General features: G+C 43.7%; 1 protein-coding gene across 1 annotated transcript; it reads left to right on the top strand.

Moving 5' to 3' along the window:
* The first annotated feature begins 36,768 nt into the window (after nt 1–36,768).
* LOC103822992 (protein LYRIC-like) lies at nt 36,769–67,305 on the top strand. Its single transcript, XM_030235781.2, has 11 exons — nt 36,769–37,062; nt 47,368–47,427; nt 48,664–48,754; nt 51,068–51,136; nt 52,954–53,169; nt 54,103–54,177; nt 55,762–55,860; nt 62,355–62,458; nt 63,132–63,251; nt 64,528–64,657; nt 65,119–67,305. The coding sequence occupies exons 1-11, from the start codon at nt 36,769–36,771 to the stop codon at nt 65,172–65,174; spliced, it is 1,314 nt and encodes a 437-aa protein (XP_030091641.2). The 3' UTR covers nt 65,175–67,305.
* The last annotated feature ends 4,784 nt before the right edge of the window (nt 67,306–72,089 follow it).

The raw sequence follows: 72,089 nt of genomic DNA, 5'->3' as shown, positions 1-72,089 counted from the left end.
ACAGACAGCAGTTCCTCCACAGTTGCACAGACTGCTGTCCCAAGGGGGCTCACTAATATCTGTGTAGAGTAGGCAGGATTATGATGTTTTGAATGCTTTCTAGTGGTGGTTTTATTTACAGTGCTCCTAGTTTCAAGGATTTCTTGTGACTGATAGTGTTACAGATGTTGCATTGGAGCTGTGATGGCAGCTGGAGCACACAATGTGAGAACTGAAATTCTGTTCAAAGCTCCTGCAGTAACCCAGGAAAATAATATTAATTTGCCTCCCATTCCATTCAAATACACATGTGTGGACACTGTGGCCAGATGGCAGCCCATACATTTATTTCTGCAGCTCTCTGAGATACTTTACTGGAGATTTTCTTAAGGATCCACATCGAATGGTGTTGCTATACTAAACTTGTTCAGCTGGCTTGATTCACTCTGCTCAGATATGGATAAGGGTATGTTTCAAACTTTTTTTCATGGGAAGAAAAAAAGGAAATAAATAAAGAAAAATACATCCTAGCTTATTGCTGCATTCTGCAAAGGTCTGTTCTCTTCACCAGGGTTTATTTTGGCAAACCAGAGTGCACAGATCTGCTTGTGGATGTCATTTCCAAGCATGTTTGCTGTTGAAATGATCAGCATCTGATCCCTTCCTATACAGATATCTGGTTCTTCCTATGATCTTTTTAGAAGTGGGAGGGAAATAAAAATGTGATTCAAATATCACAGTGACTTGTATAAAGGTACCCTATGGCCATGCTTCAGGACCTGTCTCTGCCTGCATGGGGTCAAACAAAATGACATTCATCAAAATCTGGATCTCATTTTCTCTAGGTTATAAACCCACAAAACCTGGATCCAAGCTTAGAAAATCTTTTGTTATCTCTGTTCCAGGGGATGTTTCCTGTGGATTACTGAGCAATTCAAATGCTCAGGAAGCCTAACAAAGTGCTAGAGCCCCTCAGCCCTGAGGTACCTGTGCAAAGGGTCCTTCATCTGCTCAGCCACTCCCTGCTGTGAGATGACAGGTGCTCTGCTATTGCCTGAGCTCGTTTTCATTAAGGACTCTCACAGGCATGTGTTCGTTTGCCCAAACCAGCAGGGTTCTCAGGCTACACCTGACTCACTCAGACTGCACCAAGGACTTGTGGCATCCTCCAGTACATGTGAAGGGATGCTTGTGGTGTAGCAGCTCCTTTTGCTTAAAGACCTTGAGAAACCCAAAGGTAATATCGGGTGACAAGTACTAGGGACCCAGACAGGAGGTAAAAAGAGATCTTACATAGAGCTCTATTGTTATAGCAAAAATAAATAATAATAGCAACCACAATAAAAGCTGTGACTAGGACAAAAGTGTTGATTCATGCCAACATCCTCAGGATACATACATATATATATATATACATACACACACACATACACACATAAGCACACTCTTGAGCCTGCAGGTACTAAAGTTGCATAGATAAATATCCAGATAGTTGTCACATGCATTTTACGTCTGTAGCACTTCCCTCTCAAGGATCTCAAGGACCTTTGTGGACATCTACAAACAGTTGAAGTGAATGAATATTGAACATGCATCTCCAGTGAGGAAATCCTGACCCTGCTCTGAGTAGGGATGTTAAACCAGATGGTCTCCAGAGATCCCTTCTATCCAGTGATTCTGTGAAACAGCCTTAAACAACATGGGAAATTTGGGTTAGGATCAGATCCTTTGAGTCAGCTCTCAGACAGTGTTGCCTTGTAGTTGTAAAGGGAAAGAATTGCAGCCAGGATTCATCACAATAGAGTGTTTCTACCTGGAAATGGCCACCTACAAGAGTGACCTGTGCCCTTCCTTAGCTCAGTAATGGGCAAGATCTGCAATGAGAGTTACATGGCTGAACCTATCTTGAGAATAAAATGGTGCTGAGCACACCATTCATCAGACCACTTCTTAGGACTAAGATGGATGGAAGAAGTAGTTCCCCTCTAAGAATGCTACCATCAGGAATTTTATGCTGATCCCATCTACTACCTTCTAAGGAAGTTGGACTTTGATGATCCTTGAGGGTTCCTTTTAATTCAGGATATTGTATGATTCTAAGGCTAGTAAAACTTCATCTTTTTTCAAAGTCTTAGAAAAATTGTACTCAACAAGGCAAAGTTCCTTCTTTGGATGGGTGTTTCCAAAGATCTCAGGCCTTGACTTGCTTCTAGTAGAATCCATGGGAAAAAATTAGCACGTTAATTCAAAAGGACTTCAGTTAGGTTGGTACATGGAAAATCCACCATGTAGCTTTTAGTGAATAATGACTCTAATTAATAATAATCAATTTTCTCTTTTGGTGCATGGTGTATTCGAGTAAAATGATCACTGCTTGTTGCAGCGATAGCTATAACAGGTATATTCAGTGCTAGCTCTAGTGGCACTGGATCTGTTTTTCCTCTGTTGTCCAAGTGGCAGTGCACAAATCCCTTGCACACAGGGACAGACAGGCTATGCATGTAGCCCAAAATTACTTGAGCCCATCACCCTTCAAGTAGCACTAGTCCATGTGGCTGCATGAGATTTCTCTGATTACGTCTGTTGCATCAGATCATTTATGTTCTCATTTTGTCTCCTGTGTTGTCCTTTTTCAGGGCTTCCTCACTGCAGCTTCTTTCCCTTTGCCCACTGCATACCTTGTTTAGATAAGATATTCAGATTTGGGTGTCTTAGCTTCCATGGTATTTAGCTCCACAAAACCTTCTGGTATGGCAAACCAAGCTGCTTGCCTTAGTGGTTTAGTTTATCCCTGTCATAAAACTTAAGCCTGGTGTGATGGGGGTGTGTGTGGGGTAATGGGACAAGCCAGTTGGGAAAATGCAGAGTGGGAGAGGTATGTCACTGCTGAGAATATTTCATTCACCATTCATGGGGAAGAAAGGTCATTGAGAGTGAGCCATAAAGTGGATGAATTGCCCAGGCAAGATATACAGACACCAGAAGTCGTACATTAAGTATGACACTTTTTATGAAACTCATTTAAAGGGGGGGTTCTGTATATCCTAAATTTTATTTTTCTTCTGACACAGGAAAATTCCCTTAAGCTACCAGCATCAGCTGTTCTCTGTTATGCTGCCATCTGTTATGTAAAATAACCAGAATTCCTTTTTTCTCCTTCCCCCATGGCTTTCCTGTTTTTCAGCTTTGGTCAGTTTTGTCTTTTTGGCTTTCTTTTATGATGCAAAATAGCTTTTTACTTGTTAAATAAATAAAATACTGCCAGAAAGGCTTAAATTATTTATCTTTACATATAAAATGCATCAATTTGTTTTTACAGTAGTCATTCGAGAAATACCCATTGCTTTGCTTTCTAGTTGCTGACTTAAATCACAGTGTGTTCCAAAGTGTATGGGGCATTTATGCTGGGAGTTGAGGCAAGTCCCCTGTGATGGTATGGTTCTGTACTTCAGATCCAAATCCAGGTTCAGACTTTTAGACATTTTTGAAATGGAAATGTTATTGAATTAAGGGTTTGGATTTATAATTTTCATTCATTTAAGATCCAATACTCAAATGAGTGGGCCAGGAGCTAAATATATGTAATATTTATACTGCCAGTCCTAAACAGGGTGCTCCATAGATGGCAGTGAAGTCTTTGGTGACTTGTTAGGTTGATATGGATTTTGGAAATATGTGAAACATGCTGTAAAACAGACTGCACTGTTGTGTTGTTATTTTAACTCTTTTCTTAAAATTATAACTATTCTTTATTTTTTTCTGGTGAGGCTCAGACAATTTTTAGGACAAGCCCTCAGCACATTTTCCTATATTCACTGTTTCTCTAAATCTGAAAAAATAATCACTGTAAATGTAGAAAATTCAAATTCTATCTGACCAAAGGGGTTTTACAGAAAAATGCCTCTTCTGCAGATTTTCAGATGATTGTATTAAAGCCAGGGTTCAACAGTCTGTACTGCCCTCAGAAGACAGCAGATGCTGTGATGCAATGTCTATCCCTCCAGCTCCCCTTCCCCCTGGGGGTCTGGGCAGCTCCCTCTGTTCCCTCAGCTGGTGGAAATGATTTTGGAGTCTCTTTATAGAAGAGACTCCAAAATCATTTAAATCACTCTTTATAGAATCTCTTTATAGAAGTTTTTACTTTATAAATGTAAGGGACAGTGGAGCTTTTCTGTACGTTAACCTCAAATTTGAGCTAGATTTCCAGGAAGAGGGAAAATGTGATGGCATGGGACCAGCCACAGGAAATTACTGATCCTCTGCTGTTATAAAAGGGACAAGAAGAGAAAAGGTGTTCACTGCCTGGTGTAAAATAGATCTTCTCTGAACTTTTGTGGGGAACTGGGAGGGAAGAGGCTGAGGTTTCTTCCTGGAGCTGATCAAGGAGAAGCAGAGAGGAATGGCAGGATCTGCTTTCATTGGGGACTGTTGTGTCTGCCGGCCTCCAGCAAATGAGCTGCTGGAAATTGCACAGAATTCATAACCTTTATGCATTCCTAAACCACCCAAACTCTTTTTTTTTTTTAGTCTTTCAGAAGAAAAGCCACAAAACTCAAAGACTGTTTCTGTGTGTAGGTGCTAACTTGCCACCTGCTCCACAAACTCATCCCTTCCCTGGGTAGCTCCTGCTACTTAAGTGATCAGGTTGTCCTGCCTAGAAGCTGTGACTGTCCTGAGGGCCAGCAGCAATGGGCTTGTGGGCCCTTGCTTTCAGGAAAGACTAAGAGATAGAAATGATGGGTCTCATACCACTTCAATTCAGATATTTAAATTTTGTCACTTAGGTCTCAGCTCTTCTGAGACTCCATTAAAGTCATTAGAGGTGAAATAGGAAATTGGAGGAAAATTTTCTTCCTATCTAACTTTGACAATTGCCTTTGAATGAGAAAAATACCCCCCTCAGCATGCTTTTTTGATGCCACAGAAGGCAGAGGGAAGCTCAAAACAACTTTTACATGTTGAAATTGAAGTTAAGCTGATTCCACCTGGAATCTGTGCCTGATGTGTACCAGGAAGAGTCTCTAGTCTTTGCTGTAGGAGACACAGCAAAGCTGAAAGCTGTCAAGTAGTGAAGTGACACTGAGCACAGCAGACTGCAAGTGTCCATGGAGATGTTGACCAGATCAGTGGCACCACCACAGACACCAATAAATTCACTGTCAGATGCCAGTCTGACAGAGCCAAATTCAGGTGCACAGAGATGTCACTCACTAAGGTCCCCTGGGGTAAAGAAGCAGTGTATTTTAGAGGTTCCTCTGCTGGAGCATCCATCATGGAAGTGTGCTCACTGTGGGGGAATTATCCAGACTTCAGTCTTGTAGCACCACACTGGTAGACTGAAGACATTTACCTCTTTTGTAAGAAACCATGCTTTCTTGGATCAGTTGGGGAAACTGGCAATAAATAATGGCTTTGACTATTATGCCTTTAAGGCTACTAAATATGGGGGAAATTACACATATGCAGTTTTTACTCTCTGCAAGCCCTCTAAGGAGGGGCTGCACATGGTATATTTACTGCATTATTTTACAGGAATTCTCTGGTTAGGAAACTGCAGGACAGCTGTAGCTAGTAAGTTACCCAAGTCACAGGACAGTGGAGTTTGCTCCATGAGATGTGTCTTCTGGGGGCTTTAAAGGGAGTTTATAGAGATTTGTATATTAGGAAATTTGAGCCAGGACACTGAGATAAACCTTTCTGTTACATGACAGGCACACTGAACACTGTGGTGAGTTGCTGAAACTCCCCAGTCATGACTGCATAGCATGTTCAGCATCACTAACAGAAACAAGGGATTTATCAGTGGGAAAAATCCCAATAACTCATCCTGTCTGCCACTTCAGAATGATTTACACTCAGATTTCTTTTTCTTCCACTGACTAACAGCCACCTTCAGGGATGGTACAAAAGCAGCTGTTCAAACACCATGCAGCAACCCTAAACCATGCAAGGAAGTGGAAAGATTTATCATCATTACTCTTCATCTCCAAGGAATTCCTGGAAGATGGTGGAAATTACTTTTCATCCCCAAGTATACCATGTCTCTTCTGACAAAAGTATGCCAAGGTTTCTTTAGTATCCCAGCATATCTGATTTCTTTGTTTTGTGCCCACCAAAGGAAGGACCCATCATTGCAAAGCTCATGGAAAAAGAAATATTGAGTTTTCAGCTCAATTTTGATAAATTGAGAAGAAATGAGTATTATCACTGAGAAAGCATCATTAAATGGGAGTACTGAAGTCCGTGCTCTGAATTTTATTTTTTACTAATCTCTCTGAAAATGCAGAGAATGGAAGAGAGTTTATGTAGAAATCTGGGCAGAACTCCTTTTGCTTATGGCCATTTCTGACTCTCCTATTGACACATCACTTGATGCCCTTCTCTACAACCAATTTTTTTGTCTCCCAAAAGGAAGTGGAAGAAGTGTTCCCATGTGATTATTTTCAGGAAAATAGTCCCAACTTGATGATACTGTAGGCATATTTATCTAATACTGTTCTTCTAGCTGTGTTATCCTGAGAAGTGCACTCACAGGAGATGTACATAATCACACAGGTGACATCTAGCATTGCACTGGGAAGAATTGCAGTTAATTTAGTTAAAACTCAGACACAAGGCTGGGCTGGCAGCACTTCTCTGCTTTGTTGAGGATGCAGGAGTGGCTCCAGAGCCTTCAAAGCACAAAGAAAATCAGAAACAAGGTTCTGGATCATGGAGATACAGCTGTGCTGTATCTTCATGATCCAGACACACTGTGCTAGTGATAGCTATTGCCCATGTTACAGAGGTAAAGGGTTTGATCCCTCAGCTGGACTTTGGATCTCTTACACAGGCTCCCCAACACCACAGCAGAGCAGCTAAAAGTGAGAACCTATCTGAGGCTTCACACATCTTTAATTTTGAACAATGAAACCTCTATCTCTGCTTGACAGATCCAGTATTGCTCCTGGCATGGATTTAAACAGCTGTAATGTCAAGGATTTACAAAAATTCAAGCAGCAGAGTATAGCCCAGGGCTTCAGCAAGCACAGTTTAAATGGTGTAATTAGGCATTTACTGAGATGTTTCTTGGTGCAAATTGTATTACCTGTTCTTCACACTTGCTTACAGCCTTTGTTAGCAGATATAAATGGTACCATCATAAGTCCTATTGAAACATTCAGCCTACTTTTAAGGCTGGGTTAGTAAATCCATAAATCCCAGCATTCATTAGAAATGCCATTTTTAGACCTTCACATGGAAAAGGAGCTGTTTATTATGAACAAGGTCCATTGCACCTCACATGTTTTTCAGGTATGGCCTACAGAAATCCAGCCTGGAAGTGCAGAGGAGCAGGGCTGTCCTGGAAGACTGCACAATGTTTTGCTGTAGACTTCTTTCCTCCCTCAGCCTTCATCCCTCTTGTCTATCCTTGTCTTGCAAACTCTTCCTGGGGGGGATGGGGGCGGGGAGACTCTCCCTTGCTCATATCAGGTGGTCCCAATGCAGACCAAAGCCTGTGAGCATTTCTCTAACATACACATATAAAACATTTTCAGAGGAATAACAGGACATTTGGAAGTGGGAGTTGCTTTTCCCTTTTGAGCTCTCTGCAATGGGAGATGCTTACCAATCTACCAGGAGCCAACAGCTCGTGTCATCCTTTCTTCCCCTCTCACCCCAACCTTGGTACAGCTCTATTATATATACAATATTCCTACTATTGTTGAACCTCATTTCCTGAGAGACAAAAATCTGGGTTCTCTCCCTCTGAAAGTGTGACTCACAGCAGGAAAACAAAGCTTCACAGGAGGTCTACTCTTCCAGAATAGTTCCTCTTCTCATTCTTGAGCTCAGGAAATTATATCAGGAAATTATTTAATACAAACAAAACGTGGTTTAAAGGGGAAAGGGCAAACTTGGATTGAACAAATATCTTTCCTGTTAGGATGCTCATGATGAAAACTGCAAATGTCTGTCAAGGCCGCCCTTCTGCCAAGGCTGTGTCTTCTTTCTTGGCCTGAGTACTTTTCTCCTGAAAAACAGCTTACCTGCTGTCTTACAATAGATGCTAAGTGTGAGAAAGAAGGAAATAGCTGCAGTAGAAATGTAACTTTTAAAATTATTGCTGGTAGATATTTGTACAAAGAACTGGAGGTATGATTGAAGTTAATGTAAAGGAAACCACCTGTGGACCAGAAGCATTTAATTTCTGTCAATAGGGTACACATAGTAAATGGCTTTGGCTTCCAGCTATGGTGCTTACCGATACCTGACACTTACATATATAAAAGTGGATGTTTATTCTAGCACATTGTCTTCATTTTCTTCAAGCAAACCTTTGAGAAGCACTGTCAGCATCGTGAGCCCAAAAGCTGAGCAGCCATGTCTGGGCACTGCTGGGGGGTGCCCAGGCCCTGCCCCTGCCCTGGCCAGGATACCAACATCACTCACTTTGGGGCCCAGCCCCTCTGGAACAGCCACAGGGTGTTCATCACTTGTGTCTAACCCACCCCAGTTCCCCCCTGTGAGCAATGAATGCTGCTCTCTGTATCTGCAGAGTAAATCAAGAATAACTCAATCTCAGTTGTTGTGGCATCTAAAGAAGCTAGAAAGGAAATAGAAGTTGTTTCAATTCTTTCTGTGCAATTTGTTCAGCTTTCCCTCCTTCAGAAAGGAGGGAAACATGCAGTGGCAAGTCTGACTGTGAATGTGTTTAGGGAGGGTCAATCTGTGGGTGTAACTCTATCATCCAGTGCACCCAGGTTCACAAAACAGGCCTGAGAGCCTGAGGAAAAAGGGCACACATAGAAAAAACAGAGAGGACAGAGAATAGCATGACAAGAGGGGGGAGAGTGAAGAGAGGGAGGGGAGCGGGAAGGGAGGGAGGGATGGGAGGAAGAGGGAAGGAGGGAGGAAGGGAGGAAGGGAGGGAGGAAGGGGAGGAGGAAGGGATGGAGGAAGGAAGAGGCAGGAAGGAAGGAAGGAAGGAAAGGAAGGAAGGAAGGATACGGAAGGAAGGAAGGAGGAAGGCAAGGAAGGAGAGGAAGGAAGGAAGGAAGGAAGGAGGAAGGAAAGGAAGGAAGAGAGGATAGGAAGCTGAAGGAAGGAAGGAAGGAGAACGGAAGGAAGGAAGGAAGGAAGGAAGGAAGGAAGGACAGGAGAGAAGGAAGGAAGGTAGAGAAGGAAGGAAGGAAGGAAGGAAGGACATAGGAAGGAGAAGGACAGGAAGGAAGGAAGGAAGGAAGGAAGGAAGGAAAGGAGGAAGGAAGGAAGGAAGGAAGGAAGGAAGGAAGGAAGGAAGGATAGGAAGGAAGGAAGGAAGGAGAAGGAAGGAAGGAAGGAAGGAAGGAAGGAGAAGGAAGGAAGGAAGGAGGAAGGAAGGAAGGAAGGAAGGAAGGAAGGAGGAAGGAAAGGAAGGAAGGAAGGAAGGAAGGAAGGAGGAAGGAAGGAAGGAAGGAAGGAAGGAAGGGGAAGGAAGGAGGAAGGAAGGAAGGAAGGAAGGAAGGAAGGAAGGAAGGAAAAAAGATTTAAAGAATAGAGGAAAGGAGGGAAATACATACATCTTGTTTTAAAATTATAACTTTCCTCATGGTCTAATTTTCATTACTGAGTCAATATATGAAATTTACCATTAAAAATGTACTTAAGGAGAGTAACACAGCAAATACCATAAGGATGGAAATATAACCACAACAATAAACTAAAATGGCTCAAGGCATACCAGCTCTGCACTCTAGCACCAAACACCTCTCCATCCTCAAAAATCAAGAGACAATATCAAGCCAAAGAATATCTCAGAGAAGTTTTTTCTCCCTAACCGTTCAAATCCATATCTGACCTCTGCTGGCCAGGTTTCTCCATGATGCATTTGCGGAGCACCGCATGTCGGCTTCCCAGAAATGGCTGAGGCTGGGAGGGGATGTTTTGCATGTGGCTATTTTGATTCTTCTCTCAGCAGAGTTTTTAGGCAGCTGGGGAATCCGACCACTGTTTCTGACAGTTTCCAAAGGCTGGGCAGACAGCGGCGCTTTGGCAGATAGCATTCGGCGGGGTGAGGCGTGCGGCTGCTCTCCCGACAGGTACCCGGCAGCGTGACCTCGTTTCGCCTGGGAACTCCCCGGGTCAGGTTTCCCACGGGCCAACACACCTTCACTGCCACCCAGCCAGGGACAGCTTCGGCTCTGCTGACACAAAAATCCCACCCCTTGCTCACAGAATACTTTGTGGTCAGACTGTTATTAACACAGATTTTCACGCTCATGACCTTGCTGTGTTTCTATAAAATGTAATTGACTTTCCTTGCTCGTTTTAAACTTTTAGAGAGAATGTGACTGCATGGGAACATGCTGAACTGGCCCAAAGCTGGGTGAGTTCTCCTCTCTGACTGCAAACCTGCATCTAAGACACATGTGACAGGTAGGTGATTGGTTTAATACATCACTGAGAGGCATTCACACACAGGGTGTGCTACAGGGACCTGGTGGAGTACAGGCAGACCACAATGAGATGCATATTGCAGAGGTACAGGTCTCCACAAACATCCCAACCTCCTGCTCAGCCCTCAACGAGAGCCATGGCCTTGTGGGGAAGCGTCCCCCCTCCCGAGTGCTGCAGGGAGCATCCCAGCTCCTCAGGAACAATAACCATTAAATTCCATGGGTCCATCTGACAATGACGGACCCATGAACATTCATCACGGGTAGCCTCTAAAAGTAGTTTCAGACACAAACTGTAGTGTTCCTCAAAATTGCCAACTCCTGTTTTAATGGCAGAGTTTGTGAGCTCTTGAGCTTTAATATAAATTGTATCCTGCACAGGAACTGGGATCTTAGCATGGACTTAAATGTACTTTCTTCTTTCGTGCATTAATATGTTGGTTTCGCTCTGTAATCTTCAGCTGGCCACAAAACTCTGCAGCCTTCTAGATGCTTGTCCCCTGTTAATGAGCCCACAAGACTGATTTCTTGGTCTTGACATGACATCAATGTGACCTCAGATTTACATGGAAAAATCAGTGGCTGAAAGCATTGGAGCAAGTCAAATCCTGAAATCCTTTCCCAACCAGAAACCTCATAAAAATCAGTAGGGCCAAAGACGTAAGAATTGCTCATGTAAAAGTTTCAGGGCTGTTCTTTCAAGCTACATATCTAAAAAATACCCACTAAAATGCGTCAGATCAGTTTGCTTTGTGTCTTTTCTTGCTTACTTGAAAAATGCCTTGATGCTTGCACAATCACAGTCCTTCAAAGAATAGCTCTGATTTGACTCAAAAAAAGCTTTATAATGCTGGCTTTGCCACACAGACTACACTTGCCTTTGGGATGAATGGGGTACGTTCTGCCTATCGAGCTGAAATCCGTGCAACAGTGCTCAGATTTTAATGAACAGAAAATCTTTGCTGGAAAGACAGGTTAGACTTGATTTATTTTTTTTCTTAAGAAGAGAAAATATTGTCAGTAGCAGTGGGAAGGAGTCAACATGTGTTCACTGGTTACAGCAGTTAAAAGATCTTGTATATGAAAAGTATTAGAACAGCACGGCTTTTACATTTTCTGAGGAAAATTTAGTCACAGATTTGTATTGATGAACAAATGCTATGAGCTTTTCCCACTCCTATTGACATTCAGGGGAATTTTGTCATTCATTTCTTAAGGAACAACTTTTGGTTATTCTCTTTATTCCATGCACAAAAATGCTAACTGAGCAGCACAGGGATTTAACTTCAGAACATGTTTGTGGGACATTATAACACAGACAATGCAGAAAACCTGATTTTAAAGATATGTCTTAACACAGACACTGCTGTAGGACCAGGGAATGAGCCTATTGTGTAGACAGCAGGCAGCCATGGAAATCAAGGATCACAGACTGAATTTAAGTGAGTTCCTACTGTAAAGCAGGAGAGGATAATGTGATTCATGGGTGTATGAACAAGGAAGTAGTGAGTAGGAGTGGGGAGCTGATCTTATCTCTCCTCACTGCTCTGGTAAGACTAATACTGCAAAGTGCATAACGTTCTGATGCCTTGTATTTTAATTGTAAAAGCTGGAGACGGGTCAGAGAGAGGATGAGAGAAAAATGTCTCTCTCTAGTGAAAGCCTGGAAGGAATCTCTCTGCTTACCTTATCAAAAAGATGGAGACATGACTTGATTAAAGCATACAAGTACCACCACAACAAGATAATACCATATGCAAAAGATCTTCTTCATCTAGTGGAGAGAGCATAGCAGGAATCAACGGCTGGAAGCTGAAGCCAAACAAATTCATACAAAGAAACCGAGGCATGCATTATTAATAGTAAGAGCAATTAATCCTGGGAACTACTTACCAAAAGTAGGGCTGGATTCTCTGTCTCTTGATGTTTTCAGATCAAGATTGGATGTCTTCCTAGTAGAGGTGCCCCAGGCAAACCCTTATGAAAGGGAAGCAAGGTGAGACATAATAGTCTGTGATACACCATCAGACCGGTTGAGTAGATGATCCTGTTCTTACTACCCACTGGCTCTATCTCTGCTAGTAAATTAAAGTGTCAGGACCCAGACCCAGACTCCAGAACATGATCACCTATGCTATTAAATTGTTAGGACAGTCGTTCACCTGTTGTTGACCAGGGTCAGCTGGCCCTCTCCCAGACACACTTAGCACAGTTTGGGAACAAGCATAGTACAAGGTTACAGGAAATTTGGACATGGGCACTGTATTTTGGAGAGGAAAGGAATATAGTAGTGGTACATGCTGACCAGACCACCCTTTGGCAAAATCCATTTTCACCTCTATTACTTTGATTTGATTTGGCTACAGCAGCTTGAGGTTTGACACCAACCAAGAGGAACGTCTGTGAATCAAATATTCCAGAGCCGCCTCCAAGTAGGTGGAGTGATGTTGACACACTCACAGCTTTGAAGAGCTCTAAAAGGGAAAAAGGAAGAATGTTTTGACATATTTTGAATATTCAGAAAGGCTAATTGTTTCCTGAAGTAACTGACATTCCATAGGAGTAGTGTATTCCTGCCCGTCATGTCCATACTAGATGGAGACACTGAAGCAGTGCTTCCCACACAGCCCTGGCAATTAGGCAACATGGAGCCTGATGACTGGGATCTTTTAAATGTCAACACAGCTTCCTCTTCCAGTGCTCACCTGGCCCTCATTAGCAGCCCTGAGTTAATGTCTTTGTTGCTGCTGGTGATGATGTGCAGGGACACAAGTGCTACCCCTCCATGTCTGCTGTAATAGGAGAACAAGGAGTGCAAGTTCAGGATTTAGTATCTCATCTCAGGGATCGCACAAGGATGCTCTTCACTGTTACTGAGTGCTAAAGCATTTCTTCCCTCCTGAATATTAAACAGACACTAACCCTCAGGCTTTTTATAGAAGACAAAATCCCACATGCTCTGGCTAAAGCTTTAGCAGGCTCTAAACAATTTCTATAGTGAACTTGCATCTACAATTAATTTTTTTCAGCACTGTTGAACCTGGCAGTGCAGTAAATATTGTATGGGTCATAGAGACAGTTGGGCAGCAGTTGCTGGGCTACCACTGTGCACATCAGAGGCCCCTAATGCGTTAGTTTGTCTACTGGGAGATGTGGGACAAAGGACTGGAATTATAGCAAGCTCCTATGTAAAAACTTCCAGATTTCATCCCTGTTTATAAACCAACTAACACAGAATCCCCAGAGAAAACAAAATAGTACTGCCACTTCTTTCTAGTGTAAGAAATGAAGGTAGAGAGACCAGGTGCTTTAGGTCCATGAAGTGTACAAAGAGAACTGGAGGGCAGATCTCCGTTCCAGGCCTTTGTGCAGACACCATGTGGCCTTATGGTCCTGGATGCCTCCAAAAGAGATGTCTTGCTCCATGCTGGGTACTGAAATGCCATGTCTAACTTAGCAGACAGTACCTGAATGAGAGACTTTAGCATTAGTTCCCATAGCTCCCCAAATCACCCGTTTGCTTGGTGTGTATCAAAAAACTCTTGCCCAAGAAAACAGAGCAATTCTGAATCTTTCTGAGACTCTCCAAAAGAGCTCCACAGCTGCAGCTAGGGAATGCAGAGAGACCCTTTTCAGTTCTCTTCTGCAAGCCTGAAGATTCTATGCTGACAACAAGGTCATCTAGCTCAGATCAAGGTTTATTATTTTTGTGAAACTCAGATCACTCAACACCTGGAGGCAATTTCCTAAGCATCTGCACTTTTACAATGTGAAGCCAAGGTGGGATGAAAGGGCAAAACCCAGTCGACTCTCAGAAAATCTGGCACTCCTGGGCTTTGCAAGCTTGCCTTAGCTGAGTAAAGTTGCCATTTGCAGGATATCTGTGAAAAGCTTCTGGATTAAGGGAAACAATGCTGTGGTTGTGATTTTCACTTCATTATACAGAACACACTTATTTTAGAAAATTTCATTCACATTTCATGCTGGCCTTAAAACATTATGTTGTCGTAAAAGCTGGATATAACACTGACAAGCAGTGCTCAGAAAAGATGATACAAATACATGAGTGAGGTGTAGAGAGGCCTATGGTTTGGCCATCACTCATCCCAGGCCAGCTTGTGCTTCTGCAGCCACAGCTCAGACACGGTTTAGGAGCTGAACCACTGCCAACAGGCATTTATGATGGGGCCACTCAGTTTTGGGGAGAAGGTTGCTTACCTGTGTGGTCATGAGGAATGCCACAACTCCAGGCCATGGGGCAGAAAGAGTCGTAGAACTATTTTCTTATTCACACTGGTGACATCTTAGGATTTATCTTGCCAGGACATGAGAGGAAAGGAGCAAATGAAGCTCTCTGAAGCAATTCAGACATCAGGACTTAGCAGAAAAAAGTCATTATTAAATTTATTACATAAAGTTTAGGTGTCTACATCTAAGTGTCAACACATGAGGTAAATGAGTTGTTTTTATCACCTGAGACCTTCCTGGTACTCTCTCTGGCTTCTAGACAACAGTGCAAACATCTTTGGGATTGTGCTGTGTCAATTCCTACAGCACCACATAAAAGTCTTGTGCATCCCAGGACACATGTCTGGCCAATGGAGCTGAGCTCACAGCCCCCAGAGCTGAAACCCACCCCAAACTTCTTAAGGATGGATTTTTAAATTTGTAATAAATGTCATTAATTTAAAAAGACAGGCAAATAAAATAATATGTTGGTCTTTTAATTAAGATAATTACAAAGATTGAAATGCTACCCTGTTTTATTCAAAGCATAGAGAGCTATCTCAGATATCAAGGGCTACCAGTGTGGATTTCCATACTTTGTATTACTCTTCATTCTGCAATTCTAGGTACTGGAATTTTGCCTGTGTGAGATGGCATTGTGTTTTCAGAGAAGGTCATGGGTGGATCATGTCTCTGGATGCGCTGGTCTCTAGTGTTTTTAACATGTTTATAGAGCACAGAAAGCAAATGTGGGGATAATTCCTAGGACATATCTATGCTTCTGCTGCCCCCTCTATGACAGTGACAGTGAATTTCTCAGCCTGAGGCTCTGCAGCGTGAGAACTTCCAACAGAACAAGCAAAGGGACAAATGTAAGAACAGAGTGGTTTGGCAAATAAATTAGTAAGAGACTTCCTTGGGCACATTCAGAGTTGCCAAAATGAGCCTGAACACATGACCTAGCCTCTGTCAGGACATGTCTGTGTCCGTGTGCAGTCCTGTGAGGGACATGCTGTCAGACAGGCCAGGATCTCAGAGATCTCCACTCTGCTGTTGATGATCTTCTGTGTCATAGAATCACAGAGTATCCCAGGTTGGAATGGATTCATAGCTGGGTTATAGAATGCCTTGAGGTGACGAGAGATCCTGGGAGCATCCCTCATCTAATTGTTGCCATCCCATTTTTTGGGTTTTGTCTTCTACCTTCTGTTACATTTTCAGCATGTGCTGCTAAGCTGCGTTCAGTTTTGCACCACATGTCCTTGGAAACTGGAGCAACCTTGTCTCAACCATTGATTCAGAAACTTGGGACACTAAATTCCTCTGTGCATCTTGGATTAGGCAGTGTTTCACCAGTCACAGCAGCAAGCTTTAATGAAGTGTTTTAAATGAACATAACTTTATTAGAGGGAAGGGAGGGAAGGAAACAGAAGGAAGCAAAAGTCGGGGAAATCTGAATTAACACCCAGCCAGCCCCAGGCTTGTCCCTCAGCAGAGTTATAAAGGAATTAGCTTGGACTCTTCTTTCTGCTTGCAGCTGTTACAGCACAAAGGGAACAGCACTGCCCTCCTGCCTGGCCCCATTCACCTTGAAACATGACTGTGCTCAGGGTATAACACTGGGGTGCATGCTCAGGCCATTTCCAAAAGGGCTCTGAGTCTCCCATGGACAATGTTCCCAGCTCTGCTGCATGTGTCCCCATGGAATCATGCCTGGTAGCCTCCAAGCCAAAGGTTTTGCCACGAGGTGCTGTGGCTCATGCAGTACCAGCTCTTGCTTACAGCCAGGGACCTGCTCCTCTCTGCAGCCATCACTTGCTTGGGTCACCTCTGGGCCACCCACACACAGCTCCCTCGAGAAGCTGGGGGTGCCTTTCCTCCAGGCTCCCCAGTGGGGCTGGTGAACTCTACACCTTTTAAGACACCCAGGATCATGTTTACAAGCCTCCTGGGCGCAGCAGTTGTCTCCTACCATGTGTTTTTACTGTTCCAAGGCCAAAAAATGCCGTTTCTAGGTATTAAAATAGCAAGTGACAAAGATGGTTTCTGTGATACAATGATACATGGTCTGTAGATTGTAACTCTGCCTAATGGCCAGAGTGATGGGGGGTGCAAGGGGGGATGATATCCCTCTGCCCCCCTGATGCCCAAGAAAAGGGGTGTGGGCTCAGGTATAGGAGAAAGAATGGCACAAAAGGAAAGAAAAGGTATGGAAAGAAAACACAGAGAACAGCAAGGGGGGAAAAAGAGTGGGCAGAGCACATGATATGAAATGGGTCGTAAGAGCAGGATGAGGTAGAGACAGAGCGCATCTGAGACATGGTGCAGCCATTTCCTACTCATAATTCATTTTCCCTGAGGATACCCCAGTGCTTCTCCTTCTTCCCCTACAGGTTTTCACTACTGGCACACTCTGACCCTGGGGCTGCATGCCAGGACACCTCCTGCCTGGACAACCACAACGGCCCCAGTGCTAGTGACATCCAAGAGAGCCTGGAAATACTTGTTTCCACCCTCAGCATGTTTAGCACTGATATTAGCCTTGAAGGTTCTTAGATCAAGCACAAAATACATCTGGTTCAGGTTTGCCAAGTGCTATTACAATCCATACCTTTATTTCTACAAAACCTTCCTCCCGGGTGCCAGGATGTATTCTCCCTCTTATTACATGTTACAGAAACCCCCTTCGTGTTGCACGCACGGAGCACGGGGTTAACCCAGCCCTTCACAGCACTCAGATTTTTGAAGAATGGCCCGTAGGCATTGTTTCTGTCTCCCGTGGGAGGCGCGGGGCCGGAGCGCTCCGTGTGTGACACAGGACAAAGCTCGGGCTGCTGTGACACGCTCGGGGCCGCAGCGGGGCTGTGGCAGGGCTGCTGGCCCGGCCCGGAGCGGAGACACGGCGCTCTTGGCTTTGATAAGGGCGTGAGAGACGCTGACCCCAAGAGATGCTGGCCCCAAGCCGGCAGTGAACGCCCCTCCTCTCCTAGTACCCCCGAGCCGGGCTGCCCCGCTCCCGAGGGGCTGACTCATTGGAGATACAATAATCAAGGGAAACGAGAAATATTTGACATTCCACGCACCCTCTCACAGCAGAAAAAAAAAAAAAAAAAACAAACAAAAGTAATCAAGGGAAATGTGAAATATTTGACATTCCCCGCGCCCTGTCACAGCAAGAGATGCTCTGGGTTTCGTGCCCTGCGGGCACCTCACACCGAATGTCCGCGTTCCTCGGAGTACGGAAGGGACCGCGGTGTTTCAGGGGAAGGGAAATGCCTGGGCTGGGCCGTGCCAAGGCCGGTGCGGTATGAGGAGGAGGAGAGGAGCCCTCAGCAGCAGCCGGGGCTGGGCCGTGCCAAGGAGAGGAGCCCTCAGCAGCCGGGGCTGGGCCGTGCCAAGGAGAGGAGCCCTCAGCAGCAGCCGGGGCTGGGCCGTGCCGAGGAGAGGAGCCCTCAGCAGCAGCCGGGGCTGGGCCGTGCCGAGAGAGGAGCCCTCAGCAGCAGCCGGGGCTGGGCCGTACCGAGGAGAGGAGCCCTCAGCAGCAGCCGGGGCTGGGCCGTACCGAGGAGAGGAGCCCTCAGCAGCAGCCGGGGCTGGGCCGTGCCGAGGAGAGGAGCCCTCAGCAGCAGCCGGGGCTGGGCCGTGCCGAGGAGAGGAGCCCTCAGCAGCAGCCGGGGCTGGGCCGTGCCGAGGAGAGGAGCCCTCAGCAGCAGCCGGGGCTGGGCCGTGCCGAGGAGAGGAGCCCTCAGCAGCAGCCGGGGCTGGGCCGTGCCGAGGAGAGGAGCCCTCAGCAGCAGCCGGGGCTGGGCCAGGCCCGCCTTGCGCCGGGGCCTGCCGCCTGCCCCACGGGCATCAGGACGGAGCGGCGGTGCTAACAGTGAAGAGTTGTGAGATGAAATGGAGACTTCCCCTGTGGAAAAGTCCTGATTCACATAAAAAAAAAAAAAAAAAAACCCAACATAGTAATATCAGACTGCTGCCACATGCCTGGCTTGGCCCTGTTACAATTTACACGCCATTTTTGAGCAGCCCTCCCCTTGGCTGGCACAGGCATCAGCCATTTTGTGCTTAAGTACAAATTAAAGGATGTCTTATCTTTGTTTTCCCATTGTCTGTCCTCTCTGTACCTCATACAGCTGATCTTTATACATCCTTGCATTACAGGAAGGGGAAAAATACCCAAGAATTCACTTGTATTGTATTGAAGAGAATATCTTAAAAAAACCCAAACAACAAAACCACAAACCCCCCACCCTGCCTCTGTTCCTCCCTCAAGTGGAGATTTTGGGACCCTGCAATATCAATCTGGCAGTTTGGGCTCCTGTTTCAATGGAGCATCTTCATTAAAAAAATCTTACTGAAATCTGCTTCTCCATCCCCAAAAGAAACCCTGGGATAAATCCCACCTCTCTCCATTCTGTAAATGGCTGTGAAGATCTCACTCACCTGAGCTGGATCTGCATGGCTTAAAGTTAGCAACAATGTACAGAAATAAAATTATCTTTTTCACCATTTCTTTCTGAGATTCTCATCTCCTGATTTCTCTTTCCTACCTACATAGGAGGAAAGAAAGTGAAAGCCTTTCTGCTTGTGAGACAATTAATTCCTCTTTTTAATTATGAGGGTGTTTTGCCATAAATGTGGTTTAACTTCTACCCAAGTTGTCTTCTTCTTCTCCCACTACTTCTCAAAACCTTTAAAATATGTAATGTGTTATTGCTTCATGGGCTCATTGACTCCCACTTTGTGCTAGAATATGCTCCCATGGGAATATTATTAAGTCAAGCTTTTTTTAAAAATTAAAGGGGCTTTAAGCAATCCTTCTCCCTGCCAGTCCTAATGGCATTGCTGAGGACAGACAGGGCTGAGGCTGCCCCTCTGCCCCCTTCCCACGGGGTCTAGGTGGTTTGAATCCCTGCCTCCCTAAGCAAGGCTGCTTTTTTGGACCAATTTCTTCATTTATCACCTCTGCAACAGCTGTTTCCATTGTTGAAATTTGAAAGGAAATCACCCCACAAATGCCCCAGCAACTAGAGAGCTTTAAACATGTCCTACCTAGAGAAACCTTCTCTATCTGAAAATTTTGGTTAATATGAACCAAAATTATTTTTTAGACTACATGTATCTGCTTTGGAGGAGGGGAAAAAGGAAGTGATTTTTTTGTTTAACACAAGAGAAAATTATTGCACAAAGGTAACTGAGAGATCTTTGGCTAGACCAGAGTTCCAATGTCCCCTCTACAAATAGCTGGACATGAGAATAGAGACTCGACTTTTCCTCTACAATCTATTATCTGAGTATGAAAACAACATTTCCTGTTTAGGCAGAGATTGAATAAACAGAGGAGAAATTTTCCCTTAGATTGAACCAAGAAACAGAAGTTTAGGATTTCTGGAGATGAGAAATACTTCTGTTAACATCTAAGATATTTTTGATCTAAACCAACGTGTCTCTTAGGGGAGATAGAACTAAACCTTCAAAGGCTTTTTTGGGTAAATTTAAGATAGTTTAAAAATTCAAGATGGCTTTCTGTAGTGAAATGTAAAGGGGTTTGTTTAGCAAAAGCCAAGAAGGCATACCAAAGTAATATTTCCAAAAAATATGTCTCCATTTTGAGGGTCAATATTTTTGGCCAAACTTAACCCAGATTTATAAGTAGATTTATTCTTTCTAAAGGTGTTTTGATTTTGATGGGGTTTTTTTTTGTTTTGGGTTTTGGTGAGGGTTTTTTTTTTTCAGGAAAAAACATACTGTTTGTAAAACTAAATTTGGAAAACTTCCATGTCCTTTCACTACATCTGGAATAAGGATTGTGACCATTTGGTTATGCTGAAGTAGGTGAGAGGCTTCTCCCTCACTCCTGTTATTTTTTCATCTCTAAAAATAGTGGTTTCCCCCGTGGTGAAACAAGGAATCAGTTTTCTAGTCGGATTTCTTGCCAGGCTCTGACCTGTCTCCCAGCAGGAGAACTCCACTGCAAACCTTCTTTCTCATTTAATGCCTGGCCAAGGCACAGGAGCAGTTTTGAATAGGAAGACTGTCAGTAAAGCCCTTAGCACTTTCCAGTCCTCTGGCATCTCACTAGATGAAAGAAAGAGGTGGCAGAGGAATTATCTTAGGCAGTGGTGCAGTCTCTTGGCAACTAATTCCTGAGGGAAGCAAGAAAAAATTGTCCTCCAGGTTTGAGGCTCTTACTGTCCAAGGAAGAGAACAAAACACTAATGCATTACTTTTGGTGAGCTACCTGTAGGTGAAAACACATTTAATTTCTTGAGCTGGATATCAGTTACACTATTGTGAGTAATATCAGCAGGATTACGGCGATTTTGCCACTCCTGCAGAGTCAGAGGACGGCAAACTGAAATCGCCGCCTTGATCTGCTCTGCCTGTTTGCTCTTGTTAAAAGGCTAGGGACTGGTTTTCAAGTGGGACAGGTTTTTGAGGGCTCATTGTCAACAGCTGTAAGTGCTCTCAGCACAGCTCACACCCAAAGGCAGCTCAGCGAGCATTATTGTTTCTTCCCTTGGAAATGTACTGAGCGACGCCAGAGATGCAACTTTATGTAACACAGTGGTGTGCTACAGCATTCTGCAGGCAATTTAGGGGCCTTGTGATCTAGACTAGCATGAAGAGGCAAGGTTACTTTAATAAATGCTCACTCCTGCCTCTATGGTATCATCAAACCAAAAAGTTTTACATGACCTCCCCTTCAGGCATGCTGGTTTTCAGTGGCAGCAGTGCACTGATGCACATGGGAGCTCCAGCTTCACAGCCAAAGCATGTGCCACAAATTATTGCAAATTAATAAAATAATAAAAGAAATTCAGCTTCCCCTATGTTTGTAGGACCAAGATGGTGCCATGCATTTTATTGTATCCTTAGATTTAATGACATTTCCTTCTGTGGGCAAAGCCCCCCAGATTAATATAATTAAACCAAAGTAAATGCCAAGGGAATAAGGGCTGCAATATAAACTGCCTACCCTCTGACTGCTCAGTGGATACCTTGCTTTTATAAGAGCCACCAAATCAGAGTATGACCCTGGGTGCCCAGCCACTGCCTCCAGGCTGTCATGGGGAAAGCAAAGGCTCATCCTGCCACCTGCTAGTTCTCGAAAGTGCATAATGAAATACAACATCTGAAAGGGCAGGACTGAGCTTTACATCACTTTTTAATTCAATGGCTCGTTCATTCAAATGAGATTTACAAAGACATTATGCAATTTTGCAGCACACAGTCACCAGGGTTGTGTAATGAATATCTAAGCCGCAGCCTGAGAGCCTTAACTGGGTGTAGATCATCTCATGACCATGGTTGGGAAGCAAACAGGGGCCATGCACCAACTGAGCCTGTAAAAAATGTGTTGAAGTATCTGACTCAGTTGTTGTCTTATATAAAAGAGAAATGCTAGAGCATTGTGAAACCTTGGAGTTATGCAAGGAAGGAGTTTAATTACTATTATTGAATTTGTACATTTTTTGCACTGCTAGTAGCTTTTAATTACTCATTACATTTTAAGCACTTAACAATTAGAAATAAGAACTGCAGGCAAATTTGTCCTTGATACTGCTTTTAGAGTAATGGAAAGTTAAACCTATCCATACAGCTTATTTTATGAAGATATTTTAATTCATACATGACATAATGAAAAAGAAAAGCTAATAAAAATCTTGTTCACTCGTTTCTCCCTAAGAACTTGTCAAAGAGATTAAACATTTCTCATTAACAGTGTTTTAACTTCTATTAGAAACGTTTTCCCACCTTGAAAGACTCCAAAAGCATTTATTTATGCTACAAAAAAACATTTCTGGAAGTTATACACACACACACACACACACACACACACACACACACACACACACACACATATCTATTTTCCAGCCTCCAGTTTACTGGGAATATTGGCATCATTTCTTGCAAACAAAAGGTGTAAAAAATGTAAAAATACAATATTTCTTGCTGAATGTATGAAAACCTGATAATAAAAACTTGATGTAATTAATTAAAAGAAAAAACTATTTATTTCTCATTTAAAAATTCAGGAAGAAACTTATGTATGCCTCATTATTTACCAAACTTTTTGAGTGCTAATGGAGTGAAAGACAGAATGCTTTGAATTTTTTTTTTTTTTTTTACATGGACATCTGTAATGATCCTTACAGAAAATATCAGGAGAAAAACAAGGAAAAATGCTTTTGATAATGATTCATATTTGCACTTGTAAACATGGTGAAAACACTTGACACAAGGAAATGAATGTCAGTTCTGCAGAGTTAGGAAAGAAACAGAATGTACACTAGTCTAGAGAAAATAAGATTATTTCAAATAATGCTGAATGTGGTTTCCCTTGTCCCTTAACATAGTCCCCATGCCCATGGCAGTGAGAGACACTGGATTTAACTGGATTCTCAGTTACATTTCTGTTGCCACTGCTGGGTTTAATTTACTTATTTGGTTTACTAGGTAATTAACGACTTGTGTGAATTCAGGTGTCTGTGATTATCAATACCAGTATGCTGATACTCAGGATTGACTCTCCATTGATTCTATTAACCAGCAAGAAGTACAGAGCCTAAACTGTGGTAATGGGGAGAAAAAAGTATCACATTGGTGTCCCTGTATTTTTATAGTTATCACTTTCCACTGAGTCTATGCTCTGCTCATCCTCAGGGTTGTAGCAATTCATTCTGGTGGATGATCTCAGTTTAGTAATTTAATTTTTTTGTTTCTTATGTAGCAGAGTGATGGCACATATAAACAAAGCATGTCAATTTGATTTGAGTATTTTGACTTCTCCTCTGACATCTTTACAGCATAAGCACAACAATAATAAATCTCTGCGACTATTTATTTTTTGTACCTCAAATCCCTGGCCAAGCTCAGGAGATGAACGTAATTTATTTCTGCACAAAAGTGATGATTAGATTTTTGCCCTAAAGGTTCAAGGTGGCTACAAAAATAACTGAGTCAGTACCCATGGAAGTATTTAAGAGAAAGACATGCAGATGTGCTGCTCAGGGACATGGCTTAGTGGATGACTTACCAGTACTGCTTAATGGGTGGACTCTGTGATCTTAGAGGTCTTTTCCACCTAAAGGATTCTGTGATTCTGTGAATTTGCATAAATTCAGGGTTTATTCCCACAGCCAGGTTTTTCTGGTAACCAGAAGGAGATGGCGCAGGACGTGAAGGGTGTTTTAAGGCTGGATGTGCCCAAGTGCTGCACAGTGACCCAGAACAACATCCCAACAGGTACTGGTGCCCGTGCCTGGACCTATGCCTTGCAAGCCTGGAGTTTGCTGGTGCCAACACACCCAACAAGCTGGTCAGACTTCCAGCGCCCGCCACCTACCAGGGTAGTTACAAAACAAGCCCCAAATTACATGAAGCTCCCTCAGCCCACCACCGGATATTTATTTAGCCTTGCCACTCTCAGACAAAGTTTTCAGCAGGGTGGTGAAGATTTGATGCTAAAGACTGAAGCCAAAAACCCCAAAAGCTAAGAAGCAGTGAGAGGCAGTGGTGCAGAGCCGCAGATCCCGGCAGCCTGCGGCACCCCTGGCTCGCCTGCCCCTGTTTTGGGTTACACAGTGTGGGTGACTCAGCCAGGGAGAGGGAGCCCTGGGAGGGGGAAATAAATGTGTTTGGAGGAGGAAATTGAAGGAAGAAGAGTATTTTCTGTAGGGGAGTAGAGTGGTATGTAGGACTGTTCGGTGGAAATCCAACATAAACCTTGCACAAGCCTGACTGCTATGATCCCCACGACTGTCTTCTCATTCCTAAAGTAATTGAGGCTTCAGCTCAGCAAAGCATTAAAGTTCAGGCTTCATTTTATGCTGTCAGTAAATGCTTTGATGAACAGGGGCTTAAAGTATCAAGCTCCTTGCATGAGATTTATCCCACCTAATTTTAGACATTTGCAGTGCAGATATCTACACCAGAGCTAGTCACCACTCTCCCCACTGTGTATGAGGACAAATAAGCATCTCTGGGGTGCTGTTCATTAGACTACTCTGCCCTGGAACAACAAATAGCACTCACAGAAGTATTTGCAATCAGAGCTCAAAATAGCTAAATCAGATGTAAACATCTACAATCCATGTACCTACACTCACGCACCTGAACCACAACAACCTCTGACAACAGATGAATAGGAAAAAGCCATACCAATTGGGAGATATCAGGAAAATGCAAACTGAATTCTAACAGAGAACGGAAACTGAAAATTATTTTCTCCCTGAGAAAGTTACAGTTGGAATTGTTTTTAAGACAAACAGAGGAAGAACAGAATAGGCCATTGTTATTCCCTTGTTTAAGACATTATTTCTTTCATACTTGCATTGTTTGAGATTGCTTCCCTGCCTCCATTGGTTACTGGGGATTCCTGCTCACCCACCTAACTTTTAGAAAGCTGTAGTTAGGTCAAATTAATCTCCTCTTGGGTCAGACAGATATTTTTGAAGGAGTAATCTCAAATATTTGAGATATTTCTGCAAAGTTATTTGATTTGGAGCTCATGTTTCTCTGAATATTGAAAGCCACTGCTTTCCCTGCATAGGCAACTGCGATGTAAACTTCTGGAGATCACTGCAAACATGGGAATGCCTGGAATCCCTCTGGGAAATAAGTGCAAAACCTTTAATCCCTGTTATCTCTGAGAGCACATATTTTTGTTTGCTTGATTAGCAGTGGGAGAGGATGAGCGATTGGTGTGTTGGGCAGTAAAGCCTCATGCTCTTTCTCTGCTGCTGCTCAGGCTGCCTCGGGGAAGGTGCTGGTTCCTGGGCAAACACCCCTGAGCAGAAGAGCAGCATCAGTGCTTGGTGTGAAGTGGTGGGGGGCAGGGAATGTGTGGCAAATACAAAATCAGCAGCAGGAACTGCAGCTGTTGAAAGTACAACACAGTGACCAGTACTGTTAGACTTAGCTGGTGCTCAACGACAGAACCACAGAATCACACAATCCCAGAATGGCTTGGGTTGGAGTTCCAACCCTCTGCCATGGTCAGGGCCACCTTCCACTAGAGCAGCTTGTCCAACACCCCACCCAACCTGGCCTTGAACACTTCCAGGGATGGGGCACCCACAGCTTCTCTGGACAACCTGTTCCACTGTCTCACCACCCCCACAGTAAATAATTTCTTCCTAATATCTAATTAGGAAGAATATCTAATTAATGTGGTCTGACTCCTATGACAGGAGTTTGGGATGCCCATTTAAGCACTGAGTTGAGGCAGTAAGTTAACAGTAGAATTGCTTGACTTTTCCTTCTGCAAACAGGGAGACAGGCAGCTCCAGAAAACAATTCATGCTATCCCAAGGAAAAAAATTAAAATTTGTGAATTGAATCTCTCTCTCTGAACACAACAGTCTCTCTAACTGCAAGAAAATCATGAGATACTTAACAGTGGTGGATAGTTCACTCCTTAAACATTGCTAATACAAACAGTTCTAATACAGAATCCTACCACTGGAAAATTGTTTTCTTCTGCACTTTGACATCTGCTAAAATGAGGACTTTGCTGAGATTGCTGCTTCCATGTGCTCTCACAGGGCAACTGATAACAGAGCTCTGGTCTCTGTGAAGCAGAGGGAAAATTCATGTACAGGACTACAAGACATCTTTCTATTTTGGCATCTTTCTGACTCTAAGGTGAATGCTTCTACCACAAGCCTGGGAGCTATGTGGGGACCAGATCTAGTAAAGGGTGTATTTTACTTGGGGACAGATTCTGTCTGGGTGTTTTGTGGGGCCAAAGAAGAGGAAATTATTCACTGACAAAGGGGGGAACAGATGCCTTGACTCACAGTTTCCTGCTACAACCACTAGACAATTCCTCTAGCAATTCCTTAGTGCATCAAAAGGATGGATTAGTTTCTTAATTCCTTCAACATCATGAAATGGTTTTCCAGTATTATACATCCAGGCTTACCATATTGCCTACTGGAGGAAGATCTCTAGGTTTTATTCTGTAAGTTAGTAGAAGAAGTGCCAAGTGAAATGTATTTACCTGTCCAAATGCTAATTGCTGATGGAACCAAAGTGCCAGGTCCGCTGCACTGATTTCCTCACATGTGGAGGGCTGGGAATATGGAGTTGATTTACCCATATCTCACTTAGTTCATGAAATTCCAAACATAACAGAAGATTTTTTTGTGCCTAATTTGGTAAGTTTCTGGATGATGCTTAAGAATCCCAAAAGGATTATATCCACATAAAAGCAAATTTCAGTCATTACTGTTCAGTTAAATCATTCTGGGGTTTCACTTTCTTTCCAGTAAATAGAATTTCTTTGTATCCATGACCACTGTAAATGGTTTCTAGATCATACAAGGATGATCAAAAGAGTGATTTTTCAGGCATGAATGCAAAAAGCTTATACTTACATTTAAGCGGTCAGCTGTAGTTGAGAATCTTAAACGAAACTCCACTGCTATCAGATTGTCTCATATATGCAGTTTCTTTTATGATTATTTCTCCTAAAGAGAAAACACGCTGTTTTCAAAACCAGTATGCTTAGGCTGACAAATCCACAGGATCCCCTTGAAGGAACGCTCAGATTCACAGCCCAGGCAGCATTTCCTCTTGCAGGCTGATTTTAGTTTTAAGACTCTGCCATCTGCTGTTGGAACTGCAGATTTCCCTGGGTCCGCAGTAGTCAGCTCCGACGGCCTGGCCACACACGTCTGCGATTTGTCCCAGGTTGGGGACACGTTGTAGAGTGACTGCCGCCCCTGTCAGAGGCTTCAACCATCCCAGGATCATTTATGTCACTGCTTTGAAGGGCTCTGCTTTGGCACGGACATGTAAGGGCTTCCATTTTTCCCTCCTGCTCAGAAGTATCAAAGATGGTATGACACACATGGGATGCAGAGTCCTTTTCTACAATATTAAATTTTAGCAGAAAATAGAACCTCCTTCTGCTCTTCAGTTCCATGAACAGAGAAGGTGCACAGACAACTAAGGAATGGGCAATTTCACCTTCCCAATCTTATACTTTAGTTCCCATTGTTTATGTGCTTGTGGGATCACAGAGCTATTAAAAAACTAGACTGAACAATAGAGATATTATTCTGCTACTGAAACTGGATTACACTCTTAACCACAAGTATCTCCTATCTGCCAACATGAAAGTGATACCGCTTTGGGAAAACTGAAAATGACTGTGCACCGAGTACTCAGATTCCTCACAGGGGTAACCCACATCCTCTGCAGAAGCATTTCTGAGCTCAAAGGTCTACCAGGAAAGACTGGCAGGGAAATATTCCCAAATGTATTTTGAATTTTAACATTTCAACACGGGGCATTTTCCTGGCAGTTGCTGCAGAAGAGTCATGCTGTGCTCCATGCCTGTGTATGGCAGCTCCAAAGATGAGGCAGTTGGTATAGGGATGAGCTCTCCAAGGAAACAATAGCACATTTTGAGAAACGCAATTGACCTGGAACGTCTTAATCCCACTCTTGCTTCCTGTTGTAAGTACATCTGACTGCCTCACATCACCAGCATGCCTATCTACTGACACTATTAAAAAAGTATTACATTTTACACACAGAATTATGTGAGCAGTTAGTTAATAGAATTCAGTTACTGAGAGCTGTAGGACCTGGCACCTTTGGCACCTGTCTAGTGAAGGCTCTGTATATGCCTATGTATATGGCCTGAGAATGGCCATCACACCACACAATAAGCTCATTACAAATCCTGAGGCATATACCTTAAACCCTATTCTTCTTCAGGATTTAGGCAGTTTTTAAGGTTTGTTTTCTCTCAACAGCCTGAAGAACTCCCAGATGAACAAGCATCATTAATACTCACAGCTGGCACGACAGCCGTGCTCCTCCAAGTACCTGTCCCCAAGGCTTTTAGGTGCCCATCCTACCATCAACAGTTCCTGCACCAAAATGTCATGCCCTGGCCATGCCAGCCCACGCCCCTGGCCACACCAGTCCATGGCCCGTGGAACCTGCCCCAATACTACTCACAGGCACAGCACATTCCAAGTTAAAACTGAGGCTCACAGGGAGAGCAAGGGATGGTGTTGCCTTGTGTAGACCATGGGCTGGTGGAGTTTGGGGAATGCTGATCTGAGAATACAAGCAGATAACGGATGTGAAAGCAAAGCCATTATCTCCTTAGCTGAAATGGCTTGGCCAGTGTTACCCAGCAGAGCTGGGAAGTGAACATGGCCCCCAAAGGTCATGTAAACCATGGTTTGTTTTCTAGTTGCGAAATAAAATGGAAAATACCAGAAACACAAGTAGAAAATCCCTTTTGCAGACTGAGAATGTGGCTAATATTGGTGTTCCTCCTCTGCTTCATTTAATCGTCTTACAATTTGTTTATAACAGCAAATGATTCAATTTCAGATAGAAACATGATGAAGTGTCAGCAGAGACCCTTGACATAATGATGGCCAGCATTTCCTTCCAGGATCTGAGTTTTTCCCACAGGACCTACCATCCACACCAAGCCCTTTTTCAATGGGAGCTGCCTTTTCCCAATACTGCCTGCAGCCTGAGGCTAATTAGAGGAGAGCTGTACAAAGGTCAAGATGCTGAAGACCTTTCCCAGTTTTCCTGGCTTCAGGAGGTTTCAGTGAGCCTTGAGCCAGAAGCAGGACTCCAAATGAAAACAGAAGGGCTGAAAGCAGGAGGCGAAAGTAGCTGTGAGTTTTTGACCAAGAGGGCTTGGCTGAGAGCAAGACATGAAGGGTAGTGAGCTCCTTCTGGAGGGAGGTCTTGGGATCCAGCCCTCACTGGACAGACCTGGCAGATGGAGCTGGGCATGGAGCCACCTGCTCCTGCCTCAGTTGCCCTCTCCTGCCTGTCCCGAGGCCAGCACAGCTCTGCCCAGCAGCAGCACCACTCAGACAAAGAAACTGAGCCTTGGTATGACTGCCTACATTTTCCAGGATTGCCTCCTGAGACACTTTATTTCCCACATTCCCGAGGTGGATTTAAAAATAGGACTGTCTCTGATCCATGCCAGGTAAACAGATCTTAATTTCCTGGTTTGCATGTTTGAATAGCATGTGTTGCATGGTATCTAATGACCACAGTAAGCTGCAGGCAGCACAGTTTTTGGAGGCTGAGAAAAGACACATCTCGTCTCTGGAGATGTCTCATACAGTGAATTTAAGCTCAATGCCCTAAATTTAGAACAACATTACATGTAAGGAACATGAAGTGTAAGGAACTGCTAAAGGACTTGAACTTAGCTTAAGCACACACTCCTACAAACACTCAGAAAATTGCAAGGTACTCCCTTCTGAAAAACAGCTATCAAATATGCAGCCTTCCTTTCTAAAATGTTGCATTATTTGGGAAGAAATCAGGAAGAACAAGTAACAAGTAACCATGGGAGTCTCCAGTAGCACTGCTGCAACTACACGTTGCTGTATGGTGTGGCTGGCAGGCTGGTGGGATGGCATTGAGTGCTAAATTATGCCATGTTGTGAGAGATACAGCCCCAGAAATGAAATGTTATCAGAAAACTTACAATATAGTTGCCATGGCAATTATAAAAAGGGAAACCATCGGTGCCATTTATTTCATTGTTGCATGCCTTATGGTGAAATCTTGGCACCCTGGGTTGTGGAAGGAGACGATAAATGTGGGCTTTATCCCAAGAGGCTGAGGGGTTTTTGTGTAGGCTGAGCTGAAGAGCAACAAACCCAACAAATCCTGATTGTCTGGATCCTTGGGGCACAGCTCAGGGACACAGTCTTGGGATCCAGACAAAATGGTATTTTGAGAAACCTTAGGACTTCGTTGCTAATAGAGATTTCTACTAAAAACCCAGATCCAGAATTTTCTTTGTAATTACTGTAGCCCTGTGGCCTGGCTGTTCACGGGACAGAGCCCTTGTTAGACAAAGCCTATGTGCCTGGAACCACAAGCTAATGCCAGCCATGGAGGAGACTCAGCCCTTCACTGTGACTCCTCCTTTGAAGGAACCGGGGTCACATTTTATTTCAAGGAAATTGGTAAACTGGCTATGAAGCAGAAAAAACATGAGCAGCCAGCTCCACTGGTGCCCCTCATATGCTGATGAGGAAAAGAGAGCTAAAATGGTCCCACACCATGTGTCTAGGATCAAGTTAATAGGTTACAAAGGCTGAATGTTACCTCTCCATAAGACAATGCAGAAAAAGGATGTTGAGGGAATGTGCAAAATAAGAGACTCCAAAACCAACATGAGACCTGTTGGAAATGCCTTTTGGTGAGAAATACAGTTTTAATATATTTTATTTATCAGAAGTGAGTCTAAGAGGTAACATACACGTGACACTGAAGCACTTTCTCAGGAGGAACAGGAGAATGATATCGCTGTCAGAGCAAGTCACAGAAATCAGTGGTGGGAAACCAGAGCTAGATAACATTAAATTAGCAACAAGATGTAGGTTTTTTTCACATGGAGGATGACTAAACATGAGAAAAAACCATAGAGGATGTGGTGGATGTGGTACATTTTTCAGACCTCCACATCTTCAGATCAAAGTGGAAGATCCTCTTCAGATGCAAAGCTTATCTGAGCACATCTAGGGACAGCCATGCCTTTGACAGCCAGATCTCATGAGAATGTGAAACTGCCTGAACACTGCAGGGTAGCCACACTTTTACCAGTGGATGTGTATTCAGACATTTTTGACACTAAAATCTCCCTGAGGGAAGTGATGCCCTCCCTCCAGTGTCTCAGCTGCATCTCTCAGAATGCTGGTTTTGATAGCAATAAACTGTGTGTCATCACTCATTTACTGCATGCTCACTGTGTCGTGTGCTAGTTTGGATTAAAGCAAGGAGAGACATCTTAATTTGGAGACTTCTCTGTAGACATCATGTTCCTGTAAAATTGCACACGTGCTGCTGGTTGCTGATGAAGGAACCTAGGAAGTCTTTAAAGCATGAGCTTGAAGTGTTTGTAAAAAGAAACAGCAAATTACCAGCTGGTTTCCCAGACAGCTGGATGTGGGACAGGCTGAAAAGCACTGAAAATAAATATTCATGGAAAGAACATAATAAAACCCTGTCTTTTGCTGCTAAACAAATACATTTATTACTTGTATAAAATATTTATAATAGCATAGCATGTTTTAAGTTGCGCTCAGCTTTTTTTTTTTTTTTTTTTTTTTTTTTTTTTTTTTTTTTTTTTTTTTTGTAGGGGGGAGTAAATTTTCTTGCCTGACTCCCAGATCACCACTGAGGAGATGTGCAAAAAACCTACCAATTCTGCTGTATATTCATGCAGCTCTGCACAGGCTTCCACCCAGGGGAAGAATGGGTGCTAAGGATGCGAGTGACCTGGGGCACTTAACAGCTTCTTTCTGAATTGTTTGACAGGGATGCAAACCTCTTCACCTCCAGGAAAGACAGTTATGCATACTTTTATGTCTACTTCTGCTTTGCTCCCAAGGCCTTTGATTTTATCTTTAAACCAGCAGTGTTTACGGTTCTCAAGATGATGTGTTCTGCTAAACAAGTTCCTTTGTCCCACAGTGTGGCTGACAAGTCTGCTAGTGAAACAATTTTACTATTCAGCAACTTCAGTTCTGCCTCCAACATTTTCTCTGTCGCCTTTGAACTGCCACTGCTGCATTGATGCCTGCTCTGGCTCTGCCTGCCGTGCATGTCATTGCTATAGCCCATTAAAAGCAGTTGCAGCCGTGCTTACCACTGGCTTCCTCCTTCCTTTGAAGCCGTTTTCTTTGACTGGTCTTAATTAATGCATAAGCTGGGAAAGTGCCTTCTTTCCTCCTTTCAAGATGTTTTTTGTTTCTTTGTTTTAGTTTCATGTCTTTGGCTGAATAGATGTTTCCAGTATGTTCTTTATGAAAATGAAAGGGAAATTGAAGCTTACACAACTTTTTTATTGGTGAAAGAAACCCGGGCCATGGTCTTTCTTTGACTGCATTACCATTGCGTGCTTTTTTGACTCCATTGCTTCTCTCTATTCAGGAAAGCCAAGTAACATGATTAAAGTCTTCTTCCAACTCAAAGACTTTGACAGCAAACAAAGATGGATCACTTACCAACTGAATGAATCATGTACAGGAAACCGAGGCAAGTGTTAAACATATTTACTAGGGGAATCAGTTAAGAATGGTATGCTGAAGATCTGCAATTAATTAACAGCAGTTCCCTGTACTGAAACAAGAGATTGAAAAGCTATTAGATAATTAGTAAAATTCTATAAAGCTGCATTCCTCAAAGCAGCCACAGATGCCGAAAGGAAATGCCGGACTGCTAGGCCAGATACCAACTTGTCAAGGAATTAATCATCTTATTTAATGGCAAATACCTGGCCACGTGGGCAGCTGTGCAAAAGAGCTGAATAGTCTGAGCAGATGGAGCACTCCTCTCTCATTAATGGTCATTGTCACGCTGCTGCCAGGCGTGCAGCCACCACCTTCCTCAGTTTCCTAATCCACAGGCTAAACAAGCTCAGTGCTTCATCAGCTTTAGGCATGTCCATGGGGAGTCACTGCTGCACCAGGGCTTCAGATAGGAGGAAAAATGGGAGAAGTTTGCAAATTACACAAATATGTGATGAATACATGCCCCGTGCATCAGCAGATGAACCTCAGGACTTGGTGCAAATATCCCTTCAAGCCTGTAAACGAGCAGGTTGTGAGACCACCTTGGCCTGTAAATATCTTCATTACAGCAGAGCAGGAGGGTCCCAGCCCACAGCAGGGCCTGCAGCAGGAGGTTGCTGGGGGACACATCCTCTCTCAGTGTCTCATTGCCCCCAAATGCCTGAAACAGAGACCTGTGCTTTGATCTCAGTCACGTCCAAACATCCTCCTGCCTACATCTGCACAGTGCTGCCCCGAAACCTCTCCCAGCTGTGGGCTCAGAAACTCAGGGACTGCTCCATGGCACTCAAACGGGTGCAAACCTCTGCTGTTTTCCACCCAGTTAGCCCAAATTCCCCGAGGCTCAGAGAGGGGAAGGCAAAGCCTTGTGATCCTACGGGAAGGGTCTGCTCTGAACAGCCTGGTCAGCACCAAGAGCTCCTCCAAGGGCAGGCACAGCTCCTACTCTGCCCTGACCCAGCAGTTTCTGAGCAGCTGCTTGGAAAGAAAACTCCCTGCCTTCTTCCAGATGCAGCTTGTTGAACTCCTCAAGGTTAGGGAGTCTGATTAAACAGGTCTCCTCACTGCCCCTCAAAAGGTGGTTTTGATGGGACCTCAAAAGATGGTTTCTCTGGGGCAGTTTAAAAGCTTCTTCTCTATATCTCTGACTTCTTTGAAATCACTAATTTTTCTGTCGTGTCTGTTGCTTTTGATTAAACATGAGCAGTGTCAGCATAGGGCATTTCTCTTGGCTTTTGTGGGAGAATCCTTAAGTCTGCTGTAAATACATCAAGTCAGAACCTTATAATTTCTGTGAAATGTTATTAAAAATAATTTAATTCCTTCCTTTTTTAGTAAATTTAATTTTTAATGGTTCAATAGAAAATTGAAATAAAACTAATGCCTTAATTTCAGCCAGAAAACTCTGCTTTGCCTTTACCATGAAAACTGCCCAAACCAAGATTTTTGCCTTTTTTCAGTTGCCATATTATTTTGTCAAAATCAAACAGCTTTCATGAAATATTTAAATATTAATAAGACTGGATTTTTCTCCAGAAAACTTCCCAAAGCCTACCTTCATAATTTCAGCACCCTGAATGACAAACTCAACACAAAAGCAGACAGGTTTGACCAGGACCCATCATGCATTAGTGTCTGCAGTATTTTGTCAGTGGAAATCCACCACATTTTGATTTACAATAGATAGGTGGTTCCAGCTCCTAATTATTGGACTTTCTGTCCAGGTATGAAGGGAGAACAATTCCCCATCTGACATTTGCAATTAGCTCATGTCACACATAAATGGAAAAATATCTGCTCACATTTGCAATAAAATTTTAGTCTTTCCATATAACATGACATGATAATAATTTGTGCTATTTTCATAGAGCAATAGTGTAAGAGATATGCTGCCAAATGAGCCTGTAAAAATACTAGAAAAAAAAAAAGGTCTAATATTAGGATGCTTATCTTTTTAAATAAATGCCATTAGGGTCCAGCCACAGTAATTGCCTCTATTGAAGAAAAAAAAGAAATAGAAAGGAATAGTGCAAAGCAGTAATCTCATACTCAGTTAAGCAATGCTGACTCCTGAAATGTCTTTCAGCTTATGTTTCCCCAGGAAAAGAAAAACAAACTAATTTAGACGAGCTGAAAGTAGTGAATTTATGTATGAGCTGAGATATAGATTGCATGCATTTAAACAGCTCAGACCTGAAGAGATGTATCTTCATTTTACAAACAGAGAAATAAAGAAGGGTAAAAAATAAAAATCAAGTTAAGGAAAAAAAAATACAAGTATCTAGACTAACCACATAACTGCGATTTTTAACTATGGAGGAAGTCCTCCTCTCTGACATTTGCACATGACTACTCAGTTATCAGCTCAGGGCTCCAGATGGGTGCAAGATAGACATATTCTCACAAGACATCAGTATCAGGCCTAGGAACAGAAACACTCACATTCCTGAGGTTTTAAACCACAAGATTATTCAGTGCTGAATTTGAGAAGATAGGCAGTGTGAGATACAGACAGAAAATGATAACTTGAGTGATCCGTGTTTAAGCAGAAGCTTCCTATCCCAACAACAGTATTTGAAGCACCACCACACCCCCACAGCTCCCTCCTGTATATTAAGCATTTCTCCCTCCCTCCCAAAACCTTCTTCTCCCCATAAGACCATTCAACATATAATTTTATTCACAATTCTCCTGTATTTCATCTGGAAATTTCTAGAGTGCTATAAACACCTTATTGTGCTTTCAAATCCTAGACTTCTTTAGGATTAATTGTAATTCGGCCCAGGATGTGGGAATAATAAATCTTTAATCCCTGAAGAGTTGGTAATCCAATGGAAAGATGGATAATGAACCTTCCCCATTGCTATCTTTTCAGTGGGTTTGAGTTTGTGGATCCAGCACTTGGATCCACACTCAAGAGAGAGCAGTCCCTGCTGGGTGTGAAATAAACAATGACAGATAAAAGCCATTTCCTTACCAGCCTTTTCTCTGGGCTGGATTTACTACAAACATGACTTTTTATGCTGTTTTGGTTAAATAAGTCTGTGAGGTTTTTTTGTGTTTGGTTTTTTTTTTCTTTTTTTTTGGGGGGGAGAGGGGCAGTTTTGGTTTTGTTTGTTTGTTTTGTTTTTTTGTAGGTATGGCCCCCGGTAAGTCCCACTGTGCCAGGTGCAAGACACAACCATGCTGAGAGAACGAGGAGCTCACTCCTTCCCTTCACTGCTATTCAACGTTTATTAATTGCTCAGAGGTTGTCCCCCTAGATTGACCAAGGCAAAACTCAGCTTTCCACTTTAAAAGAAACTCGGTGACTTTGAAAAAAGACTTTCTGAGAGCATCATCTGCACTTATTCATCAGGTGGCTGAAGAAATTTTCCATCCAGCACGGCAAAGAGGTCTGTGGTTCGAGGCGCTTTGCTCCGCGCTCCGCTGGCGGCGGTAAGATGCTGCTTGTCGGAGATCAGCAGAGATGAGAGCGCATCTCGCGCTGCGTTACATGGCAGCCCCTGTCATCATCACAGCGATGGTGCTCGATAACGACATGTTTGTAGCGCTGCCTGACAACAGAAGTACATCCCCGAACACTGTTCCGTCTAGACCGGGGAATTTTGCAGAAAAGCATCACTTGTGAGCATCCCTGCGTACCCCAACCCCCGGCCAAACATCTGCTCTCAAACCAACGCTGCTGCTTCCAATCGCATCGCCTTCACCTTTCATCGCGTACCACTCTCATCCTTCCATAGGGGAGACTCAATCCGTGCATTAACCCCTTCCTCCCCCGCACCAGCGATCGGCCGCGCCCGGGGTCCCACTCCCGCCCCCCGCACGGCGCCCCCGCCCTTCGCCACGAGGCTCCCGTAAGCACCGACGTGTCCGCGCCCCCCGGCCCCCCCCGCATCCCCCGCCCGGCCGGCCGGTCCCCCGCCCGCGCCGCTCCGCAGCCGCGCTGGTGCTGCTCGGGGCGGCGGCGGCGAGCGCGGCTCCGGCCCCAACTTTGGGAGCGGAGCTAGAGGAGCATCCCCGCCGGGGGCGGCGGGGCCGGCGCGGCCATGCTGGGGCCGGCGGCGCGGATGGCGCTGGGCGCGGGGGAGCTGCCGGGGCGGCTGCTGGCGCTGCTCTGGCCGGCGCTGGTGCTGGCGGCCGCCGCGGCCGCGCTGCTCGTCCTGCGGGGGCTGCGGGACCGAGGGGCCGTGCCGGGACCCCCCCGCCGCGCCGCCGGGGAGGCGCAGGAGGAGGAGGAAGAGGAGGAGGAGGAGGAGGGGGATGGCCCCGCGGGGGCCGGCGGCCGGGCGGCCGGGGCGCTGCCGGCGCGGCAGCCGGAGGAACAAAGGCGCACGGCGCAGGTAAGGTTAGTGCGGGGTCGCGCCTGGCCCGCTCCCCGGGACGTGACGAGCATCCTTCCCTCTTTCCTCCCCGGCACCTTTTCAGGGCAGAGAACAGTCCTGCACCCTCTGCGTCCGGCCCCACCGGGCTGCTGCCCTCCCATCTCACCCTGTCTCGTCCCATCTCATCCCGTCCCGTCCAAGACGCACCGTCCCGAACCTCTCGGTGTGATTTAGGGGTGAGGGGCTCAGCATTCCCCGCTGAACCCTGTGGTGCCATGAAGATGACAGTACGAGGCAGCAGGTTGCCCGAGCACCTGGCTGGGGGGTGCTGGCAATGGCCTTTCATCCGCCGTTCTGTCTGACAGCGTAACTCAGAGATTGATCCTCTTTGCAGGGAATTGAGAAAACTCCACTTAATGTCCATCATATTAAGAAGGAATATATAAGAATAGTATCCATATTACGGTGTTAATACAATGTGCTAATTATGTATATTTACTCCAAATCAAAGCTCTGTTACTGCATGAATACCTGGCTGTGAGCTGATGACCATGGCCACCCTGTTGAATGTCTGCTGTGAGTTTGATTTGATGCAGTGTTGAAGTTTCTGAAGACATTGTCATGACACACTGTAAGCTGTCTGTAGCAGAAAATCTCAGTGTAAATTACAGAAAACAATTTCACCGAGGCACTGCAATATGGCAAGTAAAGGTCTCAGAATAACTTATCAAACATAAGTATGTACTTAAAATTAATGCATTGAGCTTTTTTAACATTTTAATCTATTACTGTTGTCTCCTAAGTCTCATTTCTGAGCAAGACAAACAAAATGAATTTGCAGGATTTTTTTTAAGCATGCTACGAAATAAGTGGGTTTGTTCTTCAGGAACAGAAATGTGTCAGGCTTTCCACTGTAACACTAGTTTTCAAAGGTTTATTATTTTGTCACAGAAGCTTTAGCTTTTAGTTGTATTATAGTTATCTTTTAATAAACTATTCCATTTTAGGGCATTTTTTCTTTCATCAGTCAGAGCAGAATCTTGACCTGGCAGCACAAGTACCCCTGAATTAGTAAAGAACAATTAAATCCAAAAGCCATCTGAACAAAGCTGCCAGTGTCAAGGGGTGAAGAAGGATTTCAGTAACAATTTTATCATACCTTTATAATCATCAATACTAGATAACTTGAGTTGCCTGCAGAACGAATGAAAATTTTCCGGAGCCACCAATTCTGGAGGCAGTGTGGGACAGCAAGGAGAGACACCCACTTTATTGTTTAATCTGTTACTATTATCTCCTAAGTCTCAGTTCTGAGAAAGACAAAATGAATTTGCAGGGATTTTTTAAATGTGTGCTATAAAATAAGTGGTTTTGTTCTTCACGAACAGAAATGTGTCAGAGACAGTCCAGGTGTTGTGATGGTGGCAGGGTTATTAGTTCAAGCTGAAGGCATTGATTTGAATAGATGTCTTCTAGTCAGAGATGCTGCATCTCACAGGCCTAAGTAACAGAAACCAAAGAGGAGGAGGGATAAACTGAAGGGATAAATTTGTTTACAGTCATGTGGAGTTTCTGCCATTAATTTATCTTTTCCAGTGCTGAGCAATTCCTACTCTTTAGGGACTGGACTCTAACAGTTGCATTTACACAGTAGCATTATCTTCTGTACGAGACTCACTGATTATTGTGCAGAGTATGGAAAACATGGTCCTGAGGAGGTAGAGAACAAGAAGAGGATGATCAAGAAAAATAACTTAAAAGATCCTCAAGATAGATAACTCAGAGAAAATATCTTGCCTACTGAAAAGAAAAATGAAGGCCTGTCCTCCCATGACAGTACCATGCCCTTTCTTTTCTTGGTTTGTCTCTTTTGTTTTCTTTTCCCTATCGTGCCTTCTCCACTGCTCCTTGTCATTTCCCATCAGGTTCGCTCTGTCTTTGGAACATCATATCCTTGAGGCAAAAACTGTATCTCCTTACTTAATTGTAAAACACTGCACTGGTTTGGCACTTAGGTGATGGGAAGATGCCAGAACAGCCAAACACCTTTGATGTACTGACATTTGCACATGAAAATCTCCACCAAAGCAGCAGCAGCAGAGGTGTCATTAATAACAAAGTCTCCCATTCATACACATGGCCAATGTGATAAGATGGGGTGTGCAGGATGGGACCCCCTCTCTGCTGCCTGCTGAGATATGAAAAAACAAGACACAAATTGCCTCCAGTGCTCAGGTGTGTTGATACATCCCAGCAGTCAAACATCTGCATATCCTGGAGTGGTGGATTAGTCAAGATCTTAATTAAAAGAACCTAGGTGGTTAATTATTCTTTCAGTTTGGGAATGCATGTTTGCCAGTGATTCCCAGTTGCTGCCCCAGGGGTGGGCTGTCAGGTTGCCTTCCCATGAAATCTGCTCTTACTTGGCTGCAGGATGATGTAGGACTGATCTTCCCTTTGTGTGTCCCTACTCCCATAGCAATAGGCAGACAGACACTGTTCAGGAACTATGGGTGTCCTGTTAGACCCAGTCTGAGTGGCTTCAACAGCCCTTGTGAGATCAGTCTGTTGAACAAACAATCATTGAATGGTTTGGGTTGGAAGGGGACTCTGAGGATTATCCAGTTCCAACTCCCTTGCCATGGACAGAAACATCTTTCACTAAACCAGGCTGCTCAGAGCTCCATCCAGTCTGTCCTTGAATACCTCCAGGGATGGGGCACCCTCCACTTCCCTGGGCAACCTGTTCCAGTGTCTCACCACCCTCATAGTAAAGAACTTCCTCCTAATATCTAATCTAAACCTCCTCTCTTTCAATTTGAACTCATTCCCCCTTGTCCTCTTACTACATGCTCTTGTAAATAGTTTTGCCCTATCTTCTCTTGAAGTTCCCTTCAGGTAGAGGAAGGCTTCAGTTGGATCACTGTCATGGCTTAGGAATGGTAGTCCCCAATTTAGTGTGCCCACCAAGATTCCCCAAAAGCACATGCTCCTCCCTCCTGCTCTGCAGCTTTTCCCCTCCCACCTGCAGTGGGATGGACTTGAGACTTGGAGGCACAAAGGTAAAGATCATAAACTGAGATAAGATCAATTTACTGGAAACAGCAACTAGATAAGGAAACAAACAGGAACAGGAGTTATACTAATGACAGAGGCTACAAGAAAAGAAATTATTTACACAGAAACCTCTTGACAATAGACAATACCAGACTGGAAGGAACCCCTTTTCCCTTCCCCTGGCACCCCTGGTAATGACTCTAAGGTGGGATAGAACAAGCTCCGGGTCCTGTCCACACCCCCTGACAGTTTCTGCAAAAAAACGAACCCTGTCCTGTCCAGAACCAGGACAGTTACCCTGAAGTCTTCTCTTTTGCCAGCTGAACAACCCAAATTCTCTCAGACTTTCCTCATAGCAGAGGCACTCCATCCCTCTGATCATTTGGTGGCCTCCTCTGGACTCACTCTAACAGGACCCCAGGGCTGGATGCAGCACTTCAGGTGGGGTCTCAGCAGGGCAGAGCAGAGCAGAGGGGCAGAACCCCCCCCTCCCCTGGTGCTTTGGGTGCAGCCCAGGACACACTTGGCTTTCTGGGCTGTGAGAACACATGGCTGCGTCATGTCCAGCCTCTCACTCATCACTTTGTTCCAATGGATACATGGCCTCCACACAATTATACAAGCACATTTTGAATGTGATCTCATTCAAAAGTTACATTCTGGCTGTTGTCACACAGCCACACACACACACACACCCAAAAAGTCTAGAAATTATGCTGAGTGTGTTTAGTCTTTTTCAGAATTGTCTTTTCCCTAATTTTGGGAAATTGCTAATGAGACTTGCTGGAAGCCAACAGATCTGAATGGCAGTTGTTGAGTGGGGTGGTTTATGTTTATTCAAAGTTTTTGGGTTGTTCTGCAAATTGATCAGTTGTAAAGAGCATTTTTTACAAATGCAATGACATCATCTTCCTTTAAAAGCTTCTAAAAATATGTGCCATCTGATACATTCCAAAAGAAAGCTTTCTGTTTTTCTGAAGTATCTTTATAAACTGGAGATACTTTTTGCTTCTTGCAAGATTGCTTAGCAGTACATATCCACCCCTTCAGCTCCAGAGTTTCACAAATAGCAAACAGACGTTTTCTTTTACCTTTTCAGGTTACACAGTATTTTTCATGCCAATGCAACACAGTTGCACAATTATTTTTTTACAGCTGTCTTGGATGAGAATTGATTTTTAAAGTATCGTGGAAGGTGTTGGAGTTTGGTAATTGCCTCCTTAACATGGAGCCTTTATCCCTTGTTGAGATGGTGCTCTAATTAATCAGAATAGAAGATCCCAGGAAAGTGCTTTCTTCATCCCTCCTCACAACAGTAGTTTTAATCTACTCATGCTGCAGAAACTCTTTCCCCAGATATGTTTTTTTTCCCCTGATGACTGAGAGCAGCTGAACTGAGGCAGGTATGTGTCAGGAGGTGTGATTGTGTTTATGGCTGCTGTGTGGCTTGTCATGTGTCCAGGGAAGGCTGGCCAGCTGGAGGACATGTAATGCATCTTAAGGATGTTTCCCTAAATTTTCTTGTGCAACTGCTTTTGCATATGAATGGCTACATATGCAGTTCTGGCTCCCACTCCTTGTTATCAACCTGTGTTTGTGCTCAAGGGGTTCCTACAGGCAACTCCACCCCTGGGAATATGTGCAGATGAATGGGTTTTCTGTGCTGATGGCCCACATCCTTTTCCACAAGGTTCTTGGAGCATCCATTTGATGGGAGAACTGCCCCTTTCTTTTCTATGTTAGGTGCCTTAAGGGAAAGGGAAAATTTAACATTTTCCTAGTGTGTAGTTCTGTATAATTCTGTCTGTTCATTGCACGTGTTTCCCATGTAATTTTCCTTTCTAACAGACTCCCCTTTCCTACTGGGAACACCTTTGTCTGAAGTGATTTTGCCAGGGAAAACTTTGCATTACCACATATCAATAATAGCTATTAACAATAAGATTATTAGTACTTACAGTATTGATCAAAAACCAGGACTCTGCTCTCTTTTCCCTCCCCTTTGCAGATATGTCTCTGTAGTGTTGTGAGCAGCCATTTCCCAAAGAAGATCCTTTATGTCCTTCTCCCATGCATGGAGAGCCACTCAGGTTCCTTTGCTAACAAACCCAACATTTTTTTGGCTTTCCATTTTTACCTGTGCAGAAATTGCCATTGTGTTATCCTTTCTCTAGCTGTTAGAACTGAATGAGTGATTTTCTTTGAAGCTGGTACTTTCCTGTTTCTCTCATGGCCTCTGCCTAAACCCCATCCTTTCTCCTCTGACAAATTCAGGCTTGCCTTTTCCCATTCTCCTGGTTCCCATTGGTTTAGGAATTGTCTCCCAGAGCAAAGTCCATCATCAGGACAAGACCATGTGGCAAAGCCAGACAGGCCAGGATGTCTGCTTCCATTTATGAATCAGAGTTAATGAAAGCCAGCCCTGCTTTGTTTCCCAACACGTTTGTCTCGCCCATGGCTCGCTGTCCGTGGATGGAGAAACGCCAGCCCTTTCTGGCTGCAGCAGCAGCAGCACTTGGGTTTGCTCTCCCTGTGGCCCAGCCCCTGCTTGTGTGCACAGGAGACAAGAACCCACCTGCAGAGAGCCAGCAGTGAACTGCAAGTGGTGCTGTGAATAATCTGACTCAGAGCATGGAGTGTAGGGAGCAAGGACTGGATCTTCCAGAGGATGCTGAGAGGGATGGAGGCTTCCTGCTCACTTTTCATCTTGTTGAAGATCTACTGAGAAAGCTGAAAAGTGCAGTCATACCTTGTTCAGTTCTAACAGAGCATGTTTAATGGAGATTATTTATTCTCCTGCTTAGAAAGTCCTTTTCTTTTTGTTCTTTTCTCCCACTCCCTCCCTTACTATTTTAATTTAGCGCATGTTGGTGTTACTTTTGTCATACCAGTATTGCCTTTTGGCCTACATCCACGACATTTTTCTTGTGTTGTAACATAAAGTGAAAAAAACTGCAGTTTTTTTCACTGGAATTGAGCACTATGAAACAATTTAATTGAAATACTTCTTAAATCTGGAAATGGTTTTGTGTTCACAGACCCCCTGCCAGAATGGGGTAGTTTTGCTTCCTTTCATTTCCAGTGTCCAACCCACTTAATTTGAGTTTTCTGAAAGTGGTAGCTGAGAACAATTTTCTGAATCTTTATTCATGTTCTTAAATGAATTTCCTGATTTCCAATGTGTGAAGCATATAATAGCTCCCTTTGGGTTTCATAGCTGAGTTTATTTTGTCCTAGTATCCCTCTACTGGGCAAACCTTTCCATGCCTTCCTCAGGAAGGCAATTTTAAGCACCTTTCCCATGAGGGACAAAGAGCAGTTAGTGAACCTGAAGCTGATATCCACACAATTTTTAATTACTCCTTTAACCAGTTGGTGGCACTGAGATGTGAAAGCAGGCAGCCAGATCTGATAGACACAAAGGTGTTGGGTTTTATAAAAATGACTAGTCTAGCAAAACTATTGAATTGCATAAAGCTGAGTCTCTAGGTGTACAGCTTTATGGCTTTGAATACAAGGTTTATATACTAAACACAGCACTTTTTGGCACTTGGAGATGTATCACTTTGCCTCCTTTCTTTGTGACTTTATGTAGAACTATATTAAAAGCATGAAATAAATTAAACACTAGCTCAAGCGAATCAGAAATTGCTAGTTTCAGAACAATCATCAGAAATAAAACCTTAAATTATATAAAAAAGGGAAAAAAAGGCAGGGGGTGGGGGGGAAATCCTGTTCCACTGGGTCACGAACCAAATGGCCATGAACTAAAAATAATCTTTCTATTGTTCCACAGAATGTGAGTAGAAATTAATATGCTAAGTCTGATTCCATTAAAAGTCCTGATTCTGTTTCTCTACATATATTTCATGTATTTGGAATTGCACTTAAGACTTAATATAGTCATTTAATGTGGGGGATTTAGATGTGTTTTCCATGTACAAAATGACATTTTTCATTAAGAAAAAAATTCCCCTGACAATATTAATTTCTCTTTAATGATTGCATTAGGTTAAATGAAATAAAATAATGAAATTTCCTTTTTTCCTTTTCAAAGTGGCCAAATGGCACGATAAAGAGGCATGACTAATCCCCTACCCTAAGGGCTTCAGAAGGAAAGAATAGGGTAGGGTGGGGTTCCTCAGCCACACAGCCAGCTTACTGCCTGAAAAAGGGTTGGATAAGGGCAGGATTTAACACAAAAGGTCAGGCTAACATAATACATTTCCACTGAAAGGAAATAGAACTCAGTAAAAATTCTTGGTGATGAAAGAAAGGGAGTTGCTGGTATTACTGAAGGATGGCAGAGAAGCAAGAGATATTTCAGGCTTGTGAAAAGAGCATCACCACAGTGGTGGGACATTTGCTGAGCATCAGTCAGTGGTCAGGTTTGGTATTTTTTTGCACTCAGCTGCTTGTTAGGAAGGATGCAACAAGGTTGAGGAGTCCCAGGTGGGCACTTAGGGCTGAATAGCCACTCAGTCATCATGAAGACCCCTGGGACATAGTAAATGACTGTCAACAGTATATATTTAACCTCCTAGTCAGTGATGGAGAGAGAGGGGGATATTTGTGTAGCAGGTGAAATATCATTTCAGTTGCAAAGGTTGTGCTTGTCTGGTAAAAGTACGCAGCAGTCAGGCTGGCAAAGCACTAAAACAAAGTGCTGCAGATTTCCAGCTCCTTGCCTACTGTCAGTTATAAAGAGAGAAGGTCCAGGAACATGATCCTGCCCCAGCTGAGACAAGTCTGTCAGAGCCAACATCATTTGCATCTTCCCTAATCTGTTATTGCACTCAGCATTTTCCTTCTGGATTCTCCCTGCCTGTGTGAGGGCCCTGTACAGCCTCGGGCTGTGCTCGCTCACACCAGCCTGGGGGAGGAAGGCACTTTCACATCCTTAATCCTGACATTTCCTTGTCTCTGCCTGCAGTCCCTCGTGCTTGCAGAAGCATCTTGATATAAAGAGAGGCTAACAGGAGGTGGGATGCCTCTTCTCCTCTTATCTGTGTGTTTCTGAAAGATGGCAAAAAAGCATCCTCCTCCTTGCCTCCTAAGCTGGTGTTGCTATTTCTGTGCCCATGGTGGCAGTCTTGCTCAAAGTGCCTTCTTCACTTGGGAGGTCCATTTGCAAAGCTTTTAGAAAACAGTGAAGATTTCCTTATGGGAAAACAGGAAAATCACCAGGGTTTGATGACATCAGGAAGGAATATTTCACTTACATGCTGTTTGGCTTCCCCCAATCATCTCTTCTTGCATTCATCTGATGTTCTGTCATGTAATTGAAAGTCATTCCCCCAAGATTCTATATTGCATAGGAATTGTTGTCCACTGAGACAAGATCTGTATTTTCACACATTTAAATGGAAAGAAACATATGCTGAGGAAGAAAGAATAGTATAAACTTAATATTTTCCATACCTACGTGGTTCAAATTTTCACCAAAATGCCCCTGGTTTTGTATTTTATATCCCACATTTTATATGAGAAGCTGCTTCCCTCCCTGCTGCAGGTAAAGTGGGATTTTTCCCTTAAGCAGAGCAGGAGATAGAAAATTATTTGCTTTGTGGTGGGATTTATGGAGTGCTTCTAGAAAATGGACCTGAGAGGCTTAGAAGAGAGTGCCTATGGGAAAAAACAAGACAGCCTTGCCAGCTACTAACAAATGTTGCTGGGTTTTAACAGAGAAGTAATTATTTTACTAATGTTCAGAATAACATAACTGTAAACAATTATATTGTTTGCATTTGACAGCTGAGGGAGATGGAGGAGCTTTTGGCTTAAGCTTGTAATGTGAAGTTGGTGGAATTACTGATATAACAGGCAGGGTTTTGCCTCCTGCTGCTGTGATGTTTTACTGGAAAACTCCAAATCAGTATTGTCTATGTGCTAAGCCCACAATTTTGGGGCTTCCTCTCCTAAGCATTGTGGAATTTGGGATGAACACCAGCCTGCTGGGTCCATGTCCACCATGGGCTTGTAACTGGTCTGGAATTCCAAGGAAACACCTCCAGGGATGAAGCATTTGCCAGCATTTGCCTGTCATGCACTTCAAACCAGACCTTTCTGAGACTTGTGAAAAACAGCTCGAAAATCCTCAAAATATCAAAGAGATGACTGTTAAGAGTCTGAAGGATTGCAGCCCCACTGGGTCTGCTGGGGAGAGACATGGGCTGTCACCCACAGGATTTTATCTGCTGCTGACTAATCATGACCCCATCTCAGAGACCTGTGAGAGTGGGGAGATGGAGGAAGCAGAAGGAAGCATCAGCTGGCTTCCCTTCTCCAGGAGGACTGGGAACCTGAATTCAACAGGACTTTGCTCCAGGCAGGGCTGCCTTCACCTGCCAGGGATCCCTTTGCCCCAGGCAGAGGATGGATCAGGGATTTGGGTGACAGCCTGAGTCAGGCTCCCTTCTGGGAGATGTGGGTTCAGCTGGGCAGCCCAACAGGTCTGATGGGCTGAAGGAAGCCTGGGCAGTGCTGAACAGCAGCTGCACTGCACAGGGAGAGCAACCTGCATAAGTCAGAGAAGTGCCATACATCCAGCAAGGAGCTGCTCTATGTGTCAGGGGAAACAGAGGCACCTGTGGAGGGAGCTTCAGCCTTGTCTTGGGTGCTGCTGGCTCTGCATGGTGTGCAGTGACCCTTGCTGGCACAGCTGCAGATTTACACCCTCCCATCCCTGTAACTGGTGGCTGGCAATTCCCAGGGAATTCTGAGACAGCTGAGACATTAGTCAAACTATAATTTGAAAAGTCCTTAAACACTTATTGTTTACTTTACTGGATCTAGGTAGGATAAAATCTATTCTTTCAGTTGGTCAGATAGACTTGAGAGGGAACATAAGGCCCACCCCAACTGGTAAACAAGAATTAAAAATAAGAATATTAAAATAAGCCCTCTCATGTCTATGCTGTTTCTTTAAGACAGGCTTACCCTATTTGAAAAACAACTTTGATCCTAGACAAATCTTATGATAAACCACAAATATGTCTGCTTTGGAATAAATCTTTGTGAAGTTTCTGGATTTACATTCATAAAGGCTTAGCATACACTAATTAATTTGGAATAAATTACTCCAGTTGGAACAAGGCCACAAATTCTAGCCCAGATTTGTACAGGGGGTTACTTAGCTGTATCTTTCAGACTATTGTGTGTATTATAGGAAGGTATTGAAATAAATATATTTATATACATATTTACACATACACACACATGCATGAATATGTACTATAATGCATTTTGTTATTGTCCACCTCCTAGGTTCCAGTGAATGGCCATCTTATCACATCAGTCAACATCAGAGAGAAAAAGCTCCTCAAGGTACCAGCAAGAGTTTTAGAGTTTATGTATTATCTTTCAAGAGACAGTTGTTTTAAGTAAGTTCCTTTTTTAAGATAGTTTGTTCTTCCTTGGTTTGCCGCACTTAAGAGATGATGCAGGAATATAAGACCATGTAATTATCTGCTACAGCCACACTGTAGTGTTTGTCACTGCCACCACAAGGGGGATGGTCTCATCATCCAAGCCCAGAAATGGGTGCTGGAATCTCCTGTATTTCCATTCCAGCTCTGACAGGGACATTTCCTTGGGTCTGTTTAAGGGTTTTACCTTGGGCATTGACTCTTGTACTGGTGTGGAGGAAGAGGCAAATGCTTTAAAGAGCTTCCAAGGCTTTACAGCAAGTCCCAAGTTGCCCAGAGAAGCTGTCTGCCCTGTCCATGAAAGTGTTCTAGGCCAGGCTGGATGGGGCTCTGAGCAGCCTGGTCTAGTGGAAGGTGGCAGAGGGGGGGTTGGAACTGGATGGTCTTTAAGGTCCCTTCCAAACCATTCTGTGATTCTAAGTGAGGAGCAGCCCCTGAGCCTGGGCAGGGAACTACATTTTCTGGCAGGGGTTTCCCAGCTTGGAAAAATCAAGAGCCACTGTTTAAACTAGAACATTCAAAATTTATGATTTAGAGTTAGTGCTACAGTGTCATCAAGCTGTACGCAAATGGCCTCAGCTACTCTTGTGCCTTTCAGGTTAGTGCAAACTGCAGATACCTTCATTAAAAATAGGCTGTTCCATGGCTTGAAGTGGGGGGAAGGTGGGGCTGGGTTTTTTATTTGATTAGCATTGGCAGGGTCCTAACTCTTGATTATAGCATTCCTGATTTTAAAGGGGGTAGACTTTACTAGGGAAAGACTAGTAAAGACTAGACTTTTAAAGGGGAAGTTTAGACTTTCCTCCTTCAGAGGAAGAACTTTAGAACTTAGGAACAATGAACGCAAATCTTACTATAGAGCGGGTGCCTGAATTAAATGTGAACTTTCTAATCTAGCAGATAAGTTAAGATTTGTAGGTCCAAACCAATAGTGTTTATTGGTTTGGAATTTGCAATAAAATCTGCTCAGGAAGACTTTTGCACACACTTAAAAGACTCCAGCAACCCCTACTGTCTCAGAGTATTATGGGTCATCTCCATTTCACAACTACTGCCCTGACTCTTTTTTTCTTCTGGATGAAACATAACAAATACTTGTTTTATCTTTCTGCTCTATATCTCCTCTATACTGCAGCCTAAGAAGAAGAGGAAAACCCAGTGCTCAGACAAGGAAGTGGCAAAAGATCTGCTTTCTGTGGAAAAAGACAAACTGCAAGAGGAAGAAGGTAACAAAAGATCCGATTCTTCTGTTCTCTGATGCATATTCCCAAATAATAACATGGGATGAAATGTGTCAAAAGGGAGGCCTTTTCCACTATTCTAGAGTTCTGTGTTAATGGGGAAAGCTGCCAGTTTGAGAGTTATTTCTATCACCTGCTCCTTCCTACGTGTAACTATGTGGACAGGTGCTGTAGTTATCTGGTTTAATTACAGAGGAGTAAAGAGAACTTTTTAAACTCTTCTTGAATAAAATGGATCGAACCCTGGAAGATTTTAATATGCCCAAAAAATGTGATTCAAACCAAACAAGCTTAGATGTTGATATCAAAAAATTGATATGTTTTATTTCATAGTAAAAGAGGCAAAGAGAAAGAAAGAGAAAAGAAAGAAAGAAAAAAATTAGAAAAAGAGGTGTGTGGGAGAACAGGGAGAGGGACAAAGATTAGAAACCCCTCCATGGGTTCCAATGATGCCTTGTTGTTTCCCTCCATCTGGTCTTCTTGGTGGTGAGGGTCCCCTGCCTTAAAGTATGGAATCCCATGGATTAATTTGGGCAGGTGGGAATGCCCATGTGCCTCCCCTGAGGGGGGCAGGTTTGTCCCTTGCAACACTGTGGGTCTCTTGCATCACGTGCAGTGCTCTGGTGCCGGGTCTGGGGGCTCCTTTGGGAGGGGTCTTTGATGGGCCGTGACACCCCCTCTGCTGTCCCTCACATGGATGTCCCTTAGATGTGGCTGTCCTGGGGTGAAGGGGCCCCTCAGCAGAGCTGGTCTGCACAGCAGAGGATGGGCACTCACTGGCCACAGGCTGTGCCACACCCCCAAAACCTTTCCTCCTCCCCCTTTGGTGCAGGGTCTGTGGGAGCTTGGCAGCTGATAAACCTGGGGCTGTGGCCTCCAGCTCGAAGCAGGGGCTGGGCTGGGCCATGGGTGCTCTTCCAGATGCTCTGAACAATAGTGTCACTTGCCTTATCTCAAGTTGTCTTATGGGTTTAACTCACAGTTTGGGGTTTCAGTCAGGAGGCCCATCCAGGGAGGGCTTTGGTGGTGCAGTTTCATTATGCACTTTTCCTAAAAGGGGCAAAAGTCCTTCTTAAAGGTGTTTAAGCCAAAACCCACAACATTTTAGTCGCTGACATGGACCACGTGCTTTCCTGCCACACTCCCCAAGTCCTGACTGTGTACACAGGGAGGGCAAATCTGCAGGTGAGGAAGGATCTCTCAGGTGGTCAGAGGGTCTTTCCCCTAATCCTGTGGCCTCTGCCATGCTGATACACAGATGGAGCAGCACACTGTTGTGCCCATGACTGAGGCTGGTAAAGGTGCTGGGGCAATTCACAGCCAACCGGTAGCACACCTGTGAGCAGATCTTTGTTTCAAGCAGATCTGCAGAGAAATCTGGCAGAAGCAAAGCTCAGGCAGCTAGAATTTCACTGGGAAATACATTGCATCCCATGAGCCCCTCTCTGCCTCCCCCCACCAAGGGCTGCACTGAAAACAACAAATTCTAAGCTTTTCTGGGCTTAAAAGATTACACTGTGATTAGTGTGGTGGTGAGAGCAAGAGAAGCCCTCGCTGCTGTTGGACCAGAGTCCTTCCTGGGGCCTGTGAGGCTGCTGGGGGAGAAAGGGACACAGCAGAGGCTTTCTGCAAATGGATCTGTGATTTTTTGAATGGATGAGCCAGCTGAACTGTTTCATGTGTTTTTCAGGGATGCTTCATGTGTTTTTCAGGGATGCTTGAGAGAAAGGAAGTGTCTTGATCAGCCCCAGGGGCTGTGTTTTTTCCTTCATTAACCATTTTTGCCAGCATCTCCTCTGACTTCTTGGGTCATGGAGGGCATGGATGGAGATAAGATGTGGCCGACGTGTGTGAATGAAACCAGCTGAGTGGGAGAGGGCATCCACAGTGTTGGACAAGTCTTAGGGCTACAGGAACCCAGTAAATAGAAGCCTTATGTAATGGTTAAGATTTACACTAACTTCTCCCCCCCTGTCACACATATAAGGTGGCTGATGCACTGCTGTGACATCTCCCCCAAGGGAGTGGGTGTCACATCAGGCTGACACACAGGACAGAAGAATATGTGCAGTTACATGAGTCAGGACACAACAGACAGGTCTGTGATGGGGATTTCTTATGTAACACATCTCTGCAGAGGAAGCAAAGGCTGCACACAGGAGACATGCTGCATGGGATCTGATTCCTCTTTTACAGCCAGCCTCAGAAACTTTCAGATGGCTATTTACCTTGGTGCTAAGCAGTAAAGGCAATGAAGAAAATTGTTGGCTTAAAAATGAACTTTGCTCGCTGTTGCAGGAATTTGGCAGACCAAGATCAGCAGCCGTGAAAAGAGACACTTAAGGAAGGAAAGGCTGAAACAAAAAGGTAAATGTACAGGCTCAATTTACACACCTGATCTGGCTGGGCTGGTTACCCCTCCCCACAGCCCAGCATCTGTTTGCTCTATTCATCATTTGGCAGCAAAATCCAGGCACTTACTGAGGCTATTTACTTAAGAAAAAACAGCTATGGGAGCTTTTACTCGGGAGCTTGCCTTCTACTCCATGCTCTCATTAAAGCACACATCAGAGCACACAGCATTACCCACAGGACTTTGACAGCAGATGTCTCTTAGATGGTAGATCTGCTGAAGGCTTGGTGTCACGTGGGCTTGTTCCTTTTGCGTGGCTTGACAGAAGTTTTCTGATAATGGATGTTTAAAATCACAAATAATTTTCTCAGTTCCAAACAGGTTCTTTAGTCCAGGTTGTCCAGACTAAAGAAGTATAGTAGGAATATACTCTTATCCTAATGAGATAAAATGAAACAACACTTTGTGCTCACTTCACATTTTTTTTCTGGGGATTTCAGGGTGTCTGCTGCACACTTATGCCTATATACATTCTGCTAATCATATTATGTGTAATAACCACTATATGAAAGCAGATCATGGAATTAAGACATTTGGAAGTATTTTCATTATCTGTGATAAAATGATCAAAATAAACTTTAGGTTCATAATATTAGAGTAATTTAGAAGCTAAGATAGGGGGTTGGATATTGGGGAGACATAACTGGATTAGGAGATGTAGCTGGATATATGTGAGTTAGTGCACTGTCTGCAATAAGGCTCTTAAAGTGCTCTCAGGTGCTCTATTAAAATTGAAGGGTAAGGGAACAGGAAATTTCAACAGAAAAATACACAGACACCTTGGGACCACTTTATCTATCATTTGGATTATACAGAGTTAAATATCAAGAGTTTAGATTTTTAACTATAGGTTTATCAAGGGTCTTTAAAGGCTAGAGGTGCTGAGGTCTCCACTTTCTCTCCAGCAAAGTGAATGGGTCCACATTTCTTTCTCCATGCAAATTGACCTGTTGTCATCAGTGGTGCCAGCTCCACATGCAGAACCCCACAGGGATTAACCCTAAGGTCATGCAGGTTGTTAAGGGCTTTGCTGACCCAGGAAAGGGAGCTCAGTTCACCAAGTCTCATTTGAAGCACCAGAAGTCTTTGGTGCAGAATGCCGAACCCCTGATCTTGCTGGCATGGGCATTTCCAGAGTAGTGAGATCTGACCTAGGAAGAAGCCCTAACCCTGCTGAGTGCTGGCTGCTGTTCCCTGGCAGGGGAGAAACAGCAGCATCACCATTAAGGTATGTGAAGGTGGAGTTGGTGTCAGCAGTTGGTGGTCTCCTCCTCACCAGAGCTCCAGAAAATGCTTTGTTATTCTGAAGGCTGGAGTCATGAAAAACTTGAGGAGTCCTTTGGAACAATAATGCTGGAGATAATTGTTATTTTTTAAATTATCCGTATGCCTGCACTGATTTCTCTAGCAGCCTTGAATGACCAACATCCAAGAGGTTTGCTTTCTTTTTTCTTGGTGGTCCAGCTGTTCTCTTTCTCTCCCTTTACTGCTGTGGGCCCCCAGCAGGACTCTGGAGGCCTTGAGCCTCCCCTCGAGGGAGGGATGCCCAAGGCTGCTGTGGCGCCGTCCTTCTCACATTGGCCTTCCTGTTCTCCACTTCAGTGTCCCATCCCAGGAGCTGCGTTTCGCTGCCACCATGTCTGTAAATAATTTCAGTTGGAAATAGTCCAATGGGTTTAGATCAGGCTTTGTTCTGTTTTCTCTCCTGAACAAACTCTTCCTTGTAACTAAAAATAATGATGATCCTGTGGTAATGTTTATTCCCGAGAAGACCCCAGCAGAGCATCTCTGGGTAGCTCAGTGGTTGAGCCAGCCTTTGACTGGGACGAGAAGAGAGCAGTGTGGCCACCCACAGAGGACACTGGTGGTGGTGGAAAAGGTGCTTTCTTTGCCAAGGCAGAATGTGGGACTGTGCTGAGGGGCTCAGGAGCCCTACGGGAAGACTTGGCAACCTCCAGATCAGAAGACGATGTTTTCTCCAATGTAGGTGAGTGTTGACATTCAAATATTGCTGAGGGGAAGCTTCACAAATTGCTGTGTCCTTATGAGAGTGCAGCCCCACTGACATTCATCCTGTACACACAGTGCTGTCCACCCCCCTAGGACCCCTAGGTGTCATTTATTTCCCAGCAATGTGAAAAGAGGGGTCCTTGTGGCAGGAATTCCTTGTGTTGTAGATTACCTGCTGGGTGCAAGTTGTTTTCTACCCACAGGTACTATCTGTGTCTTTTACAACCAAAGCCTTGCCTTCTGAGGATGCTCACACATGGTCAGAGTTAGGCTGCAGGGTATATCTGTGTATTTCAGAAAAGGAAAAGGCAGAGTTCCTAAATCAAAAGCATTTGGTTTTGACTACATTCTCAGTGATTAATTGAGCATGGTGGCTGAACTGAATGGTATATAAGGCCACATGATGATTCACCTTCAGTACCAGTCATCCAGTACTCTGATGATTCAGAAAATGTTCTTAGGTTGCCCTCATGTGAGTTGCCTTCTCTGCTAGAATCCTTTTCTTGCAAAGTACAGGGTTGATGGGGGAGGACATTAGTACCATTTTTACCCTAATGCTTTCAAAAGGCCAAATTCCAACACATGATGACAACTTTGCCAGCAGTGCATAAAGGGGGCATCAGTTCAGATGAGTGAGGAATTTAAGTCCAGAGAAGTGCCATGCTGGTGTGACATGCATGCTGAAAGTCTGAGAAGGTGTACATGGTGATGGGGCTGGACTCTCCCTGTCCATAAAGGTGATTTCTCTTTGCTTGATGCTTGTCCAGCAACAGCAATGGATGTAGGCTTGGAATGAAGAGAACATGGAAGGGCTGCAATGAGCTTGGGAGCATGAGCATATATAATGAGGTGGAAACTGTGAACATGACATCAGATTTTGGGTTACTGTTTGTTTGCCTTTTAAATTCAGGAACATGGGATATTGCAGATGTAAAATCCTGCCCTGTGACTTTTGGGACATTGTCAGATCTCTCCAGGGATTTAGGTGAGTGACCTCTCATTGTACTTCTGTCTGAATTCTTCTATCACTTTCTTAGCTGCTTGGCTGAAAAGAGCTCTCATTGATCACACATGGGTCTTCTCCCCTGGAGCCACATCTCATTAGTCACTCTCCCTTGCAGAGCTTGCTTGCATCTGCAATCCAGCACACCAGTGTACTAGGGAGCAACATCAGAACCTTTACTGAGCACTTTCCAAACTCATGTACTCATCTTGGAATAAATTAAAAAATACTGCCTCCCCTGCAGATTCTTTCTGTTAGGTTGACTCACACAGAAGGTTTCTGTTGTGCTCTGATAACCAACAAATTCAGAGAATTTCAGACCGAGGGAGGGAGTGAATGTGCACTTGGAAAGGCTGTGTTAGAGGCTGCCTAGCCAGCAGCTTCTCATCCAGCACTGAGGGATTTCTTTCCTGAGCCTCTCCATGCACGGCCTTGAGAAGGATGGGGCATCTCCTCATTTTGCATTGAGTTAAGCCTCATTTCTGGCTTTCACCCTGCATCTTTGCACCTGTCAGTCTTCACTTATTGACTGCATGTACCCCTGGTTCATACATTCCCTGCCTACCAGAAACTCACATTGGCTGAAAGTTTAGCTGAATGATGAATGCAGTCTTGTCCTGAATCTATTAGAGATGCTAAAGACAAGCATAGATACATATAGATATCTGTACACAAAACAGTGTGTGTGATGTTAGCCAGAATGATGAAATCAGCTTCTAAAGCCAGATAAGGCAATTAATATAACACATGGCATATTTAACCATCTGTTTTCCAGCACTTTGTCAGTGGATTCAAGCAGTTCCTAATGTGTAAGTACTCAACAAGGAGAAATATTTTTTAACATCTGCATTTATGCAGCAAAAAAAAAACCAAACTGATACACAACTGCATAAACCTCGGAGTTCATTAGGTGAAAGAAAGAGAGGAAAAGTCAGAGATGTGAAAAAACCCTGATTTATGAAAGATGTGAAGAATACCCTGGTCTGTTATGAACAGGCCTTAGAAAGGGGCTAAGGGGAGTCATTCAAGGACTCCAACTGGTTGCTTTAGTTACTGAAAGTAATCATCAAAGCAACTTTTTCCTCCAGCAGCTCTCTCACCTGTGCTCTTTCATGGAGCAATTAATTTTGTAATTATCTATTTCTGTTAGCTTGAGCAGAAACCTTCTCACTGAAAGTGGTGGGAGTTGGAGCTGGATACTCTGGGGGATGTGGCTTTTGTTCTGCAGGAACTACAGCTCCCTCCTTAGGTCCCCAATAGAGATGTGCCAGAAGTTTACTTTTCTGAATGCTGTTAGCATAGCCACTCCTAAGTGAGTTGTTTTTAATAACTTATGGATGTAGTGTCCTCATCCAGCCTTTGTTAATAAATCCACAGGGATGAGAAGCATAGATTAATATGTGGCTTTAATTACATAACATCCAGGCATCGTGACATAGCGAGCAGACAGAGGCATGATTAATTGGTTTTAATAATGTGAATATACCTATGTGATTATCTTTTAGGTTTGGGATTTGGGCTTTTTTTTGGTTTAATTTTTTAATGAAGATGCTTTCCTGTGTGCAGATCATGTGAAGAGCAAATCATCTGAGGACAGTCCTTCCAGATGCTGTTGGCATGGCAGCTCTACTTTCCTCCCAGCAGATGATGCATGGCAGGGGCAGGGTACGTCTCTTTGCCCTTTTTCTGCAGACAGACAAGTGCACCAATGCAGGAACTCTCTTCAGTCCATTCCCTAAGCCTCAGACATCAGGGTCCACTTCCCATGTGGCTCATTTGCTGGTCAGGGAGAAATCCTGTGTGGGTCTGGCTTTGAGCAGGTGCCCAGAGCTGCTGTGAGCTAGGTCAGGGCAGCAGTTGTCCACGTGGAGCCCTTGAGAAAGGCAAGAATGTGCATTTTATTTATGTTTTCCCTCAGAAGAAAAACAAATAATGTAGTAGGTACAGTCTGTTTTGGTACAGACATACTGGTGCAAAGTGTAACTAGAGCTGCTGGGCAGCAGCAGCAGCTGTAGGGGTTGTCTGCAGGCTCTGCAGCAGTGCCCCGCTATCAGCTGTGGGCAGATAAGCACAGGAACAGGGCAAGCACAGGGTGATCCCTCCCCACACCCTGCAGAGAGCGGGTCAGGGACTTCCTGAGCCAGAGGCAGCAGGATGGGCTCTGTGTTTCAAAAAGCCCCATGTGTTAGCAGTCAGCTTGGATTACTGAATTTGTGAAACGAGTTCAAAGCTGTGTTTGGTTTTCATAACTGAAGCATTGTGTTTCCCTCCCTCCCTCCTATGGCTGTGTGGGAAGGTGGAGCTGAGTGGCCTTTTCCAGGCAGCTGCAGCCTGGGCTCAGTGGGGTGGCTGAGGGAGAGCCATGGGAGGACTGGGTGCTTTTCAAGCTCCGCGTACCTTTGCCAAAACTTTAAATTTCCTTGGAAATACCCTGAACCCAGATGCAGAATACAACTCCAGTGCATTGTAGCAGTCAGGATTTCAGTCTTTTTATGACTGGTAATGGGTGGTTTTTTAGTTTTAAAAGAAAGACAAGCATGGGTCCTGAGTGGCTGGAATAATTTGGCATAAACAGTGTGGGTATTAGATGACCTTTTCTCTTGACCTTTTGTTCAGGATCAAGTGAAGTATTTATATATATACCCCTGTTGTTGGGAAGCCTTTCCCTGCTCTTGCAGGAATGATGGCTGATGAGCTGAGCAAACCTCTTTGTGCTCTAGCTGCTCTGATTGCTTAACTGCAGGAGAACCCAGAGGGGTGGAATGCATTAAGGAGAAAAGATTGTGGTTGTCTTCCTTCTCTGCCCAGCGGTAACTGAAGCTCTGCAGCAGATGCAGCATTTGGGGCGTGATTTTATAAATAACACAGTTTGCTTTAAAAAGAACAAAAACAAAACCCCCAGCCCTGAGCCTTCCCTTCCCTTGGTGCTGTGTTTCTTTACCCCTGCGTTGCTGCAAAGGGTGCCTGGCCCTTTCCAACTTTGGAGCCCTGTCGCGCCCACGCAGGATGGAGGGAGGCAGTGTGGGCAGTGTGGGCAGCTCTTCTGCAGCGTTCCCTTGCACTACATTTAGCACATGTCAGACTTGGCACACTCTGGGCTTGATCTGCACTTGCAAAGCCAAGCAGAGCTCTGCTTTTGGAGTTCCATATCTGTCTGAGAGTAGAACGATAGGAGCAAATTCAGGAGCTTGCTTCTGCAAACATCAGAGCAGAAGTGTTTGGAGGATTCAGTCTGTCTTACAGCTTGCTTTTTTGTCCTGGTATTTTTTTTTCCTTTGAATCATCAGCCTTGCTATTGATGCAGGGGAGGGGTGCGTCAGGAAGATGTATTCCCTGAATTTAGATGAGGTAATGGTTGGCATGAAAGTTGGCGCTGCAAGCAAAATGAGCTCTTAGACAGTTAAACACGGCCTGTTAGCTCTTGCAGGCTTGGGAACTAAAAAAAAAAAAGCCATTCATAGCCTAAATATGACCTGGGGTCATTTCATCAAATCCAGGGCAGTACATGTAATGAGTCTCTTTGTTCTGTGCTGGGCTGGTACAGCTGAAGGAGCTGGATGCTGGACTCCTGCCTCTGGCCTGGCTGGTGGAGCTGCCTTGGCCTGCTCCCTGCTCCACATCGGGTTATCTTTTTGTGAAGTACCAGAAATAATAACACCCTCACTTACAAAAGGCTTGAGATTTAAGTGTTGGCACAACTGAAAGCATATATACACAGAGGGAGAAAGGGAGTATGTGGTAAAGGGAACTGGACAGTCACTTTTGGAATATTTAAAAGACTCTCAATCAGGCTGGTTTTCAAATAACACACTCCTGTGTTGACATTCATTATTACACGGTTGCTGGTGGTTAATTCTCAGTTAATGGAGTCCTGTGTCCATTTCTGGGCTCCCCAGTACAAGACAGTCAGGGATATACTGGAGAAGGTCCAGCCATGCCTGTGTTTGAGCACCTGATGGGGTCATGGCGTGGAGAGTGGGGAACAGGCAAATAGGTAAGAAGTGAATTTTCAGTTATCCATAAGTGAAAGCTTTTTTTTATGGTGAGAGTGGCTAGGCAACAGAACAGTTTGCCCAGAGAGGTTGCAGACTTTCCACCCTTCAAAATACTCAAAACTTTGCTGCATTCCTGAGAAACCTGCTGTAGCTGAGCCCTCTGAAAGACATGAGGTGGGACTAGACAATTTCCAGAGGCCATTTCCAACCTCATTGATTCTGAAATTCTCATTCTGTCATCAGTCATTGTCTCTGCATATTCAAACAATTAGTCCTTAGCAATCTAAGCCTTTGTTAGCTGGGGCCATTCAGTGTCTTGGAGTTGAAGCCACATGGTCAGCACTGATGGCTGCTGTCCCAGCAGTCCCACCAGCAGGCTGAGGTGGCCAGGACTCTGCTATGAGGGAAGAGGGCCCCAAAGTGGGAAGCTTTGCTCATCATCTTTTTCCCCTACTCATCATTAGTGTTTGCATACTTTTCATTGCTGTCACAAAGAGAAAGAAAGAAGGCTGAACCTTTTCTGGTCCTGACATAATTCACTTCATTTTTGAGCCCAGGAAGTGCTCTGCTTTCACCAGGTGCCTTTCTTGCTTCTTCTGCAGGGTCCTCCTGCCTCTGCCTTGGAAGTTTTTCTTGCATGTGCTTCCTAATACTCCTTTTGTATACCTATGGCACACATCTGCCACTGCCCCTGTGGTGACATTTATGTTCTTCAGCTTTGCTGTCCCACAGAATGCATTGCAAGCTGTGGCTGGTTTTGCTGTTATGAAACATGTAACCCACATGGTGTGGCCAGCTGGGCTGTTTTAGAGCACTTGTGTCTGGTTCTAGGGCAAGGGAATACTAATTTTATCCCATGCATCTGCTTCCAAGTGCAGCGGACCTGTGCTTTGGCAACAGCGCAGTGCAATCTCAGAAAATCCACATTCTGCTTTGCAAATGCAACAGCTCATGACCACGAGAGTCACTTTTTATCTGTGTCTTGGCATCCTCCCAATGAATCCCTCTTGACTGCCAAAGCAAATTTTCCCCATAACCTTAAGAAAAGTTCCATGTCTCCTGACCCTATGTCTCCTGACTCCTAACCTTCCTTCTGTTCCAGAGTTAAAATCAATTGTAATTCCTTTGTTTTATGGGAATCAGTAGCTTTTTTCCACTAAAAGAGGTCTTCAGTCTGGGGTTTATTTGGTATTTTGCCTCTACTGAATTATGCTGAAGGAAGGTGCCAAATAAGGGATTCTTCTACCCAGCTATTGACTTGTAAGACAGAAATTCAAGCTTTAGACTGGAAATTATCTACCCATTTCAACCGTATTACACCTAGTCTAAAAGTGATGACTTGGCAAGGATTTGGGTTAGGACTGTGTTCCTAACATAGTAAACTGCCCTTTGCAAAGGGAGAGTTTTCTACAGCAGCCACAGAAAAGCTCAGTGCCATGGACAATATACAGCCTACTGAGGGGTTTGCCCTGCCAGATGAACCTCCCTTAAGTTTCTGCTGCCCATATTTTGTGACAGCATACAAGAGAGATGCTGGTAGATTAGAATCCAGATGTACAACTCCAGATTAGAAAACTTTTAATCCCCTTCTGGATGACACAGACTGTTTTGCTGCAGTACTTTCCAGTTTCATTTTCCAGACCAGATAATTAGGTTCAGCTTGTACAGTACTGTACTCCACCCTATCTATCAGCAGGCACAGAGAAGTTGCTGAGTGTCCCCTTTGAGCAGATCCTGCTGCTGTGGGGCCCTGTTTGCCTGCTCCCCAACAACCCCCAGGGCACAGCCATCTGCTCCCTGTCTGCTCCTTGTTACACAGGGGAGAGACTGGAGACCAAGGGCATTCAGGTAGCTGGTGCTGGGATGGACTTTCTGCCTGTAGAGGTGCTGGCAGCCTCCCTGGTTTCTGAAGACACCTTCAATGTTGTGCCTTTCAGGATCTAAAAGTGTTTTCATTGCATGGGGTATGTGGAAACCACCTTGGCATTGAAATGCACTCTGCAAATGTTTGCTGCCAACAGAAAAGTACAACTTTGTCTGGGTGGAGTTTGCTGGAGGACTGGGGTGGGTTGCAACCAAGAACTTAGCTGGAAAATGACATTTAACAGCACCGCTTTTGTAACAATGAACAGCATGAATTGCCAAGATGTTGGTCTGTGTTGCTGCTGAGAGAGGTATCACCTCTGTCAGGGCTAAACCCAGATGGGGAGCAGGGGGACATGCTGCTGCACGGCACATTTCTTTTAGTGTTCATGTTCATAGGCATCACTGGTCAGTTTTAGCCTGTGAGAGAATTGATGACCCAAGGAGAAGCAGATTTAGAAATACTAGAGTGTATTCAAAGTTTAAGGACACTGTGGGAGATCTCACTGAAGGGTAATATGCTACAGAACAGAAGAGATTTTAAGTCAGAGCTTTGGGATAAGTACATTTAATCAGAGCTTTGGGATAAGTACATCTAATCCGATTTCCCCATCAAATCCAGCAAATTGTAAAGAATCTTCTATTGCCCTTAATTTTAGTCTGAGTTGATTTTAAACACCCCTGGGACACAGTACTTTGGGAGGAGTAATTCTGAGATGAGGCAGAGTCACCACTGTCTGGCAAAGTTTCATGCCCACATGTGACAAGGGTGAAGCACTAATGTAAGCCCATTGCAGGCAGTTTGCCATCAAACTATTTTCATGTTTAGAACCATATACATAAATGCACTTTTTGAGATACAAGAAGCTAAAAAGGTGAAAACAACAGTTGTGTTTTTCCATGTGTTAAATTATGGTCTGTTTTGCTTGCACACCCACGAGAACATCCATCAGCAGAGCTGCTGCCTTGCAGCTCAGGAGGCTGAATTTTGTTTTGTACTGGAATTTTATGGGGGAATGCATTCAAAGAAGTTGTTCCTTTCCCTTTTGAAGAAGGAAAGACATATTATCTATATAGAGGGCACGGATTTTAAACAGAGAAGCTTGAACAATGTTTATAATCATGTTTATAACATTTGGCAGCAAACTGGTCAGAGCAACTTTTTGGAAAGAGTTTTCTTTTATCATTCCCAGCATGCTTTTGGTTTTGGCCCTGCTTCAAGTAGAAGTTTTTCCATCTCGCTTGGGATTTTTTTTTATAAGAGAAGTAATCAGCTAAGAGTTATTATTATATGTTTTCAAACCTATATTGTGTTTTTAGTCATTCTTCCTGTTAGGATAAGACTCAAGATTGTTACATTCAAATTGTTAAAAAATAATCGAGTAGTCCTTTCAACATGTTATGCTGATTAATCTGCTTTTTTGCACCTCATTCAGTTTGGGTGAAGGAATTAAACTGGTCTGTTTTGCCTTCTTGACTAGGATAGTTTGCCAGTACTTTGTGGAGAAGCAGCTGAGGGCTTGCAGCCAGATTTTCAAAGGTACCAGATGCTGAAAGACAGAGAAACCTAAATGATTTTGAAAAGTTTTTTGCCCAGTTCCCATGAAATTATCAGAATTGATGCAGGGTAGGTGTTCTCTATTTCATGTCTGTTTAGAGTTGTATATTAAGGAGGTTTGGAAATCAGTGCTGGGATGGTGCTTTTCTGGCTTACATTCAAGAAAAGAAAACAGAAAAGGAAGATGAAGTTGAGAATGTAGTTGGTTCTATTTTTTGTAAGAAAGAAAACACCAGTGAGAGCAATAATGAATGCACAAATCCTTTGTTAATATTACTCTTCCATATGAATAATTGCCCAGAGGATGGTGTGTTGCAGTGAATGGAAGAGCCTGCTGTGTCTGCCAGTGTTTTTGGATATGCCTCAATCCTTCTTCATAAAATTAAAAGGAAATATTTGACAAGCCAGTCTATTAGTTTTGTAAAGCTTGTTTTCTTGAAAAACAAGCTTTACAAAACTAAAAGGGCTTTTGGTTTTGTATGTGCTTTTCTGCCCTTCTTTAATTTTTCTCCTGTCCTGGAGAGTGCTGTCACTAATTGTGAATTGGCAGTCAATGTATATGTCTTAATACATTTCTAAAATAAATTTGTAAATGTTTTAACACATTTAAGACATGCATGCATGCACATCCAAATATCACATGAGCCGGCAAGAAGATATTTTTGCAGCATTTGTGCTACTCATGTGAGGCTGGGAAGTAGGATGGATTTGAACATAACCCATTCATATGCTTGCCCTGATAGGTGACCCTTCAGTGATTGACCTGGACTCTGACTGGAAGGCTCCCACGGAGGAGTGGGGAAACTGGACTGGAGATGAGGAACATCAGACAAGGGATGAGAAGAAGGTGAGGCAGTGCTGTTGATGGCCAAGGGAGACCTGGTCCACTGGGGTCTCCAGTCCAGCCCTGGAACTAGGCTCCTTTGGTCGTGGAGGCTTTCTCATGCTGGGACAAGGTGCTTGGCATGGTCCCTGCCTCACCTGTCTGAGATAGCCGGAGGTGGGGAGCACGCAGGAGGCATGAGATGGGCTGGGGGGAGCTGGCTAGTTCTGGGAGTTCATCATCCCCCTGGGCTCACTGTCCTAAGCAGCAAGCCTTGGGTGTTTGCACCCTACTGCTGCTGACCTTCTCAAATACCCAGGCCTTAAAAGAGGTGTGGAGTCCAGAGCTGACACAGCCTTCACAGCATCTCAGGCAGCCAGGATATATTTATTTAAGTTTGCTGATAAGAGGGTTTGGTGACAGTGATACAGTGGTATCTTGGGTGGAGATGTAGAAGCAGAAGTCTTGCTGTTTAAATGCTTTCTAGAAGCCCAGAGAAATGTTCCCTTCAGGCAGCAGTGGGAAGAGCAGGCTGAGCATTTTGCAAAAATATGTGTTAAGCTGAGGTGTGCATCCTATCCAGAGAGACAGCCCCTTGTACACTGTCAGCACACGCTCTGGAGGTGATCAGTTTTCCTGAAAAAAACCAAAATTAGCTGTTCCATGACTCCTCTTACAAAATCTCTGATGATTTCAGGATTTGCAAAAAGACAAAGCAGGCATTCGTTTCTGTCCTTCTGGACCTGAAAGCAAAACACAACGGAAGAAGAAGAAAATGGAAGTGAAGGAAGCAAAGGGTGGAGCTGGACTGAGGCATGTGAGTATTTTGTATTCCAGGAGTAGTGTTTGGTTTTCCATTAGCAGACGGGATTCTTCTCTGTTAGGATGACCTAAGGGAGACTTTTCTTCCTCTCTGTCTTCTGGCTTTCTCTTCTCTTTTCTCCCTGTCTTCTCATAAAAATAAGTTATGAGCACAGTGAACAGTGGAGTTTTGCAACATGGTATTCCCTACCATATTTTCAAAACACTTTGATTTTGCAGTACAGAATGTTGTACACTAAACTTGGAATGCATCTGCCTAAACATATTTTCATCCATGATTAAAACCAGATGCACTCCAAATTTAGTGTACAATTGGCCTGTGTTTCATCTGTAGCTGAAGGTCACCCAGAGATATCAACAGTAATGAAAAGGTGGTTCCCAAAAGTCAGTGAAGATAAAACAAGGCCACTGTTATACCACTAAAAAGGTTATTGAGAGAAAAATGTCTCAGAGTGCAACAGAGAAAGGCTGTGGAGAGTGTCAGTTCATTTGGGATGGGAAGTGCACAGGAACAGTGTTGACTGGCTTTTGGTCCAGTGCTTGCCTGTGACTGGTGTTCAGTGAAATGAGAAATTGTGGGGGGAATGCCTGAAATGTCCAAACTGTATTTCATTCACTTGTCACAGAATGTGTTTTGGACATGTACAGCTGCCTTTTTTTTTTTTTTTAATAATTTGTCTTCCCCTCACACCCACTGTGGTCTCTCATAATCCTTGAGATGATTTTGCTCTCAGATCTCCTGATGCTCCCATTTTAACTGAAAGGTTTTAACTACCTGACTGACCAGTCCACATAATCATTAGGACATCAGTTCCCAGAGTGCTGCCATACCTTTTTATGTCCTTTTTGGACATAAAAAATGAAATTACTTATGAAGCCAGATCCACAAAGTTGCTCATCAGACTCCTTGTGCTACCTCGAGTGTTTCTGTGGACTCTAGTCACTTAGCAGTCACTGGGTACATCTTACTCTTCAGTGTTACTACACAATGACAGTACTTTCATCTCAGTATTTCTTGCTGCTCTTCTGTTCACTGGGAGAAGCAAGAGGAAAAATAACACTGAAAGACAATTCCAACACTTTAATCCCCTCTAAAACAAATAATTAGGAGGTAGGTAGATGACATAGCAAACTATTCTAATCATATAAAAATTAATTTTTCCTGCAGTTTCTTTAAATGCCCTACAATAATGACATTTTCTCTCATATTTTGTACTTGCATATGCTTCGTTTAACTCATATGCTTAGTGAAGCATATTGTTTCAATTAAGCCCCAGCAAGGTTTGCAAACAAGAATGGAAGAAGGCCCCAGGGACTTGATATCTACAAGAGATAGCAGTGATGCAGTCAGTGCTTCCTTCAGAAAATCCTTGGACATTGTTAATAATTCACCCAATAATGGTAAGTGATTGTTTTTGCACATCTGATGAATTTTCAGAATAATGTGTAATCTAAGAAGTGTTCACAAATTCATTTTTAAGTGAGTATGTGAAACGCTTCTCCTTTACCTGCATATTTTAGTTCTTTGAGAGCTCTGTATGACACACAGGCTATTCTGACAAATACCTGTTGCTGTTCCTCTCAGAGTTACTGAACAAAAAAAAAGCTACTAATGCATTTACTGACTATAATTTTTGCATAGCTCTTTTCAACATGAAACAGAAGCAAATATGAGTGAGTCAGAGCCCACTTAAAACACTGAGTCCTCCCCATGATTTTGAATTACCCTAGAAAGTAGGTGGCCTTTGTAAAAGACATCTAAGAACCTATAAATCCTCTTCATCAGGCAAAAAGCCAACAGTTCTCAGGGATGCAATGGCATGTGGAAGGTTTGTGCATTGTCCCTGTTGTTTGTATGGCAGTTGTACCTGGAAAAAAGGAGAGGAGGAAGAGGAAGAAAATGAAGAAAGAGACTTGAGGGAGCTGTGTAGCTGCCAGAGCGCCAACCTGATGGGGCAGACATGCCAATGAGCTGCAAGGATTCTGCTTTCTGCCATGCTGCTGAGCCCCAGGCAAAGAGAGGCTCTGGGAGACCTCCCAGCGAGAGGAAGAGAAGAGGAGCAATGAGCCAGAGAGCGTGAGTGTGTGAGAGAGGAGAGAGTGAGCAGGCTGTGCACAGGAGGTGGTTTTGAAACAGAGTGGCTGTTCATTGCAAGCTGCTGCCCTTGATCAAAAGCTGTTGAATGGGGTTTGACTGGTTGCATTAAGTCCTTTCAGTTTTTTGCTGTCATGTTGTTTGTCAGCTTGTAGTGTTCTATGCCATTGTAGAAATAGTCGGGCTGTACCTGACTGTGATTGTACTTTGGTCCCATGGAGGATCCACCAGCTAGTCTGGTCCCTCTGGCATTTTTGCAGAGGTGCTCATCGACAGGCTAGCAATGTACAGAAGGAAGCTCTGTTCAGAAACAAAGGGAGAATAACATGGATCATTCTCCAACGTCCTAACTCTTTAAAATCTTTGGTGGCTGCTATTGTCAGACTTTTGCCTCTTACCTTGTCATATTTATACTTTTTCCCCACATCAGACTAGTTTGCTCCTCAAGGAACATTTCTAAAGGAGGTTTTTGACTTGTTTGGAAAGATGGTCTAAACCCATTTTTTCCCCTGGATTTCATGGTGGGCTAAAGTTTAAAGTCTGTATGTCCAAAGCATGTTGCATTTGTACTTAGACTGAGGTAACTTTTAAAAATAATTTTTCTTAATCTGATGTTTGGAAGTTTTTTATCATTTTGTCACTTGAATATTCTAATATAAACTAAATTTGTGAATGAAGTTTTTAAGTCAGTTTAGTATTTATTGAAGGGTGTGTATTTCTCCTTGTCAGAGGGCTCAGTATGGAGGAGAACGTGTTACAATAGAATACTGTGGTTTATAAACAATGCTGAACTGATGCCACTAAAAGCAGAAGCCCTTTATCCCCAGAGGAGCTGCAGGTTTGGTGGGAGCTGGGGGGTCTTCTGTAGCTGGTATACGGTCCTGAGACTGTGCCTGACCCATCCCAGAAGTGCTGCCTCGAAGGATGAGATAGTTTTTCTCAAATCTCCATCTGCATTTGACTCTGTGCCTTTGGAGATGGTGGGGGACAATTATTAATGCATGTTAAATGTGTGCACATTTGTAGGCTTTGGGCTGATGCTGTGAAACTCTTCACTAGGACAGTGAATAACCAGGGATGTCCATGGTTTTACACTGCCACAGCTGCACTCCTGTTTGCATCATGGAGCCAGAAGAGAGCTCTGTGCTTCTGCCATTGCATCCCCGATCCCAGCTTGTCTAAGCTTTACTTGCAGCTCAACACTTTTCCCTGATGCGTAGCTGTCAGATAAGCTGTACCCTTCAGAGAAGCAATTAACTGCAGCAATGTATTTGTGTTTAGAATTTAGCTAATATTTGTTGAAGCTATTATATGTTGAATCACTCTTGTGCTGTGATTTTTGGGGTGGTTAGCTGTACTGTGTGCCCTAAAATTTAGCACAGTAGGGTTGTTTCAGAAGGCAGGGGAGGGGTAATCTTAACTGATGCCACTTAGCAGCCCACTGTCTAGGATCTGCACATCTTGGTGTTTGTGTCTTAGTGTAGGCGAAATATTGGCAGTTCATGAATGGACTGAACAGACCAAAGAGCTTTTATCAGGAAGGTAACTGGTTTGGAATAGATGCGTAACAAGAAAATACATGGCCTCGCTGGAGGAACAGGTACAGCAAGTTCAAGGATTTAGAAGACGTCGTAATGAGTATGTGGGTAATGAACAAAGTTCTGCTATCTCTGAAGCCAATGGAAAACATTCATTGACCTCATTGGGGCCAGAATGTTGCCCATGGCCTTTGCTTAGCATTGTAGATAACCTCTGTCATCCAAAAAAGAAAGAAAAAAAAGAGATAAAGAGAAGCTCACAAGATTGGTGGACTACAGATTTCTTCTGCTTTTTTCTCTATATCTGCTTGTAAACGTTTTGATGTCTTTGTAATCATGCTTTATTTCAACATTTTTCAGTATTTCAAATGCCACTGTTTTTATAATAAAAATTAAAACTTTTGTCCAAAGCCCAACACTCATGAGGTGTTTTATTTAATTTGTATGTGTGTGAGTAAGAGCATGTGTTTTTTTGATAGAAGAATTCAAATTTCAAGATTTTTTAAGGTAATATAAATTTTTTTAAAAGATTCCCTTTATCTGAACTCTTCAATGTTTAGGAAATACTAGTGACATTCTTTTGTTGTTGGGATGAAAGAACAATCCAGACTTACAACATTAACAAGCTGACTGAGGTGCTGATGACAAGCAGCAGCAAATGATATTACTGTTCTTCTGTCAAATTCTTCAGTACCCCTCTTCTTGACTTCAGTGGTGTCTGAGGCCTGCATTTTCCTTCTGCCTTCCCTGTTTCACACCTGGGAAGTCATCACAGTAATACAGAGATGGGCTCAATATTTTACAGCAGCACATTATTTAATACCACACTCTAATGTAGGCAAAAAAGAATACACTTCCATGACTAAATATTCTTGATCATAGGCTTTCCTAAATAATTGAAAAGCACCTTTCAGGGTAAATTAGGTGGCAATAAACAGCATGCTTGCGTGATTATTCTCTTTTGTCAGCAGTTAGGAAAGGGCATGTTGGTTGTTGCTTGGTTGATATGGCTGTGGCAGTGACTGGAGCCTTCCTGTACCACATCCCCCAGCAGTGCTGCTGCACAGGCTCCCAGGGATGCAGAAGTGTTCTTCAGTGAGAGAACTGAATTCACAAACACAACCACATCAGAACACTAAAATCTAAGCAACTCTGTCAACTTCCATTCTTTCACATCCCAGTTGTCAGAGGCTGAAAAATCATCACACAGCTTAATAAAATAGTCCCTGCAGATGCTTTGAAAATCAGACAAAACTTTGAGTTCCTGAAGAAACTCCCCTTCATCACCACATGTTCAGGTAACTCCCTGGTTTCTGTGCTTTTAGGACAGAGGCTGTGCAGATCATCAGACTGCTCTGCTGCTCCTGGCTTTGGGAGGGTTAAATGGGTGTGCTGGATGTATGCATTCCCTCAGCCTCTGATCTTTGCTAGCTGGAGATGACTGAAAATCCTCAGAAGATTCAACATCCCCCAGCATGCTGAAGCATTGCTTGAGCTATAACTGAATGTTATCCCTTAGAAGAGTAAATTGAGAGTAGTTCTCTCTGGTCATTCAATAACCCAGTGTAGTCTAATTGCCGGTTCATGGGCCAGGTCCAGCTGGCACCCCCTGCCTTTTCCCTAAGCAATTTATTAGCTGCTTGAGGGGCACTTGCCTTGGGAACAGCCAAAAGCTCTCCACATGCCTGCAAATGGCCCAGCGGCTGGAAATCAAGCCTCTGGTGCAGGCACAGTGTGGGAGGTGGGATGAAGTGTGGCTGGCAAACATCTATGATCTCATTAGGGGCAAGCAATTAATTGTTACAGCAGCAGCTGTAAATGACAAAATACAAGGCTTAAAGTTTCCACTTTCTCTTAAACTCAGTCTGCTCTTGAAGGGGGAAGATTGGCTATATCCCTAATAAAAGAGCCATGTCCAGATGTGATGAATCCATAGACATTAAGATGTGGCTGATTATGTAACTGACAAGCTCCTGACCTACAAAGTTGTGTTTACTTGCAGGCAGACAGCAGGATGCAGACGGAGAAGCTGAAGCTTCACACTCAGACCATGGTGTAACACTGCCACATGGGCAACCATAGAGAGGAATTTGGCCTGCTGTTCCATAATTATCCGTAACTGCAATTGTCTATAATTATCAAGGTCCCACCCAATATGGAGATCAGTGGCACAGCCAACATGTGCACAAGCTGACTAGCAGGTGGACATGCTAATTGCTGGGCAGGAAATAATTTCTTTACTATGCCTACAACATGGGCCAACTCTGTAGTGCTGAGGATTTTCTAAGGGTAGCTGGATGTTGTGAGAGAGGGTTTTTAAGTCACGGGACACACAAACCAGATATAGGAAATACTGTGCTTCTTGGATTGTACTGAACGAGACCCAGGGATCTTTCAAGGTAAAATGAACTTTCTAGCATGTGTCATCCCTGACATTCAGCCCTGCAGGTGTTCCTGCAAAGGAAAGATCCTCCTGTACTGACTGAACACATTGATCTCAGAAACAACTCTGTGTCTTCAGGGGAAAAGGCCAATGTAAGAGTAATTGACCCCTGTGTCATCCCACCAAGAGAATATCAGAAATTTGGCAAATACTATTTTCTATCAAACTTTGACTCTCTTAGTACACATGATTTTCCTTTGGTGATGGTTCTGCGCAGCACATTTTGCAGGGACTCACAATAAACGGCTTTTTCAAGCTTCTCTGGCAGCACCAGTCTCCTGCCACAGTGTTCCTCCTGGACACCTGTTGGCGTCCCCAACTGCAAAGCCAGTCAAGGAGCACATGTGTAAGGAAATCACAGCCATTAGAAGGTGACTCCCTGTTTCCCTCAGGAGGTAGTATTTTCCCTCAGGAGGTGCTCAGGCTTCTCCTGCTCACCCTGCCAAGATTCATGGAGGGGCAGGTCCTGGCTAAGGCTGGAAGGGGGAGGCTGCCAGTGAGTACAGGAGATTTTCCATTTCCAGTGCTCACTGTTGTTCATGTGAAAACACTGAGATATCTGAAATTGCAAATACCATTTTAGATCATGTTATTTTTAGACATTTTCATAGTTCCTCAACTGTGTGGAGGCTGCTATAAATGAACCACAACTCTTTTAGTTTAGAAGATTTTGATTCTTTATATGAAGACAAGAATTTTTATTCCGTGTTTGAGATTTAGAAAATCTGAGCATACAGTGAGTAACCCAGAAACAGTCCTGGGTTTAAAGAAACTTTATATCATACTGTCATATTTTAGCTTATTTTCTAACCCTGACTTTCTGGCCCATCTGTTATGAGTTTAAAAGGTTTGGAACTGAGTTAAACTGACTCATACTGGTAAACGATAATTCATATTGTTAACAGCAACCAACTAGAACAAATAGTACAGAAGCTTGGAACATTACATTAGGAATTCCAAAATGAAGTTGATTAATTTGGTAAACTAGAGCAAAATTCAATAATCACAAAACTCATTGTGATACATTATTATTACATTCTAACCCTTTTTACAAAAAAACACTGATCCTCCAAATTAGGTTGTTTTCCTACAAAATTCATCTTGGAGAAAAGGATGGTAAAATTTGTTAATGCTGACTTCAGGATATCTGTGATTCTGCTGTATGAGTCACCAACAGGAAAGCTTCTCCCTGACTAATTTATATGAGGGTTTTTTTCCTCTCATTGATATGTTAATGCATTGCTTTTACTCTAGTACCTTCTTACCTTTTTTTAAGGAAGCAAAAAGTCAATCCATACTTTCAGCCTGGGTATTTTTCACATCTTATGCACCAGTTCTACAGATTTTTCTGAATTCTGCTAAGGGGATACAGTACTTTATACTGCAGCTTCTATGTAAAGATACTACTTTCTCTGTGAAAGAAAAACTTTGGGTTTTTTAATATAAAAATGTTTGTTCAGCATGGAAAATAACTGAATCTGAGGAGTTAACTAACCATTTCTCTCTTTGTTGTTGTTTTTTTTTTTGTTTGTTTTGGGTTTTTTGTTTTGTTTTGGTTTTAGAATGCAGAGTAGCAGGCACATGCATAAAGTTATAGGAAAAACAATATTAAAAATAGCAGTAGCTTATTCCTGTCCTCATACTCAAGTGCCTTCCATTTGGGATGGAGGAGCTCCAATATGTCCTGCACCGCACCTTTTATCTCCTGGCAAAGAAGCCAATGGACAAGATGTTCCTGTAACTTTGATTGACCTGTAGCAGTGTTGGTCAGCTCAGTTCATTTCACTGCACCACCGTTTCTCAACCCCCATCAGGACAATATTTTCACTATAATGTGATATGAACTCTGCCTGAGGTTACATATGATTATCAGTTCAGAGTATGTTGGTTTCCATTCACACAACACAGCAAATGCTGAAGAAGAACAGCACCTTACTCTTCAAAATACTGTCATCCTGGCTATGGCTCAGAATGTGGTTACAGCATTAAACCACCATCTTTTAGGCAAGGATAGACTGAAGAACAGCACAAGAGAGACAAAATATGGTATTACAAAAATTAGCAGAAAACAGTCTTAGTGCTGCATTGTTTTGACTTCTTGCAAGGTTAGGACTTTAAATTTTTGAAGAAGTTGAAGCCTGGTCTCTCATTTAGCTGATCCTAGCTGTTTTGCTGTCACCTTATTAAAATCTGATTATCCAAAACTAATTTGCGTTTGGTAAAACATTGTCAGGCTCTCTCAAGACAGAAGTGCAAATCTTCTGTCTAGACATGGGTTTTGAAAGCCCGACTAGTTTGACTAATGAGGAACACCTCGATATCAAACCCTCCCTACCTGCTGAGAGGGAAGGAGTTAAAATGTCATGCTGGTAAAGGAATCTCAAGCATTCTTCTGCAGTTGCTTCTGACTTGCAGATCTTTGCATGGCTTCCTGCTCTTACTGCTGTGCATGCTTTGGTCCTGCATGCCGTAGTCAGCTTGTGAGGAAGTTTTATCACTAGTACTCCCTGATTGTCTGCGATTTTGCTCGGCCTGTCATGACTGTACGCTGAGCCCAGAGTTTTTAATATATTTAGCCTCAGAAATCCTCTTTGAAGTAGCAAAAAGGAGAGAATTAAGGCTCAGCAAGAAGGAAGTCTCTTGCCTGAGGTCATCTGGGCTGCTTGAGACCTGGAAGAACTGGAATCGTTCACAGAGGGTAGGACTAAAATCATTACCCTATTACCTCTTCCCCTAAGTACAAGAAACAATGCAATC

This window comes from Serinus canaria, chromosome 3, assembly GCF_022539315.1.
Source record: "Serinus canaria isolate serCan28SL12 chromosome 3, serCan2020, whole genome shotgun sequence".
Classification (NCBI taxonomy): domain Eukaryota; kingdom Metazoa; phylum Chordata; class Aves; order Passeriformes; family Fringillidae; genus Serinus; species Serinus canaria.
The sequence above is the reverse complement of the archived record's forward strand: the minus strand, read 5'-3'. Positions and strand labels throughout refer to the sequence as shown.

Excerpts from the sequence above, each read along its gene's own strand:
- LOC103822992 (XM_030235781.2), top strand. The coding sequence starts at position 36,769 with ATGCTGGGGCCGGCGGCGCGGATGGCGCTGGGCGCGGGGGAGCTGCCG. Across the intron at positions 48,755-51,067 it reads CAAACTGCAAGAGGAAGAAG|GAATTTGGCAGACCAAGATC; the intron begins GTAACAAAAGAT and ends TCGCTGTTGCAG. Across the intron at positions 62,459-63,131 it reads AGACAAGGGATGAGAAGAAG|GATTTGCAAAAAGACAAAGC; the intron begins GTGAGGCAGTGC and ends TGATGATTTCAG.